The sequence below is a fragment of the Trachurus trachurus genome (genome assembly GCF_905171665.1).
Source record: "Trachurus trachurus genome assembly, chromosome: 10".
Taxonomy (NCBI): Eukaryota; Metazoa; Chordata; class Actinopteri; order Carangiformes; family Carangidae; genus Trachurus; species Trachurus trachurus.
This window is the reverse complement of record NC_139894.1, coordinates 7412090-7467930: the sequence shown is the minus strand read 5'-3', so window position 1 is coordinate 7467930 and position 55841 is coordinate 7412090. Positions and strand designations below refer to the sequence as shown.

At 39.7% G+C, this 55841-nt stretch overlaps 2 protein-coding genes across 2 annotated transcripts; one reads left to right on the top strand and one right to left on the bottom strand.

The window, feature by feature from the left end:
- Nucleotides 1-13371: 13371 nt before the first annotated feature.
- Nucleotides 13372-22058, top strand: neil3 (nei-like DNA glycosylase 3; the record flags this gene model as incomplete). Its single annotated transcript, XM_083980223.1, has 10 exons — nt 13372-13476; nt 13565-13659; nt 15110-15244; nt 15624-15837; nt 16817-16891; nt 17220-17386; nt 19064-19227; nt 20662-21079; nt 21384-21564; nt 21744-22058. The coding sequence occupies 10 exons, from the start codon at nt 13372-13374 to the stop codon at nt 21924-21926; spliced, it is 1737 nt and encodes a 578-aa protein (XP_083836349.1). The 3' UTR covers nt 21927-22058.
- Nucleotides 22059-22238: 180 nt separating this feature from the next.
- Nucleotides 22239-39909, bottom strand: aga (aspartylglucosaminidase). Its single transcript, XM_083980063.1, has 9 exons — nt 39609-39909; nt 36811-36964; nt 34535-34647; nt 32172-32284; nt 30384-30495; nt 29981-30056; nt 29492-29599; nt 27354-27487; nt 22239-22460 (listed from the first exon to the last, which is right to left on the bottom strand). Exons 1-9 carry the CDS (start codon nt 39721-39723, stop codon nt 22360-22362), a joined length of 1026 nt encoding a protein of 341 aa, XP_083836189.1. The 5' UTR covers nt 39724-39909; the 3' UTR covers nt 22239-22359.
- Nucleotides 39910-55841: the final 15932 nt, after the last annotated feature.

Here is a 55841-nt window from a genome sequence, read left to right as displayed (position 1 = left end):
TGTGCAAATGCTACCCTAATCAACATCAGACAACCTAAGAGACACTATTAGTGAGTGCTGTGAGCTACATGTTAATAGTAGCATGCTAACACATTCAAAAGGGGTCATCCCTATGTTCCCCAATCCCCACTTTGTAGACTTTTTTTTTTATTATTTTTGAGTGAAAAGTTGACTTGTGACTTTGAGTGAGAAGTGAAATTGTCCCATTGGTTGGGTTTTGGCAATGAATAAAGGAGTTGGTTAAGTTTTGTAAAAAAAAAAAGACCAGGTAGGCTAGAGGCCAGATAGAGAGAGTCCAGATAAGCAGAGAAAGTCCATCGACCGGCAACAGGGGAACAGGACCCTTTTTGGGACCCTTTTTTTAGAAAAAGGGTCCTATGTTCTCTGCTGTTGGCCAATCAGGGAACATAGGTACGCTCCCATTCAAAATGCCAATGCTAGGCTGATGTTTGGCAAGTTGTTTACCTTCACCATCATCTAAGAGTGCTAACATTTGCTAATAGCTATAGCAAAGCTAAAAAGTCATATTTGCCCTTTATTTACTAAACCCCATTAGCATCAGAGAAACCAAGATTAAGAGTCAGTAGCCTCACTTTTCTTATTTTTTTCTAGCAAGTAATGAGTTTACCTACATCATCACCTAAGATTAGCTTAAAGGCCAAATAGGCTAGTCAAATTTGCTATTTATTTGCACTAACCCTTTTACATCACTTACATGCTGATGTTTTCACCATCATCATAGGCTGGCATGTTAACATTTGCTTTTTTTTTGCACTGACCATAGAAAGACATAGAAACCAAAGCCAGATGAAAAGTGAGGGGATCACCAGCTTTGCTCCACTTCATCCCAAGAGGATCATGAAGCTCTGTGCCAAATTTAACTGAAATATATATTTTCTCTCTTATGTTGAGATATTTCATATTTCACTCTGAACCGAAGTGGATCGAATAATCAATCACCATTGCCATTCCCAGAGTCGCGCTGCTGGAGTAGCTAAAAATGAATTCCCTAACATTGCAGAATTAACTGATGTGTATTTCACAGAGATACTGTGGAAAAGCCTTTGGCAACTAATTTCATCAAGTAGAACATTCCTCATGTAGCTATTAAGTGTTTCTTTGTTAAGTTCATGCATTAGCCAACCATTTAATATTCAGTTAAATGTTTTCATGCAGATGCTCAGCGTTTGTCTTTTTTTGTGTGATAAGTTTAAATATGCCATCTAAAAATTATCAATGAAGAAAATATGAAAAAAGGAATATGTATGTATGAGAGTAGAGAATAACTTTAAAGTTACTTGAGAGGGTAAAATCATAGAATCTTGCCTCATAATTTTCAGTAAGTATTGATTCATAAAAGAAAAACTGAAAAAGGTTCATTGCCTCTCTCAGAAGTATAGTGTCAAAACAGTGCCCACTACAATTTATTTCTTGTAGAGGTGAAGACGTATTATGCCAGGGTTGTTGTTATTGTTGTTGTATTTGTTGTTATTGTTTTTTAATAAACAGCAAAACTGAGTTTTCTACTGAGCACCGCTGACAGAGAAATGCAGTTGTGGAAATCAATGTTTCAGCTTAATGCCTGCAGGTTTTTTGGGGGGGGTTTTACCTCAAAGGTTTGAAGCCTTAGGCAGGTTTGCCAAGATACTGGCTGCATTGAGTCATCCTTGTGCTAAACAGACAAATAAAATGACATGAAAGATGTACAAGGATATCATTGGGTGGGAGGTTATTCAGCCGGTGACTCATGTGGCTGTGAATGAAAGTGGGTAGTCTGATGTACAGATGTTACTGGTTCAAATTTGCGGACTTCACGCGTGGTCCACGCGAGACGGCACAAGACTCGTGCATTTTTTTTCTTTGGCGAGACAAGAGGTTTTAATGAAAAGCCTCAATGTGCCAAAACAACCGCCAGGTGGCATCTGTGAGAACGGAGGACGACAGGCGGATGACTCAGTGATCTGTGCAGTAATCCACAGCTTAAACTCTAGGCTATTAAACTAGAACTAACTACTGTATACACTGCCTAAATCACAGAAACTATTGTAATATGATAAAGCCTGTCTTGCTTTATGACTTGATGATTATGTATCACATATCGCCGCGATTAGGAGTGGCGCTGTTCATGATACAGAATACAAGAGGATGAAAGGAGAACTAGCTGCAGACAGTAAATAATATAGTAGCCTAGTTTTTCAATGACAAAATGTAACGACGGCAGCTACAGTAGACTATAGCCCACGTCTCACTCTCTTTTTTCGGTCATCTGTCTCGTCATCTCCAAAATGTGTTTTTAAAATGAGCCAACTACAGTACTGTGCAGTAGTGCCGCAGATTTCTCACTCCGCACCTTGTTTGAGAGTGCAGCTGGATGATTTCTTGTGAATGAACGGGTCTGTGTCACTTTGGGGCTGGGCGATAAAACATAGGATAAATAATTTCAAAGGAGGTTAAATCGAAAGCAACTGGACTTAGTTATTTGTCTAGTTTCCTAGACAAATAACTAAGTCCAGTTGCTTTCGATTTAACCTCCTTTGAAATACTATGACCTGGACAAATGAGAATATGCACCGGCTTATAGGATAAATAACTTTCCCTCGATAGAAGACGCGGCCGATACAAAGTGACACCGTCAGCCATGCAGCCGGCCTGGACTTTTTATTTTTAATTATGAAGGATCATCTGCGCAAGGCAAAGATGATAGCATCAACAAAACACGGCGTAACACACGCGGCTGTATGGGACAGGCTTTTATTTAATTCAGAACAAACCGCTTAGCAAAAATGGAAAATATAGTCTATAATAATTAATTGATCTGTTGTTTGGCCACTGTTTGAAAATAACCCGAATTATGAGCAAATAATCTGATCCAGAACAGCAGTCATAATCAGACTTCTTCTAAATAAACCTAAACATTAAATAACTGGGTCAGGTCGGACCATGGGGTTATTTTTTCTCTTCTTCTTCACAGGAGAAAATGAGGTGCGCTGCGCTCACGGACGCGTTGATGTTTTGTGATTTATCTGCTGCCTTGACTCTGCCCTTTATACATGTGCGTTCAGATTAACAATAAGACAAGCCATGGTTGAGTTTATTGAGTTTTAGCTGCTCAATCTCATTGTTTCAAAGAAAAGGGATTGATTTTTATAACGAAATGAAACGAAAACAATATTATATTGATACATTGTTGTAAAAAAAATCCAAAAGAAACGAAAATGAACTAAAGAAAATAACTTTCACACACACACATTAAAACAGTGCGATTGGTTGAAAGCTGATAATTAGCCATGTGCTTATAAGCTGATTGGCCGAAACCAAGAACAAAGCCGCGTGAATGGCCAATCGCCATGTGTTAACATTTCCATATTCCGCACATTCTGTGACAAACTGTAAACTGTTTTCTTGTCTGTAACAACATCTATTGCACGTCTGTCCGTCCTGGGTGAGGGATCCCTCCTCTGTTGCTCACCCTGAGGTTTCTCCTGTTTTTCCCTGTTAAAAGGGTTTCCATGGAGTTTTTCCTCAGTCGATGTGAGGGTCTAAGGACAGAGGATGTTGCTACGATGCCATGTAAAGCCCTTTGAGACAAACTGTTTGTAAAAACGGGCTATACAAATAAAATTGCCTTGCCTTGCCTTGCCTTAACGGCCGACATGTAAATCAGCTGTTTCGATGGGCGTTATATGAATAGAGATGTTAATGTGGTACTTTGCACATAGGCTACTTTCTGTAACTGGAAGAAAAACAGCCAGCTGGAAGAATGTGTTGCCTAAATCTTTTACTGTGTGGGAGATCTCCACCAACGTAGCCGGGGAGAAAGTGATCAAAAGTTGTATTGTGTGTTTAATGCAATAATAATATGACCTAACAACAGATGAATTCGTACATAAACAGGTCCTAAATTATGAAATGTCATAGTTTTGAAGTTTAGAGGCAAAACAGGTTTTATTGTCAGTAGTCGCTGGAGGGACGATTGATACAGCTGTTTCAAATGTCCCTCACGCCACCGTGCGTAGTGATTGTGGTCACACTGCGCGATCAATATCTGTATATAAATCACCAAATTAATAGCCTAACTGTTTTGCAATGAACAACAACCGATTTGAATGAACAACATGTATTTTTAATAAACACCACATATTTTTAATGTTCGTGTTTATGACGTGAATCAACAGATATTCAGCAAAGTGAGGGGAAAATGCCGAGGGAAAAATGACAATATGTTCAACTGTGTATCCATAAACATGACTTAGGGCAGGGAAATAAGTAAATTAAATGAAAATGCAGTTGTCCAACAACTCGTACAAAAGAAGAAAGGCGAGTTTAATCGAAATGCGGATCTTGACAATTGCGCACGGGACAAAAATATTTATTTGACCTATTTATATTGTGAGAAATTATGTGACATTTTGGCAATAACAAGTACACTAGTATGTTGTCCGATATGCTTCATAAAAACGAGAGTAATGTCAGTAGTTTCTGTTTAAAACATGCTGTTTCAACCGTCCCTCCTCTGTGTCTCAAACGACCCGCATAGGTGGGGCGTTTGAGACAAATGTCAACTTACGTTCAAAGTTATAAAACAGCGCGATCATCCAACATATGTGTTAAATTACACTTGTAACTAAGAAAATACACATGTGAGTTGTTGATCACATGATAAAAATGTTTGTGTACATAACGTCATCTTTGAAAAAGACGTTTAAATGAAAAGTGTATCAATCGACCCGGCTCTCCCCTAGACTATATTTTCCATTTTTGCTAAGCGGTTTGTTCTGAATTAAATAAAAGCCTGTCCCATACAGCCGCGTGTGTTTCGCCGTGTTTTGTTGATCCTATCATCTTTGCCTTGCGCAGATGATCCTTCATAATTAAAAATAAAAAGTCCAGGCCGGCTGCATGGCTGACGGTGTCACCACTCTCATTATCACTGGCTGTTTGTGTTGTCTGTCAAAAAATGGATGAATTAAACCTATAGACTTTGTATCGGCCGCGTCTTCTATCGAGGGAAAGTTATTTATCCTATGTTTTATCGCCCAGCCCCAAAGTGACACAGACCCGTTCATTCACAAGAAATCATCCAGCTGCACTCTCAAACAAGGTGCGGAGTGAGAAATCTGCGGCACTACTGCACAGTACTGTAGTTGGCTCATTTTAAAAACACATTTTGGAGATGACGAGACAGATGACCGAAAAAAGAGAGTGAGACGTGGGCTATAGTCTACTGTAGCTGCCGTCGTTACATTTTGTCATTGAAAAACGAGGCTACTATATTATTTACTGTCTGCAGCTAGTTCTCCTTTCATCCTCTTGTATTCTGTATCATGAACAGCGCCACTCCTAATCGCGGCTATCAGGCTGTCAGCATTGTCCCCAAAACGTCTGAGCAGTATTTAGTACGGTGCTGCCACCTAGAGGAAAACAGTTGTGGTGAAAAGTCACGCGATCACGCGATCCTGCAGTGCAGGAAAAACCCCGCAATTTTGAACCAGTAACATCTGTAAGTCTGGATGATGCCAAATCTCAAATCAACCTGAACAAAAAGCCAACAAATGGTCTTTTGGCTTAAGTCTGGAAACTACTATGCAATGAACAACAGCAGTTTTGTTTAGAGACACACTGTGGATGGCACCAGGGTTGTTGTATTGCATGACCCAGAGCTGAGAATTAAAGCCTCTGTCATCAGGTGCTAATCTATAGATATTCAGTCAGGGTAATAACACAAAATGGAAAACACTTACTCAGAATGACTGTCAGTCAGAGTTAGAGTTTAGGGAAAGCTGAAAATATTCACTAAATTCCTCTAGAACATTTCGTTTGTAGAATCCACTTCAAAAAAGAAAATATTTCAAAGAGTACCTGGGAACCACAGACCCCATGAAATGCAGATCCAGAGAATTGTGCATCTCTGATGATAACTACAAAGAAAAACCATCAAATATGCACCATAATCAAATTGATATCAAATGCATTGTCAGCCTCCTCTTTGCATGAACTGATCCGACTGAATGACAAACAGGAGCAGTTCAAGTCTTCACTTCCTGCTCTACAAATCGCTTCAAACCACTGACCTGAGCTCTACCAATGCAGAGCAGTTTTTTCAAACTTTAATTGAACATTTTAAATATTTTAAGAAGCAAATTGAGATACTGGCTTATCTTCTGTTTTATTAAGATCTCACTTAGTCATAAATAGAGATTTATGTCTATGTCTGAGCTCTGCAAATGAATCAATCTATTCTATTTCTGATGAGTACAGGGTATGATTTTCAGATTCAACCCCAAGAAACTGAAATCAACTTCCACACTGAAGATAGAAAATTACACAATGAAGTATCTGGAGACGAACCAGAAACAAGTTTGAACGTTGCAGGTTGAAAACAGAAGACATTGTAAATCTGCTTCTGTGCTGCCTGAAGCATGTCCAGTTATTGAGTGCTAACAATGTGCAAGTCCAAGATAAAGTAAGTAGTGATTACATGCTGCTCTGTGATGAGCACTTTGGACAGGAGCTGTCCAAATACACAGAAATTAATTCAAACACTGGGTTGCCAGTATTGAAATTCCAACAATCATCTCTACAGCCTTGAGAAATGTTCAGTTAATTCAATTTCATGCGGTTCACACCTGTTGCCTAAAACCCCACTCTCTTTGCACAAAGAATAGTAATAAGATATTGTTTTATTTTTGCTCAGCTGCAGGTCAGAGGTCAAGGTCAACTACAAAACATGACCTCTGACCTCTGCTTAATGATACTTCACCAGAGCAGCTGTTTGGGTTTGTACCCTGATTATAGATCAGTCTGATAACATCAGTGCGACAGCTTCATGTCCTTTGCTGCGAGTGCCATCAGTTACATCTAATTAAATACGTCATTATCAAATTAGCCTAACAGTGGGCTACGCACTACATGGGGGCAATAGAGATGGCAGTAATGATGTCAACTGACAATTAAGTTTTTCTTCTGACAGCAGCAGCACGTGGTTGAACTCAAAGAGCTGCATGTCTGGATTCAAACTAATGCAGTTATTGTGATGCCTGATGTTACAGCACTTATCCCAGTGACAAGCGCAGCCTGGTGAGAGGGATGAGGAGGAAATGAGTGGTTTCGTCCAATTTCTCTCAGCAGAGAGCGTCACTGATCAATAAGGGAATACTGCCACCTAGAGGAGAAATATGTTCACAATAAGTTGTGTTTTTTTTTTTTTCCTCCTTTGCAGCCATTTTGTTGTGAATGGATTCATCACTAACATGTCAAAAGCCAGACACTTACTTGGCTTTTATGTCTTGCTATTGACAGAGCTCCAGGGTGCCTGCATATCTGCTGTTATAGCCTCCCTGGCAGCATTTTGCCCCCCTTGACTGCCTCTGGCACAGGTCTGTGAATGTTTCTGTGATGTGTGTGTTGTTTTGCTGCAGTGACTGACTTCACACTATAGAAACAGTGTTAGTTGTTTCCTGTTTTCCCGGTCATTCCATGGTTGACTCAGTACATGACTTCACAGGCTTGGTCTGCCCTGTTGCAGCTGACCTCTCTATATCCCAGTAGGCCTCCCTCTCTGAAAGGTGCTGTGCGTGACTTGAGTGCCGGGATGTGGTTTGATGTAGTGAACTGGGCTGTGGCAGACTGAGGGAACAGCTCCCTGCAGAATGACCATCTTAACAAGTCAGTCTTTTCTTTTATTTAATCTTAGTGTTTCTTCTTTTTTTAAGATAAAAAATTTGATTGATTAAATATGATCATGCCATTGTTTGCCATTATTCTACAGGATTTGTCTTTCCATACACATAATGAAATACCTCACAGAACAGAATAGTTCTTCAATATTGACATTGATTGTTGTTTTATTTTTTTTACTCGCATCAAAAAAAAGAAGAAAAGAAAAAGAAAGATAGAAAAAATAAAAAAAATTATATGAAGTAAGTTGCAGGCCTCTTAAGGTTGTCTCCATACAGATAAGGTTTAATACTCCTCTACCCTTGTACAGGTTGTGGAGAAGGAGCTGGGCTGTGGGTGCAGTTGACCTCTTGTACACATCAGAGTTTTTGCAGGATGGAAAAAAAAATTCCACTAACTTGATGAGTCAATAATATGACATTTGGAAGTGAAAGTTATTGTTTTGTTTTTTTCATTTTCACCATATTCAGTATTACATGTTTATATTCAGTAACAATATTGCTAATGCACAGCATTATTGGTAGGAATGGACATATGGAAGTGTGCAGTGCCACTACAGTGTGTGTCCATGGAATAATGATGACATATGATTGAAATATGACCAGGGGCGAAAGGAGGAAATATTCTTTGAATATTATTCAGGAGCAGTAACCGTCCTGCCACATCTCACATGCTATAGAATATTCACATTTGGAGAGCTGCAAATGAGATGCTTTAAAAATAGCATTATTAGCAGTCATCAGTTCCTGCCAAGCTGGTGGAGACAGACACTGAAATGTGACCCTGGCGCTGCAAGTACTTTTGAAATCCCAGTTGCATAGCAACGCATCTCCATCTGCAGTTAAGCTTCTCTCCACCAAAGGAACAACTGTCATTTTTGCTTCACATGCAGTTTTATACAATAAAACTTTCCCAGAGAAAAACATAAACACCATTCTGTCTGAAGAATAGCCTACAGGCCTATTTTGCCTCAGATGTCATATCAGCACATCTTAATATTGTGGCTAATTTGGAAATATATCAATATGTTACTCTTGCAATGTAATAAATATTGTACACAATTAATAGAAACATATTCTATTCAATCTGGGCAAATTTTTACACTCAAAAGTAATATTTGCATCCTTTAAATTAAGGTTATGTAGGTTTTAAGACCCCACCCCCTATGCATTTTTACAGAAAATACCTTGTAAGTGTATACATCACAGTTGACTTAACACTTCTCATAGACTTAAACCTAATTAATTATGCACTGCAAGTCAATATAGGTCATTGCTTTATGCTCCATTTCTCAGTGGCTAAATTGGCTCTTGATTCTCAAATAATGAATTAAATCTTTAATTTCATGATTCATCAATCAAAAAGACAGAGCAGAACTGCAGTTAAATCACCATGTGTGTTTTAAAATCCTCAGCACATCCTACATATACACACAAACAGCCAATGAATACAAACACCCACATGAATAACATATGTATTACCCATGTGTCCACAGTTGGATGCAGGAAGACACGTTCACATACATTTATATAGCCAAGCTATATCATTAACAGCTGCACTCCAACTGCTATCCTCAGAAGTATAACTATTTGTTTAACAATTATGAACTCATTAGTAGAACTAAGAGAAGACTATTAGCACAGTTAGAGGATTTCTTCAGGTCTTGAGTCAATTCACTTGATCAATGAGGACTCTCTTAATGGTTCGATTACATTTGTAGAGTGGAGCTGCTGTGCAAGCTGGACACACTTTAATCCATGCACAGCCTATATCTAAAACCTTTATGGTCCAAAAGTGGCTTTTGTCTGTGATCACGGTTAGTTTCAGAGTAAACAGTGACAGAAGTTCACCTGGACATCCTTCAGCAAGGCTCTAGGTTCCCACCAGCTCTCACTCTTCAGGTATGTCAGGTTTATATTTTCCCAACACAAATATATTTTTACTGTGCTCAAGATCACTTTCAAACTTCACAAGCTAAGTGGCGGGCAGTAGCAGAGTTGTTCCACTCTGAATGATTACCAGATGTGATTTTGTAGTACTTCGAATCCATTACAAAAAGCACACGGTCAAATGGGGAAGCTGATTAGGAGGAAATTGGTACCTATGTGTAGTAAAAGTTATTTATTACCGTGAAGAAATGTCTAGATGATGTGGGTTCAAACTGGATATTGTTTTTTTTTGAGCCTTAACAATAATAATTTCTTTTAAGGAAATGATAACCAATAAAATTAAACCCAAACTTACACTGTTTTTGTAGGATATGATGGAAAATGGAAATAGGCATGAAAACATGTGCACCACGAGCATCAAGGGGTCCATTCAGTGTCTTGTAAGATGCAAAAACACTTTATGTTTGCTCATAAAGTGTTTTATGGGCAGATTTCCTTTACTTCTGTACTCATAAAATAGCTGGATATTATATAAACATATGTGATTCACACACACACACACAACCGCACACACATGCACACTCACACTATTGTGGATTCCAGCATTTATATGACGTAGCAGCAAAGTTTAACAGGCAGATGGAAAAGCAAAAGTATGAGAGCGTGTGCACATCACTGACACTCAAGCATTCCTGCACAGACATACACACACACACACACTCTCTTATGTACATGTGTCTGTTTGTACACGTACAAAAGGGAAGTTGTCCAAATCCACATTCTGAGGATCCATTTTTGGCTTCTTTCTCCATGTGCCACACCTGAAATCACGCTGCATTTATCTTGACACACCTTGACACTTTCTCCCCCAGTGCTTATCAGTTTGCCGGCCACGCCTGGATGATCATCTAGATCCTGGGATACTGAACTCTTGTAGCTGCAGTTTTTATATTTTAGCTGACAAACTGCAAGCCCTGCACTGCTCGCTCCATTGAGCCTGTGGTTGAGTTTAGTCTCGGAGGTTTCACACAGAAAAAAAAATTCCCTTTAAAGTTGTTTAAGAGCCTACAGTATGCCCTTTCTTTAACTTAGTCAAAGCAGATGTCACTGTCTTGATCTTGCAGCAAAACAAGAGTTTTTCTTGGCGGGGGCTGGTGTCGGGGCATATCAACAGCTAAAAGTTTCATGGTTCAAACTGGTGAACAAAGCAAAGCAGAGAAAACAACACATGCTCTGAGAGGGAGAGATGTAGAATTGATGGTGGGGTAAAAAATATCACAGGACAAATTAGCTACTGAGGACTGTTTACGCTCGGAAAACATGGCAAACAGTGTGTTTATAGCTGCAGATCAGGTAAACTCAATGGACTGGAATACAGTGGATTACATTTGTTTGTGCTTATTATTTACTGTGCATTTCCATGCAACCTTCAAATGTTATAACCCGCTGTTCTGCCCTAGGGTGCAAGCACTGTATCGAACTTCACAGAGTGCAATACACACATGAAAATGCATTGTATTTCTAAACAGATTTGTGCTTTTTCTTCTTGGACGTTTCTGTCTAAGTGAATAAAAGACAGTGCTTTGATACAGTTTGACAAACCTCGAGCTGATGCCTTTATTTTCTGATTTTTCAAGTTTGTGTCATGTTTTTTTTTTGTCTTTTTGTCTGTGCTGACAAAGAACCATTCAAAGTGAATCTGAAATATTTTAGCCTCACCAGAAGAAATGGCGTGGACTTGTTGCCCCTTAATCTTTAATATGCCATATTCTGTGGAGTGAGCAGAACTCTGCAGATACACAGGAGGAAATGTTCACTTTTATCCCAGGATATGGGTCCTCGGCTGCAAGAGGGCACAATCTGTCTCTCTCTTTTTTTTTTAGAAACTTGGATTGAATTACATCTTAATTCCTTGGGTGAGACCCAGCTTCAGGTGCCCGACTTCCCTTTGAGCCAATATGAGAGAGCAGCTTCAAATTTTAATACATTTTATTGCTGAGTGTTGCCTTTTTTTTTTTTGGAAGGAGGGCATGGCTGTACATTTGGCTGGAGACCGTGTAGTCCATCTATTTTTATCTGGGCCCACAGAAGGGTTTCTGGATGGCAAAGCTGCCGAGCAAACAAGTTGCTGCAATTAGGCAAGCAAGCCATGCAGAAAATCTTTTGACAATAATGCAAATTATAATTCTTTTGAATTTTTTTCAGCCAGATGGGGCCCCTTAAATGAATTCAGTGGAGATATGGGAGGTCGTAGGACGAGACCTTAAGGCTTTCATCTGGTAGTTCATTTTAACCATGGGAAGATGATTAAATGGATGATATAAAAATGATATATTTAAAGAACATTATGTAGGTTACATGTGTGTGTGTATGTGTGTGTGTGTGTGTGTCTGTCTGTCTGTCTGTATCTATCTATCTATCTATCTATCTATCTATCTATCTATCTATCTATCTATCTATCTATCTATCTATCTATCTATCTATCTATCTATCTATCTATCTATCTATCTATCTATCTATCTATCTATCTATCTATCTATCTATCTATCTATCTATCTATCACAGTCAGGGAACATTACAAGTTACATCACAGATCTGGGGGTTGAAGGCCCAAGAATAATACATTAGCGCCCTCAAGTGGATGATGAATAGAACTACTAGTATTAAAAACACTGGCTCACTTTACACTATAGCCCATCACTACACTTTTTTTACATTCTGTATGATGCTCCTAAATGACTTAGGCTAATATGATTTGTTATTGATTGACACTGACATGATCATCCTTTGGAGTGGGATGCTTTCAAATAATAGTAATGATAATAAAATAAAAAGTTAGGGGAAAAAAAGTTAGTAGTTTGATAGGCCTATTTGTAGCCTAATGGTTCCTGTAAATGAGATGCACTTTAATAAACAGTTTTACCTCACCACTATAGGCCTACTCATGGTTATACTGTACTTTAATGCGGTACACAGCATTCAGACGTGGAACAAATCAGAAATGCAAATATTCAACATTTATCAAGAGCGACTAATCAAGACCTGCTTATCATGCAGGCAGGCAAACATTAAAATCAGTATACAAACACATTCTTTAATCACCTATTGTAATGTTTTTCTTTGCCCATAGATTACAAGTGATGGCTATTGTTGAAGAATTCAGATGCAGGCTATAGCCTACTTTAAAATAAGACTGCAAGATTGAAAAAAGATAGGTCTATTAAAATTAGAAATATTGCAGACCTGAGAGTAGATGCTTTTCATTGAATTAGTTTTAGGTAGCTTGTAGGCTATAGGCTAAGTTGTATAATGGATGAGAGATGCTTTCATTGAATTAGTTAGGTTATTCAGTTGTATGATAAATGAAACAAAGAAACTGCTGGATGAGGGATTAGAGAAAGTCTCTCTTTGGTATCCAAATAAATAGCCTAATCATTTCCAACAATAGGATATTTCTCATTTCTCCACTATGTCAGTTCTTCAGTGCATGTTGTAGGCTACTTTAATATAACATTTAGCTATTTATAAGATGTATTTCTACTTTATTTCGCAAAATTATGATTTGCTTACTTTTCAATCACGTTGGAACCATTTTTGACAGAAAGTAATTGATCATTTTCCCACCGATGATAAAATGTAATGTGCCTTTAACGTCTCACTTCCTCTGGTTCTGCGCATGCGTCACATTAAACTTTGTGGCGGGGACTCAAAACGACAACAAACCAGCCCTCCTACTACTTGGAGAAGTGGGACCCGCTTCTTTTCATTTTTAACCCAAAATAAGTGATAAGAGCTGAACTTTACGATGGTTGAAGGTCCGGGCTGCACGTTAAACGGTGAGAAAATCCGGTCCAGAGTCCAGAAAGGACAGAAACTGAAGGAGGTCAGAGGCAGTTTGACGAAATCCACGGTAAGTTAACTTTACGTTATGTTTTACGTTATATCACATTCGGCCGTTGTCAAGTTAACGTGTACCATTGTGTGTCGTTCTATTCTAGAACAACGTCTTCATCGGTCTCCATGGCAGCGCATACACCGGTGTGCAGACTCTGGGGAAGGAGCTCTTCATGTACCTTGGTTTAAAAGCGTTAAGGTAAGGACACTGGCTGTACACCTGGGCAGCCGCTATCAGTCACTAGCTTTCCAGGTAACTAAAGCTAAGTGAATGCTAACAGGTCGGTTTAAACAGTCAGTAGGCTAGAGTGTCTTTTTTTTTTTTTTTTTTTTAAATGACCGCGACTTGCGTCAAAGTGTGTCCCCGCGAACAGTGATTTCCTGCGGGAAGAGGAGAGCAGCAGCAGCGCCCTCCTCCGCGGCTCCTGTTTATGGGCAGGGAAACACACACACAACAAAACACTGGTGTTACACAAGGATCTGTGGCGCGTCAGATTGTGTAACCTCCTGCTTTTTCTTTCTGTTTTAGCACTTAAAGATCTATCATAATGTGGAGGCGCCCTCTTTGAAAAACAAGACAAAACACAGAGAAAAAACTAACTCTATGAGTCACTTTATCAATCTATAAAAAAGAAACTATTTCAATAACTGATCAATTAGCCTATATCAGTCATTTTATAAGAAAAATCATGAAAGAAATCCATCAACAAATAATTGTAGTCTTTGTAAAGCTGTGACACAAATAATTACTTACTTACTTACGGTATTATTTCTTAGCGACAGTAATCTTTTGTTGCAGCTCTACTGTTGATGATATCACCACAAAAAATCACTGAGGTTAATAGTGAATGCCATTATTCATATACATTATGGTATTACACCTTTTTATAGAAATTATTTGAGAACCTGGTAATGAACAAAATAGCTGAACAGAAATATCTGTTTTTGGTTAGCCCACTTGATCAAATTACAAATATTATTAACCTACCAGACTGTTACATAAATTATTTACAAATACAGTACAGTGTAGCAATTTATATGCAACAGTGGCCAGAATGGTTTAATGCAGTAATATCACATGGTATTATATGACAAACATATAATTTGAAATTGCCTAAAATTGATATTGTTTTATCATTCCACCCTAACTTCCAGTTATAGTAGTCCAATAGTCCAAGTTATAGCACTGCTTAAATCAGAAAAAAAAAAAATCAATCGGTGCTCAATATTTCTTGATGTACCAGTAGATGTAGATAAACTTTATTGTCATTCGGGTACACATGGGCACAGTGTACATGCGGTACGTAGAATGAAATTTAATTGAATTGACTCTTCAATAGCAGAATAAAACTATATATGATCAGTCGATCAGTAAAAGTGGTTTGTGTGCAAATGAAAGTGCTTCATGTGCATCTAACTGAATAGATGTGAAAAAGTAAAATCTGTAGTACTTCAATAGCACACATGAACATAGATAGTTACACACTGCGGGGATGAACCTCTTGACATCTCTATTACACAGCGTAGCCTTCAACCTCACACTACTTTTCTGTTCTTTAGTTGTCTACTGTTGGATTGCGACATACCATCTATAAAGTAAATGTGTCTCTTCTTTCTTTGTTTCTTTCTATGGTGCTCACATCTTTTAGAGTCCACTTTGGAATGAATGGATCAATGCGTATAAACCCTGCCGAGAGGAAGGATAGGACGGGCTCCATACCAGTGCTGGAAATACACCTGACTAACGACATTGTGTGCTTCTTTGACAGCACTGTGGAAATGAGGTAACGGGGACACCAGCCTAGATAGATTGAGGTGACAGAAGTTCACCTTGGGGTATGAGTCTCATACAGGGAGTATGTCCTACATTAGACTGCGTCTGAAGACAGTGGCTATTGTTGCATGAAAAACGTTGCCTGTTTGGCTCGACATTTGTCCTGTTCATTGACTGTGAGGTCCTGGTGTACTGCTCAGCAGACAGACGCACATTTATTTCAGCTGTTGGAAAATTTCACCTGCGCTGCTCCATCTCATAACAAATAAACTCAAGCAGAGTACATGAGAGAAACAATTTTCAAATGCGTAACCTCACAAGTGCACCGGTGACCTTGTGGCACGCTTGCCGTAACAGCAGCCATCAACTATGGGACTGTGTGCTTACAGGTTGACAGAGGACTGCGAGCATAGGGTGAGGGCGATGGAGAGTCTGGATGTGTGCTCCCCCAAGTTCAGCTTCTCCCAGTCTGAGGAGGCGGTGAGGAGCCAGAGTAGCAGGATGCTCTGTGACGTTCTCCTAGACCAGGCCGTCATGCCGGGAGTCGGCAACATCATTAAAAACGAAGCCCTGTTTGACTCGGGCCTCCACCCAGCCGTGAAGGTATGGAAAAGATGATGGATTGTGTTCAGCAGAGGAATGAAAAAAGGGGGTAAAAATGCAAGACATCTCTCACAGAAAAAAGTTTAAGCCCTTGTATTATTGTGTGATGCATTGCAATGAGGTTGGTGAAATGGGGAAAAGACAAACAAGCGCATTGCGGCATAGATATGTGTTTCCCTCGGTGCAGTTTGGAAATGGAAATGGAAATGATTTTTTTTTCTATGAATGTATATACTGTAGTTTTTATTGGGACTCAAATATGTTTTTTCCCCTCTGATTTATAACATGTATTTATTTAAAAAAGAATCAAATGAGATATTTTCCGGTCCTGATCTAGAAATCAAGTCACTTTAAATGTGAAAGGTCCAATGTCTCATTCTGCTCACAGGGAATATTTTTATTAAGGGAACCAGAGAATAAAACTATGATTTTTTTTTTTTTTTTAACACAGACCTATCCAGCGCAGGCGACATTTTGCAGCATGAATACTTCTATTACTCAACTATTACCAGGGGCTTTGCTCTGCTCCCCTTAGAAAGTATTAGAGATGGGGTCTAGGGTACAAGAATATAGCACAGTGGACCAAAACATCAATCTAGGACTTTTGGCCCCCTTTTCTTCTGGGATTCCTGAATCATATGAGCTTCTCCGCCATTATTGAGCCCCTAGGTGTCCTGGAAAATCTACAAGCATTGTTTTCATTTTTTTTTTCTTTTTTTTTTGCGTAGTGTGAGCCCAAATCGGGTCCTTGTTGCCCTGGTTGCCAGTCTTGGGAATATCATAGATGTAATTTTTCTCTGTTGCATCATTTTAAATCCAGTTTTTTTCATGTCTGGTTGTTTTATTGGTTATGTGCTTGTGTATTATTGATTTGCTGACTGTAAGGCGCTTTTCATCTCTGTGTTGAAATGAAGAGCTATACAAATAAGACTTACTCACTCTCTGTGTGCTGGAACTAACTGTGCTGTTTCACTCTCAGGTTCAGCAGCTGACGAAGGAACAGATCCACCACATGGTGAAAATGACACGTGACTTCACTCTTCTGTTCTATAAGGTTAGACTTTTGTTATCAGTGCAAACACTTTGATTGTATGTTGTATAGCTGTATATTTAGTGTTTATTTATAGGCATACTCACATTTACTTTGAGGCATGTAGCTGATGTCTCATTCAGTATGATTTGCAAGTATTGATTCATTTTGAATTGTGCATTGCTGAGGAGGAAGAGCAGAAGTCAGAGCTCCACTGCCTGGAGAATAGAAAAAACAAATATTCTTTTTCGTCCATGCATAATAGACAAGTAAGAACAACTGAATGTTTTCTCTTGTTCTCTTTATCCTCATCTTTCTATTCACTCTCGCGTGCCCTTCTTGTCTCCATCAGTGTCGCAAATCTGGCTCTGCGCTCTACAAACATTACAAAGTCTACAAGCGTTCCCAGTGCGGCCAGTGCTTTCATGTCATCACAGTCTGTCGTCTTGGAGACAACGGGAGGATGACTTACTTCTGTGAGCGCTGTCAGAAGGGAGATCCCAGCAGGGTTGACATCAGGTAAAAATTCTCATAGTCCATTGGCACTTTGACTGGAAACCTATTACAGTGTGTTCCTGTAAGGATGATTTCTTTGACGGGTGGTGTAGATAACACAATATTTAAGGTGGGATAAAAGAGTGCAGTACTTATTATGGTGCCTTTTCTCAACAATATTAATTCATATTTCATACCACAATTTGTTAGAATACTAAAACAGTTTTCAGGCTGACATTAATGTTTAAGTTTTTATGAACAAGAAAATATGCCCAACTGCTTTCTCTGAGTGGAAATGTGAGAAAAAACTAAAACCCCTCTGTCACAGTACAATTTGCAGGTTTTATTTGAATTCTTTCTACATTTTGTTGCTATAAATGTAATGCCTCTATAATACAAAAAACAACATAGTAAAATCAGGTTTCATTTCACCAAACCTAGTCTCTGCACAAAGTTCTAACGCGTTGTAAATAATAACTTCAAATTTGGAGAGGCCATCTTTGCAGGCAGATGGGCTTGGCAGGGAGTGGGAAGTGTTATGAGGGGGAAATTAATGCGCATATAAGGCTGTGTTTGCCAGACAGGGCATAGGCTCAACACCTCCTGGGCTGTGTTTGAGCAAAGCTTTGCAAGGGGTTAGAGCCTAAAGCCCTTACAACACATTACTCAGCTGATAAAGCAATCTGTGAGGAAAGTTTTTTTTCCTTCCTCCCTCCTCCATGACTGTTGGCACTGCAGATTTACCGTCTTGTCAAACATAGCGGAGCTTCGTGTCAGAGCACTAACGTGTGTGCTCGGAGCAATTATGTGAAACACATTGTCGTCCCACACATCTTCGTCCTCTGCTTGAACTGCAAATGTTGCCAAGTTCAAGTTTTGTATTTGTCTTGTAATTCCTATATTCAGGTTATTATAATAATGGTTGTTGATTTTGTTGTTGTTGTTATTATAATTTTAATGATTTATTTGCCTTTTTTGATAGTTTGTATCGAGAGTGACAGAACACGTGGGAAGAGGGAGGGGGAGACATGCAACACAGATCCCCAAGCCAGGAGTTGAATTGTGGATGTTGTGGTTATGTGATGTACACTTTAACCATGAGGCTGCTGGTGCATAGCTAATGTACTTAACATGGGCTAGTTGCTTGTCATATACTGTAAGTAATACAAGAAATCTAAGTTTATATACTTACACTTTATAAGTAATTCTCGAAGTGCTCCTGTGCTAAACAGTAATTAAAAAGTGATAGTTAATAGTATTGTGCCTGATTTCCCACTAGAAGACTCATTTAAGAAAATAAAAAAGTGCATATACACTGCTTTACCAGGTATACCTAGATACCACTAATGAACAACAGTCCTGTGACTGATTCTGGTAATGATGTTCAGTTTTTGTTTAAGCTGCTTCAAAGAGTTGTTGAATCGACTCTTCAGTCATTTTGGAGGCGTTTTGCTTCCAGGGCTGTTGAATGAATGAATATTGTGTTGCACTGCGAGGTATTTTTCTGTACCGAGTCTACTGGTGGAGTCGTTCAAAGCATTTTGCCTTCGCTTACTGATGGATGTGTGTGATGGTTCTGTTTCAACTCAGCAGAACGACGTCTGCTCCAGCGCACATGTTTCATTCATTAGCAGGCACGTTTTAGTAACAAAGACTTATTTGAATCCATGTTGTTGCTTCTGTGTTTCTTTCTTCATCCAGTAAGCTCCCAGTCAGAAACCCTCTGACTAACTGGGTATACAATGAGAGAGCCAATGATAATGTGGCTAAGAAGGAAGAAGAGGACTGGGCCTGTCAGCTCTGCACGCTCATCAACCAGCCAGCAGCAAGATCTTGTGATGCATGCCTCACTCCAAGACCTGAGGGTGAGTAAAATGTTCAGGCTTCACTGTCACTGAAAGTAATGAGGCGACAGAACGTCCTTGTTAGCGAGAGATAAAATAATAGCAGCCGCAGTTTGGCTGTTTAGCTGAGTGATCCCACATACCGCTCGCCATCGATGTTTAAGTACTTCTGAGCAAGGCACCAAACACCAAGCCGTTGAAGTGACACTGCAGTCAAGCAGGCTGTTTCCTCCGCAGTTGGCGTCTTTGTGTTGCCACGCAAGTAATGAGCATGTCTGTCAACTGGCCGTCGATTTGCTCTGACCGTCCTCAGATGCGTTATGACAGCAGCAAACGAGTGTTTGAAAGAAATGTCTTTTGCTGTCTGTCCGTTGCAACTGCCAAAGCACAGTTGGATGGTTTGCTTTGAGTTTTTTCTGTTGTACAGTTAAAAAAAAAAAAAAAAAAATCATATCATACTCCCACGTTTCAAATGATGTTTTTCAAATGATAGCTGACTGAACAGCTGAAAAGCCGTATGAGTATCACTCCAGACTACAGTTTGCCCATGGTTCATTTGGTTATGCTGAGCTTCCCCGAGCATGTGTAAACTGCTGACTATCATATGTCGGCCTGTTATTTTGGCATTGATTCCTGCAGTTGGTTTAGATGTTCTCATTCCAAACAAAACCACACTTTGGACAGGATACCAGAAACCTGCAATTTCAGGCATCTGGCTGCATTTACAGCTCTTATAAGAAGCATTTTATGTTTCATATTTGAAATCAATGAAGATCACTTGTAGAGTTCTAACAGGTAATTTTTGTTGGTACGTGATAAAATGCCAAATAAAATCCCATTTGACTCGGTTTAAAACAGTAAAAGCCCACTTTTTTAGGGGCCATGTGAGTTTTCAGTGTTTTTGAAGCAACTAGGATTTAACTAGATCTACTTTGTGCAAAGTTCACCATCTTTTTTGTTTGAGTGATGAATGACAATGGCTTCATTTTCAGATGAACTTTAACATTTTGTGGAGATGTGGGAATGAATAATGGACGCTTGTTTCTCTTATGAAAGTTTCTTTTTTCAGTAATAATCTGATTTGCATTTCTACAGTTATGTATATATTAGATGGCCACTGTGCAGCTCCACTAAAACAGTTGGGGGTTAAGTGCCTTGCTCAAGGGCAAATTAATAGCAGTCATCCAGGGGACTGCTGCACTACCATTACTAAGTTTCAGTGTTGTGTTAAATGGGGATACATTTCACAGTGTTTTGCATAAGGGCATCATCAGCACAAAGGATTATGTGACTTTCATTTATTTATTTTTTCTGACGACACAGCGCAGCAGTCTTATGCTTACTGGAAAATTTTTATAGCAAGCTAACAACAACCGGAATTTTGCCCGAGCAGCCAGTTCATCCAAATAAGCTGCAGCTGCTCAACATGAAATGAGTTTCTCTTCATCTCCACAGTCCACAAAGATGATACTTGCACCGAGGCATCACCGGCGTTCACCGCTGATTTGATTAAGTACCCTTGCACTGCATTCAAGAAGCCACAAGAGGAGCTCAAAGTCAACTGGAGGTCAGCCTTCGGGACTTCCACTCTTGTTTTCTCTGACTTGAGCAAGAAGCCAAAGCCTGTAAACTCTCCACTCTCCCCGGCCGGCAGTCATTTGAATTCCTTGGCGGCAGAGCGAGGTTTATATAAATACAACGTCTGCCAAGGGACAACAAGCCCCAATTATGCCTCTGGTGGCTGGCAGAAGCAAAGTGCGCAGCTCTCCAATGGGGAATCACTGGCCCCCTACAGTCACCCATCCAAGAAAATGAGAATTGATCACAGTCCCTTTCCCAGTAACAATGCTCAAAATGGAACCCCCAACTCCGGGTGAGTGAGTCTCTTGTTTAGCTATTCATGAATAAGTTTATAATAAGAGAAGTTTTTTGCAACTTCAGGGAGATAACAGGGATAAAAAAGCATCTGGCTGTGGAATTTTTAATGCAACATTGTTAAAAAAAATCTGATTAATATCTAATGCGGGATACCATGCAAATACAATGATTATTCACACATTGAGGAGTGGTTGTTTGCTCCCTAATAAGGGCTGATGTGACAGGTATTCCCATGTTTTATTTCCCAAGTTTATTTCAAGCTAATAAGACAGGTCCTCCTTTTTCTTCTCCTCTGTCAGTTCCCACAGAACAGCAGCAACAAGCAGCAGCTCCTCTGTTTCCTCCAGTCCCAGCGCCCCTTGTTGTGCATCCCATCGTCGGCCAGCCGTCCTCAGAGTGGTCCAGAAGGACGGGGAGAATAAGGGACGACAGTTCTATGCCTGCTCGCTTCCCAGGGAGACCAAGTGTAACTACTTTGAGGTGAAAATAGAAAAAACAACATTTCTAAATTGAACAGGGTAGTAACAAACTTTAACATGAGTTATTGTATTTCAAAGTATCTTGAGTTTTAATTAAAACACAAATTCTACACAATTCAAATTACGTCACCAAAAAAACTCCACAACTAACTCAAAGAAAACTTATTTTCTCTATTGCAGTGGGCAGACTTGCACTTCCCTTTTTGTCACCATAGTAAACGCTCTTTAATGAGGACTGTTCTGAAACTTGGACCCAACAATGGCCGGAACTTCTACACCTGCAGCTTTCAAAAGGGTAAACAGTGTGACTTTTTCCAGTGGGCAGAGAATGGACCAGGGGTATCCATCCTCCCTGGTTGTTAATGTGCTTTAGCGGTTTGCTACTTGAAACACTGATGCCTATGTGTTCGGATAAAAAGTTCACATAGGAAGAGATATAACAGGTAATGATGTCTGTCCTGAACTATGTATTTACCAGAGTATTTCTATCAAACATTATCTGTAGCTCTTTCCAGAAACTTGTTCTAAAATGTTGTGATTACGTGTATTTTCTTGTGCTATGTACTTTGTCCTGTCCATGTGTCTGTTTTTAAAATGAAAAGTTATCATGAGAAAGTTGATAAATCTGATAAAGATGAAGCTGCAACAATTCAAAATTCAAAGCAACAGTTTCGTTTAGTTTTCTTGTTTATTTTCTTTATGAATTAAAATCATCAGTATTCAGATACAGTATGAAGACTGTTACTTCATTTAAGTACCGGTATATCTATAAAAGATGCACAAGACCATAAAACATTTAAAAGCAGTCCACAGTTTTCATGAGTGGTGCGTCTGACTCAGAGGTTGAGACCATGAAGTGAAACTGGGAGAAGCCGGGGACTTTGTTACAGGCTGCACCTGAGGAGATGAAAAAGAAACAGTAATCACAGGAGAGTAGGGTTGCAAAGGGGCGGACAATTTCCAGTAAATTTCCGGTAAATTTCCAGAAACTTTTCATGGGAAGTTAAGCTTTGGAAATATTCCAAATTGGAAACTTTCCATGGGAATTATGGGAATTTATAGGAATTATTGGGAATTTATGGGAATTAACTGGCAATTTGGTGTAATTTGAACAAACTGTATCATATCCAAACATAAATGTAAATTTTGTTTCGTCATAAGCAGACATCCATGCAAAATAATACAATTAAAAAAACATGACATTTCAACAGATTTATTTGTGAGTAGAACTTTATCAATGAATCAATTAATCAATGAATTAATTATCAATCAATAACTTTACTGAACAAAAAAACATGAATGTTGAGTAAAATATTACTTATTAAGGGGCAACCTTCAATTTTGTAAATCTCGGATTTATTCCCGTTTATTCCCATATATTCCTGTTAATTCCCATATATTCCCGTTAATTCCCATGGAAAGTTTCCAATTTTGAAAATTCCCGATATTTTGCAACCCTACAGGAGAGTAAAACTTTCAGCCGTTTCTCACTAAGGCCACATTCAGCTCTGGTACCAAAATGTGATTCATCTCTCACACATTTGCTATCTTCCTTTAACAGCTGTTTATTCATTTGTGTTCTTTGTTTCTTTCTTTGGAGTCACGGTGACGGTCATCCTGCGTCGGACACCTTGACAGAATGAGCTATCTTTTCACTATAATTATATACAAAACATTTAAACAAAGGAAGAGTGTTTGGGTGAAATTTACCCTTCTCCACTTCTCCCAAATTTACTCAAATTTAATTTCCTGGTGCCTCATGCAGAGGGTGATTCTTTCCATTAGGAGGATGTCATAAACGATATTGCACCAGTCATCTATAGATGGGCTGTCTGGATTAAGCCATTTCTTTTATAATTGCTTTTCTTGCAGCTATGCTCAGTATTCCAGTTGTGTTTTAATATTTGCAGATAGTGAATGTAGGACCCCAGAGAAGGCGTTTGTGTGAATTCAACGTAACTTTTGTCCTGAATATAATCGAAAAAAAATCTTAAGCCAGAAAAGTATTTACTTTTGGATAAACTCCCCAAACAAGTGCTTGTGATTGGCTTCCTGGGAGCAACAATTCCTCCAGTAGCTGGAGGAGCCTGAGTAGTGAGACTTCTGAACAGGTCTGATAAAATATGTACTGAGACTCTTCAGCCAAACGCTCCCCGTGAGGCTGAGTTTGATAACCTCCATTAAAATTCACAATATTTTGTACAGACTGCCTTTGAAATGTAACAGTTTGTTTGTCTTTTCTGTTTTTCTGTGGGAGATATTTGCTATTCTAAACTCCTCAGGTCTTCCATGTAGACTTGAAATTACGATCAGCCCCAATTCTGTCCTAAAGGCATAAAAGACTTCCAATAGGTTGTTTTTAAACACCTCTTGAGTCTCTTGCTCTATATGTGACGGTGTCTTAATCTTAAAAAGTCACTATCGTTTAACCTGTGTCTTCCAAGAAAAAAGAAAAACTGCTCAGTGTCCCTTGATTAAAAAACAGGTAGAGTAATAGCAGAGGCTCTGATTAGCCCGCCTCTCTCTCAGCTAACATCCAATTCGTTTGGAGTTAAGTCAAGGTCGTGAAAGCGCCATCCGAGAGTCTTCATCTCTTCAAACTCTGTGTGATAGTATTTCACCAAGAGAAGCTGATCCACTTATTACCTGTTTCCATTAAGATTTTAATTAGTCTTTTATCCCCTAACCATGCCTGAATAGGAACTGAACTGCCCCAGACATATTTCTTTCCATCTCGCATTTGAGTCAGAATTACACCAACAAATCAAGATACCTCAGTTGGGCTGCTTTATAACGGTTCTTTAGGCAGGGGAGTGCAGATCCGCCCTCGTTGTTAGCCGACTGAAGTGTTTGAAATCTTATCCTTGGATTTTTCCGTTGGCGAATGTACTGCAATATTAATTTTTTTTTCTATTCATTGAATAGTTTCAGGTATTTTAATTGGAAGAGTTTGAAAAAAATACAGTACTCTAGGCACGATATTGATTTTTACAGATTCAATTCATGAATCTTAATATTGAAATTAAATAAAATCCCTGTATTCACTTCTTTATTCAGTGATTTAACAGATTGAAATTTAGGGCATACAAATATGTACCTTTTTTTCTTTTTTTACCCGATATCTCATGTGCGCTAAATCTGAATTTAGCTGAATGTCGGAGCTTAATGATGTGGCTGGGCCTGTAATTGAAACTTAGCATTTACTTAGCACTTAGTACTGCATTTATAACTAAAGCAAAAGTGAGATAAGAATGACAGTAACTTCAAACTTGAACTCCGAGTTTGACAACTAAATTAAAATTTCATCCACAAATAAAGAAACTTTATGTTCTTGACCTAACATTTTCTTACCTGTAATATTATTATCCTGAGTGCTCCCATGACTTAAGGCTTCAAACACGGCAAATAGTAATGTTTTTTTTTTTTTTTTTGAGCAGCTCTGTCTGCTGCCTTGTTCCAGGCTGAATGGGTTCGATATGGCCCCATTTATTTTTATTCTTGCTCTTGGGCTATTATACAGTGTTAGAGTAGTTTTAATAAAGCTCTGATGAAATCCAAATTTCTTTTGTAATGCACGATATAAAAACTCCCAATTGACTTGATCAAAAGCTTTGTCTGCATTGAGGCTCAACAACACTGCCTGGAGTTTATTTTCACTCTATGCAGTCACATTATCTTGTGTCTGCCGAACAAAACCTGTCTGATCTCGACTTATTATCAGCGAGAGGATTTCTTTTTTTTCAATTCACTTTGCTAGAACATGGGTTAAGATCTTATGATCTTGGTTCAGTGCTCTTCTTGGCTGATAACCTCCACAATCAAGTTTATCTTTACCCTCTTTTGCTATCGAACAAATCACTGCTTGTCTCCAAGAAGGGGGGGGCCTGATGCCAGTCTGGAGCACACAGTGATACAGTATGTGACCTTCACTGGGTCAGCAGCTTTTTCATTTCCTTGCCCCACTTTAAAGGGAAAAAACACGTGGTGCTGCTGCTTTATTGGGTTTTTTCAATCTGATAGTATATTTTTAATGTCTTTAAACTGTAAAACCTTATTTTATCAGGTCAAAACACATAGATTACATCTTTGTTCCATCTAATTTGGGATGTTTATCTACATTTTCAATCTTCAATAACAGTGCAGTCCAAGGTGCAGTGGCTTAAAATTTGTAAATTGTGCTTTCTACTTGTTGCTTTTTTAATTTGTAGACATGTTGATTAACCATTTTATCTGTGGCTTCATAATGTCTTTGTTTCTTTATGTCATTAGCTTTCGTTTAATTTATTCATTTTTGTTTTTAATTCCCATTCCACTCTTCTGTGGCATTCTATTCATGTTTTACAGTTAAAACTCATTCTGTTTGTATCTCAAATCAAAGATCAATTTTGTTTCTCTCTGCTTTAAAAAAAAAGAGAGAACAGCCTATAATTTTCCCCTGAAGACCAGCTTTGCTTTCATTTCAGAGAGCTGGTGAGGACACCATTGGCAGTCTCATACCTGCAGCCTTATTTGCTGTCTGATTTGATTGAGAGCCCCAGTATTTAGCCTCCAGGTGGTGCTCTTCTTTTCACAACCTAATATTAAAATCTATAGTAATTGGGGTGTGGTCTGATAGTCCGTGGTTCCTATATTGCAATTTCTTACCTTTATATAAATCTTTATTGAAGCATAAAAAAAAAATAGTTGAGCCTAAAATAAACAGAACGTGGGTGAGGAAAACGAGGTATAATCCCCTCTTTATCGGATTCAGATCCCTCCATATGTCTGAGAGTTGCAGCTCCCTCAACATTAATTTTATATTTTTTGTAGTTTTCTCATTTTCCTGTGTCTTTCTTTATCTAAAGTCAGCTGGAGTCGAACATTAAAGTGTCCCCTACAAATTAGGATATCCCGAACCTGTGAGATTAATAATTCAAAGATTTGTTTAAAGACTTTTCATTCAGAACATGGAGGTGCATAAACAGTCAGAAAAGTAAATAAAACATCCTGCAGATATCCCCTCACTAGTACAACTCTCCCTTCAATATATTTCTTTTCATAGAGTTTAATTCACTTGAAATTAAAGCCACTACCCCTCTCTAAGATCCTTGACCTCACGAAGACGAATACTAATTCAATCTCCACATCCTCAGTTTTCCGTGTCTTAGACTTGTTTTCAGTGTCTTATTCCATTCAAATCTTATTTTCTTTCTTCTTTTTATCCTCGTAATGCTAAATATGTGAACAGGTGGCAAAAGCACTGTGGATACAAGGTAAACAGACGTAATCCTGAACAAACTGCGGATTGTTTGAAACTGAGAAGGTTTTCTAATGATTTTTTTTTCTGACGGAGGTAAAAGAAGCAGCCACCTCAGCTGCTACAGTGACTCTAAACTATGTCTCTGTTGTCATGAGAACAAAGCAGTCACCACATAGAAATGATTGTGTTGGAGTTTGCAGGGATTAAAGTTCTCCATTGCTGCGACGGCTTCTTGTCAATTGGATTCTAGAAAGGCCACGGAAAAAGGCCTTGAGTTCTCTGAATAAGGTGGATCAGCAACCACTACTGTATCATCATTAAAAAAGAAAAGAGGCTAAAACCTTCTGACATGACAGTGTTTTATATTTCACACCTGAACAAGCCGAATTTACTCTGGGTTCTTGGAGAATCCAAATCAATAATCGTAATCAGAAATCAAGGAGAGGGACTTCAAACAAAGTCAATAAAAAAAAATAAAAATACATGTGAGAGTGTCTTAGTTTGTTTGGCAGGCAGCAGTACAGTCTATATTTGTGAACCCAAACACTCACCATAATGGCCTGTTGTGTTAGCACAGATGATGGCTCCAAAGAACTCTGAGTAATGCCTCTTGATTCTGGAAATAGCTGTCTTGCAGGCTGCCGAGGGATCTGCCCCGGCCCTCATCAGCTCCACGGCCAAGTAACTGTTGGCAGGATTACATGCAGTTACACATGAGGCAAACTTAACGAGCGCTGTCAAGGCCACCAACCAGGATGATGGCGGGGATGTGCTAGTGATTATGACAGGGGGGGATAAATCTGATGCAAAACAAATATGATACGAAGCAACGCTGATTAAATGCAAATTAAAAATAGTAACACTCCCGCCCTCGCTCCGTGCTCTGGGAGGAAGTTGTGGCGATGCTTTTCAGGTGCTCACAACTGTATAAAAATGTGGAGAAACTGTGGCAAGTTGCCATCAATTCAAATTACTCGCTCTTCCCAGACACTACAGGTGTTATCACCTCCATCAGGCAAAGGTCAAATGCATAACACAATGAATATGAAGACGTGGGACTTTAAACTTTTGACAGGATGTGAACCATGTTGTGATTTTTCCCCCACACAAGACAGCAAGAATATTATCCTCACTTTCTTCTAGAGAGCTATTTCACATTTAAATGCATCTGGTATCATCTTTTTAGAGGACAAATTAATGGATTTTAAACTTGCAATTGGTAGATCTGATTACCAGGGCTCTATGCACACTTTTTTTTTTTTTTTTCCAAGGAGTGCATGTGAGCAAAATTAATTTTAGGAGGACAGTGAAAAATAATAACAAAGTGTATTAACAAACTATTTATTATGTTGCATTGTTGTGGAGTCCTTCATATTAAGTTAGTTATTGCGATAGAGACTACTTCTTTTAATATAATTCAATTTAAAAAAATCCCTGTGTATAAAACAATCCATCAAATTAAAAGCGTTTCGTACAGGCTTATGGTTGTAATCCTGACCCGCACACAGTGCCCTTCATTATTTTCCATGTTCGCACATACAGCACATATTTTTATGGAGTAGGGGTGAGTGAAATATTGGCACTGTGGAGCCATGCACTCAAACATACATGACATGTTGCAGCCCATTGCTGGTGATGGCATGTTATTGCGTGTTACACTCCTGTGGCAGGCTTGTAAACACGCTCATCAATTAACAATATATCCAGACTGCAGTGAAACATTAGAATGAATGACAAACAGACTTCAGCCCGCTGCTTTCAAGGTCTTCTTGAAAAATGAAACCCAATAATTCCAGGATGTGGCTCAGTCAACTATGACTGGAACAGACAGCCCTCTGGTGTGGTTGTGTGCGACTGTGAATCTGAAATTGAGTGAAAATTAGAAGAGGAGTGTCAGTGTGTGTGTCTGCGTCTGTGTGTGCTCACCAACCTATCCTGGATAAATAAAGCTAGAAAAAGAAACCCTTTTGAGACTGCTACATTCTCACAGCTTGGAAAACAAACAGCAGCTTCAGTGACATCTCGCCTCTTCCGTGCAACAAACAAATGACAGTTTTGGGGCAACGCAGTCCACTCCACTCTTCATATTATAATGGTTGCACTCGCACCTAAATGCTCACAACAGAAATTGGCTGTTTAGAAACTCGACATGTCACTCATGTCAATATTCTTGGAAACATAATTTTTCTGTATTGAGGAAAAAAGTCACGTAACAGTTCCTGTTCTTCACAACCGTGACTGGGAAACAAACCATGGTTATGGTGCATGAAGGAGTTTGGATCCAGTCAACACATCTCATGAAATTTTAAATGCAACACTATTACAGAAGTTCTGAGCGATCATTATTCACGGTGGGAAACTATTTTCATGTACCGTAAAATTTCATTTTTCTTTTCACTCTCACGCACAAGAAGAAATCTGGCGAAGAATTTGATTTATATTTTTAACGATTCTTTGAACATGCTGAAAAAAACTGCCACAGCATTCACATGCCATAATAAATCCTTTTTTTTCGGAGGCCAATAAACTTTTATATTTAAGCCCACACGCTGCTGACCTTCCCTTTGTAAATAACCTATTTGAGGCCGCAATTTTCCTCAGTCGAACACACAATGACACAAGGTAACAACATAGGAAGGACAGTTAATATAACAGAACTTTTGTGACAAAAGGACGGTGGGTGAGGTACCTTGGAAGAAAGCGCATCATGAGGTCTCCATCCCCTGTTGCAGCAGCACCACCGGCTGAGCTGTCTGCATAGGCACCTGCTCCCACTATAGGAGAGTCCCCGACCCGACTGGAGGCCAGGAAAGTGACAGGATGCACATGGATTAGAAAATGAGAACAGGTTGAATCTTTTTTTTTTAACCTGTTAATGCCTATTTTCCTGCATCTAACGTCTGTAACACTATAACATATTGATTTACAGCGTTATTTCTTTTAGTGTTGCAGTTTTTGTAAGGTAGAAACAACACTGATTCTTATTGTAGCTTCTTTTAAAAGCTTCACAAACTTAAAAAAAAAAAAAAGCCTAAATTTAAATTCTAAATACTTGCGACACCTGTTCACCTGTGTTTTTAATAATTAAAACACCATAATGAATTGATTGTATTGTCACACTCACATTATTCAATTTAAGCACTAATTTTTGACACTAAAATGAACATAATCCACGTACCCTGGGACTTTGTGAGTTAGTCCATTGGTTGATGTACCTGCAGCCACGTGACCATCTTGATCAAGAGCAACCATCCCTGTTGCAAAAACAAAACACAAGGTATGGCAACATCAGCCTTCACAGTAGTATTACTACTAGCTACAATAATGTGAGCTATTTTTTGTATCACTAGATTAGATCTGTTTGGACAGAAACAAATTCAAGACTTCAAAATCGTAGCGTGCCCTGATAACCTCTACTTCAGTCGGTGCTTTTCTTGGCACGTCGTGCTGCTAAACGCGCTCTCAACCCTGTCTTGTTTCAATGAAGCGCTTATACTGTAGACTGAGATATAAAAATGCCCAAGGAAAGCTGACTCCACTGCTCACAGTGTTACCTGATAAAAAAAAAAGAAAAAACCTACCTATGGTGTCATGGGACTGTGCATTAGCATGCTGCGTCGTCCTCCTCCTCTGCTTCAGTGTCGCTCGGGGCTTGTAGGGTCCACAGGACACGGAGGGATCTGGAAATACATTCTTTTGACAGGGGAGAAACCATCAGGGCTGTTTGCATAATACCACTCTACAGTATACATACAAACTATATCCACCGTCCACACACAAACAACAAGACACACTGATCTGCAGGTTTTTACTTTTACTGAATAATCAGCGCTATTGTCAGTGCTTAATGATGAACAGTTGGCCGTCTGACAAAACACCGTGCTCCCTCTGGTCTGGAGCGTTTCTCCGACAAAAACATCCCAGCCTACATTCCTGCTGCTGCCAAAATGTGTCCTTTAGCTGTCCAATACCATTTCTATTGAGACACAGACAGTCTACTGTAGCAGCTCATTCAATCTGAGTTGACCTGGATAGAGCTCTGGATGTGATTATCTGTGAGGGTGCAGAGGACTTTGACAAAAGGTTTTCTCTGTGTCTCTACCTCAAGGCGACTCCTCTGCTCTTACGAGTGACAGAGTGTACCAGGATGACCTGCCGGGACGTGTGAAAAGTTCACTCACTGTCTTCTGCTCCTTTGATGTCACAGGGAGGTGGGATTAGATGTTTTTAAAAGGAAAAAAAGGGGCAAGTTTGAAGCTGAGCTGTAAGGAAATGCAGACTTTTGAGTCATGAAAGGTAAACAAAAAAATTAAAAACAAAACTTAAATCCTTTCATAAAGAATACATATCCATATCAGCTTTACCGTTCTATTGGGATTTCATTATGCCATCAGTAAACCAAAGTTTGGGCTCAACTAGTCTGTTTTATGAAAGTGCCTTTGCATTATTCATAAAGGAAAGTCTGTTATATTCCATTTCATGAAGGTGAGGGTAAATCCCCTGAAAACAGTCTCTTTAGTTATAAATAATACAGATATAGTTGTTCTCCTGCGACCTCAGCAACAACCTGAAATTTTCCAAAAGATCCCGTCAGAGGAGTCATTTGTTTACGAGGTAAAAGGAGAATAATGACACCTCTCTGCAGACTCAAGCTGGTGCAGTTGTGGATTTTTAAGTGAACCAGACCTAACCATGCTTTTATTACGACCCTCGTGCAGGTTTTTTTATTCTGAAAATATATGTGTAACATGATTTACATCCGGACTTAAGTGCACACAACACACGTACAGAGGCCAACCCAGGGAATTCTTTCATCTAGAAGCATTTTCTCTTTTACCTGTGAATGTTTACTACATCTCTGCACCAACTGTGGCCACTTGTTTGGTATTGATAGGTCAAGACAGCTTTGGGGAAAAAAGAATGTATGGCAGAATTGATCAGCTTCAGAGGCACTTAACTCCTAAAAGTTTAATAGTGAAGCTGCTCATAGCAGGCCTGGCCGTCAATAGAGGCGTAGTACGTGAGCCGGGCAGCCCCAAGTGTAAATATTGTACAATCTAATCAATAGGACACCGCATCGTCTCCCTGGAAAGATAGAGCATCTGACTTGAAAGGAAAAACAACTCTTACTCTGGAGACTTCGGGACATTATTGTGGAGGTAAACAGGAGAGGTTGAAAGAAAGGCTGAAACCCCCGGCGCTGTAGGACATCACCTTTACCACAAAAGCTGACTTTTCACGAACTGCTTTAGTATGCCTGTCAATTTCCCAGCTTAAATATCAATCTTTCAGAAGTAGCACGCCTGTAGCCAAAACAAGCGGGAGAAAAACACACACTCGAATGCACAAACGCGCGCACGCACACACACCTTGCGATAATTAGGTTGGCAGTTGCCCTTCAGCCACGCGGAGAAAATATTCACAGATTTGTTGGTAGTCAGGTCTTCTGCGATGAAGCCCATGTTTTCGGCAAACAGGGACGCTATGAAGAGAGAGAGAGAGGAACACTTTCAGGTCAGGTTACGCATTCTGGTCCATGCTGACCTTGGTTTATAAGAAAAACAAAGGGTCACAAATAAAAGGAGAGACTGGAGGCAATCTGAGCTGGTTTAGGCCGGGCGCTTTAGCTTGTGAGGAAATCTTCCACCGCTGCAGCAAGTGACCTTACCCTGCCTGCCGCAAGAATGATGGTTCAATTCAGATGAATAAAGCCAAATGAATTGAATTTCACTGCTATGAAACAAAATAAGCTGGTCTTGTGATATTCTGACATATGAGCCAAATTATTTGATTTTCGAGGACACTTATCGCATAGAAACAAAAGGCTTCGATACTGGACTCGAGGTTTACTTTAACAGACTCGCAGCGAGGTGTGCTCCTCGTCCTTCTCCTCTCATTTATTTATTCATCTCTTACTGCCATGAAAAAAAAGAAAAAGAAGAAACAAACTAAAAGATTTCTCCCCTACAGTCCAGACTGTAAGTATTTGGATAGTCACACGTTGTTTGTTCTTTGGGCTCTGTGCTTCAGCAACATCCAGTTTGAAAGAAAAGTGCCAAGAATCAGTTTAGGTCTGTGTGGGTTTATATCAATATTTAAAGAACTCTGTGGGAGATACAGTGCAACTCTGTTAACACACACCGAGTGCAAGAATTCAGAAGTTATTACACATACAAATGAAGTGGAACAAAATAATTGTACTTAATATTCAGTGGGAAACCTTTTTGCGGGCGATGATTACCTAAATTCTCCCACGCGTAAACATGGGCTGACACTTTGTGCCGTCCCTGCTGATGCTCTCCAAAGGCCACCCCGCTTGAGTTTGGCCTTCGGCAAGTGGAGAGCAGCTCAGTGGGATCATGACAGTCAAAGTTATTCCACCTCCTCACCCGGAGAAGCTCTGTGGTTGTTCTGTCTGCGAGTTCAGGCTCGTTGTTACTGTCGAATGATGTAATGTCATCCAGTGGGTTTCCATGCCCCGTGGCTGAATCTGAGCAGACGGACTGCATCTGTACATCCCTGCATTCACCCTGCTGCATCTGTCAGCAGGCAAATGATCAGTGAAAGCCGGCGTGCCAGCTGCCGTGCCCGGGCCACGACACAAACAAACCCCGTGTTTGACATTTCAGGTGGCGGCTTTGGGTCAAGAGCTCATCCTTCTTTTTGTTAAATCCACACTTTCCTCTTTCCATCATCTTGATAAGAGGTTTTGTTTTGTTTTTCATCGATCCGTGGAAAAGTAGATTTTCTCCCTGAACTCTTTCAGTCTCTTTTTTTGTGTATTTTTTTCTGATCTCCTCCCTGACCTTTCCTCTCTTGATTGCTGACAAGCAAACATGACACGCTGTGCTGTTGTTTTCTCCACCATGCAAATGATTTTCTGCTCATCCGCAGGACTCCTCGTTGCTCCACCGTCCACCGCTTTGGCATTTTCTTCTTCTCGTCTAAGCACCGTCTTCTTCGAACGTAACCCACCTTTGATTTTTCTCTGATAGACTCTGATAGATATTTTTTTTCCAGACTGTTTATTCCCTTCTTCACTTGCAATATCACCTCTATTCTCCATATAAAGTACTGACAGACAACCTTAATCTGGCGACTCTCGGCTCGCACTCAGCTCTGAGCTCGGTGTGATCTGTTTTGTGTGTGACCTCAGACCGAAACGACACGCCGCTCCCCAGGAAACGTTTAGCGGCCAAGTGACAAATTACTTTTGAAACCTCGTGATTTGGGAATGATGTTGCTGAAAGGGCACAAACAAAAACGTGTAACTGTACCGAACACTGTCTGGACTGTATATGTTTCCCTTTCTGGCCACTCGGCCTGTTATGCAATCATTCTATTTATGTTGGGTAGCATTATACTGCGGCGGCTCTGACCCATGTATTCATCACCAGCTGCTTATTCTAGTGACCAGGGGATTAAAGCTTATTCGAGTGTTGCAAAAACCCCTGCATTACATAAACGCCTAAAAGGCTTTCGGCGCTAATGTGACAGCTGCTTGATGAAGATAACTAATGTAAATTCATGTATCACGGTGCCTCCTTAAAACACATTTCACTCCTTTTATGTCAGACTCCACTTGTTTGTCTCAACACAGCTGCATTAAAAAAACAACAAGTGTCGGTGTCAGTGAATTAAATTCACATGTTGCACTTAGTTTAAACAGTGACTGATGCTCCAACATTAGCCATGAGTTTGTTAAATGATGCTTTCGGGGATCTACACATACCTGACTCTCCCACTAGCAGTGTGTGATCAGTGTGCTCCATCACAGCCCTCGCGACTCCGATGGCATTCTTGATTCTTCTCAGGTCTGCGACTGCTCCCACCTCCATTGTGTCCCTGCTCACAGAAAAAGCACACTGAAGAATAACCAAAAAAATAAATAAATAAATAAAAAAATAAAATCCTGGGGTTATCGGACACAAGTGACATCAGATTTGAGGACACTCCACAGTCCATGAACTTGCACTTGGTGACTAACACAAACTGCAGCGCTTGAACTTCTCCAAAGCCGCTCTCCCCCTCCATCTAACCCCCCCTGTCCCTTTGATAAATGCTCTGCCGGGGATTAGCATTAATAATTTCCACAACATAGATGATGAAGCAAATTAGACCGTTAGCTGTGAGGCGGCAGTGCACTGATGTTGGTAATTCAGCACCAAATGATCTTAAAGGGATAGTTCACCCAAAATTGAAATTACACTCATACTTACACCCTCATGTCGACTAAGGGCTGGGAGAAGTTTCAGAGTTATCCGTGGCTTCTCTGAGTTACAGGGGGTCTCGGCGTAGCAGTGCATGTCCATATAACGGTTGCAACTGGATACCAACTGTCTTCGTAACAAAAAGACACACCAAAAAACATCCAAATACCTCCATGCTGCTCGTATGTAATGTCCGTCCTGTATTGAAGCCCCGAAATGCGAAATTGTCCCGAATTTTTTTTTTTAAATTGGTTCGTCCAAATTTGACGAACTGGGAAGAGGAGCTTCTGCTACAAACAAGCTTGAAATATAGGCTTATTTAATTTTTTTCGGGACAATTTCGCATTTCGGGGCTTCAATACAAGACGGACATTACATACGAGCAGCATGGAGGTATTTGGACGTTTTTTGGTGTGTCTTTTTGTTACGAAGACAGTTGGTATCCATTTGCAACCGTTATATGGACATGCACTGCTACGCCGAGACCCCCTGTAACTCAGAGAAGCCACGGAGGACTCTGAAACTTCTCCCAGCCCTTAGTCGACATGAGGGTGAGTAGATAATGAGTGAAATTTCAATTTTGGGTGAACTATCCCTTTAAACACTGACGCCTATGACTCAATAACCTGTTTACATGTTATTTGTATCTCTTATTGTAGATGAGACGAGCTCAGCAGCACAATGAGATGAGTCGAGCCACATTAAATGCAGCTCAAGGTGTGAGATGTGTGATGCGGAGAACGTAGAGACTACCATTGTAATAACATTTACTAAAAAATAAGTCTAACATTCACTTGTTTGATATCATGTTAGATTTAAGTTGACTCTTGTCTGTGATCTACTTCTTGAGGCTTTAGATTGCGGTGGGGGTGTCAAGGATTGATTCATATTGAAAGATGCTTCTGGTATTTATCCACCACAACAAACTAAAGCCTTGAGAAGCCAAACTAAAGCAACAAAGTTGAGTCGACTTCCCCTGGCACAATATCAAAAAGTGAACATTGTTTTTTAAAGTTTTCACAATTGGATTTTTTTTATTTTTTTGCAGGGCTGCATGAGACTGTACAGGTGTTTTGATTCTTGTTCTCAGTCACTGTGTACAATATGTCTGGCTACTGTATTTCTTATGCAGCTATATTGGATATACACCATCCTCCACCTAGAATATATTCATGACCATACAGACAAAAAAAAGTCAATTTTCCTGTAAAATGAAGGAAGGAACATTCCTTGGTGTAATACTGAACAGCTTGCCGCTTGCCTTTTGTCCTCCTGACATTCGCCTCCAATGATAACGTCTGAGTGTGTAAATGTTTGTGTTTAAGGACCTAATAATTGGCAAAGCCGTCAGATCCTAATGAGACTGTTAATTAGTGCTTTATTAAAAAACGGCTGGCTGGAAAGGTCAAACAGTTAAGCCTGCAAATATTTAAGATGCATCGACACCACAGCAACAAATTGTCAACAGTCACACAATATGCTGACAGCTGCAGGCGCCTAATTAGAGTAAGATTTTTGTCATTTTCAGTTAGACATAGGTCGTTTATGATTTAAAATAATTCCAAATAGCTCATTTAGAGATGTTTCTTCTTGTTTATATTCTGTGGAAATATAAGCAAAAAAACAGCTAAATGAAGTGTCAAGGGAATTGGCAGAGAGAGCATGTGGAGACTGAGGCTAAAACACCAGATTTAAAAAATAGATTTTCCATTTGACCAATCTTTACTGCTTCATTATGCTGCATCACAAATACGATACACATTTTTTAAATTGAATAAAAGGTGCAGTTACAGCTCACCCATTCATGATCATGGCATCCAGTGTGGTCTCTCCAGACTCATCTGGACTCCCGCCATAACCCACACTGCCATCACACTGCTCCATTTCACAGCGGGCACAGCCCGTCTCCACTGCATCCAGCACCGAGCCACCGGACTGCAGGGCACGCCACGCTACAACACAAAACACACAACAGTGACCGACTCAGTCTACAATACACAACGAAACAGATGCTGCACTCACGATGGGAACTACAACCTCACAGCAGCTTACAGAGGATTTGGAGCCTGTTGGCAGAGCCATCTAACATTTAGGCAACCTTATCTGTGGGAGTGGAGGAGCAGGGTCACTCTGTAAGTCTGTCTATGAAAATGGTTAGGTGTGATGCAGACACGGCTGACAAAGAAAGTTTGTGCCCTGCTCTGAAAAAAAACTTGAGTGTGTCACACAATCCTGTTTAATAACATGTTTGACAGCTTATGTCAAAGTAAACACACACAGACATTAAAAAAACATATCGTGCAAGTTATGGCTTGATTGAGTTAAGATCTGATATGCAACATTACATGTAGTGTTTACTGGGGAGTGGGATTTTAAATGATGTAACTGCAAAATGATATTTTAAATGATATAACTATATCTATTTGCAAAATAAAAAAATAAAAAGGGACAAAAAATCTTGTTTAAGCCGATCTGAGACAGATTTGGAGAGTTAAAAGTTCAAATGATGCACAAGATGACCACCACAGAGGATTTCCAATAAACAGGGAGCGTGAGCTGACAAGCATCAAGCATTTGGTCACTGATCCCCCAAGTGCCCATGGGGGATCAAAATACCAACTGGTAGCACTGTCACCAGCTTGCCACTAAATTCTCCGACCATTACACTGTGTTCAGCAGGATACTACCACAAATTCCTCCTCGTATCAGTTATGATTTATTCATCTATATAAATGCTGTTCGTCTACCATCTTAGGTAAGTGCTCTTGTCTTTTGATATAATTCTTTTTTTCCTTCTTTTTCTTTTTTAATATAAAACTCAGCATTACAATCTTTTTTTTACTTAGAAAATGCTGCACAATGGAGGAGATTACTCTGTTATTGTCAGCTGCTTCTATAAGCCCCCAAAGGGAGAAAAAAAAAAGGATCTGCATGGGTGGATCAATAGTGGCGGCTCACAGACTGCACTTTTAAATATCTACCTGCTGAACAGATAGCATGGTGCATTTTTCATTTTCATAGCTACCTGGGGGAAAACATGTGATGTACATCTGATGAATTAAAGGGTATCCATCTCTCAAATGGTGAGTTTTTTTTTCAAGTTCACTTTAATCACCTACAGGTTTGATCTGTTGCTTGAGATGTTTTCAACACATTTCTATCTTTTTCTCCGTGTTGAGCTTTGCACCTGGTGGAGCTCTCCACTTGACTGATAAGTGGAAAGAGATGTTGAAATGTTTTCAGTTTCAATTTGAACATATCCAATGTATCATCCTGAAGGAAATCAAATAGAGTGAGGGCAGAGCTGGCAGTGGCAGTTATGAAGACTGGTGGGTTCTGCCCATTTCCTATCAGCATCTTAGACTCTGATAGTCGTACACATTTGCACGGTTAAGCTGCGGCGGATTCACAAGTGTAGTATGAAAAAAAAAAAGCACACATGTAATACTGTGAGGGTGTAAATCCTGAAAAATGCTGCTTCTGGAGCCTGTCAGGGATTGCACTCAATTACTCATGCAACACACAGAGGAAATCTCTCACTCTCTGTCTCCTGTCATGATGGAAAAAATTGATCAAAGGGTAACTATTATATGCCGATATCTTAGATCCTGATTAACTGCTAAAATTGTTTGGTGTGGAAAATGTTATTTTTTCTAACCTAAAACACTTAATCTGAAAGACTGAATATGCTGCAACATACAGTATGACAAAGACAAGTACATCTGAGACTCTGTAACCACAGAATGGTTAAGTCATTTAACAGATAGATAAATAGCCTAACACCTGATTCATTTTCAGTTCATCAATGAGTCAGCTGATGGACTAATCATTTCAGGTGAAGGATTTAAAAAAAAAAATTAAAATCTAATTAGGAATTAAATGAAAAAAAAAGTAAGCAGATAAATCATACATATAAGAGGGGGATGGGGGATTATTCAGCCCAGCAAATGATGCAGTGCCCTTCACTGTACACTAATCTAATAGACCCATCAAGGCACCACTGCTAAGGTGGTTTTTTTTTAGTTTCCCACCACCATAAGTCATAGATGTCAAATCGAGCCGCCTTAATGAGCTGCATGATGACTCATAATGGTGAGGAAGATGACTGCGCACAGATCTGAGTGCATGACGCTGTAAAAGTACAAGCACTGTCTGCTGCTAACTAGACTGTCTTAGACATGCAGTTGTTAGCAGCCAACACAGGCTGCTGTGGAAAATAAATGAAATCAGACTGACAACTTCTGCAATTAGTAGGCTACATTAAAACATAAAACAAACTATTCTTAATGCTTGAGACTAAAATGTTATTTTCCCAAGGCCAGTGCAGCTTGTTAGCAACTAAAGTGGGAATCAAACTGTCCACAGAGACAGGGAAAGCACAGTATGCAATATATACTACAGTGAATTTACTGTTACTTGTGTGTTCAGTGATTTATTTAAAGCCCAGAAACAAATCCTACAGAAACCAATAGCTAACTTACACATATTAATTTGTAGGCTAGGGGTAGCCTATCCGTGTTTGTCTGCAGACTTAAGCGATTTTCACATGCTCTGGACTGAAACTTTAAGAAACAGTACTGTATAGTTAGATCCTACCTGCTGCAGTTGCATTCTTGAAGGGCCAGGTGTTGATAACGAGAGGGAGCGATGTTTGACCAAGCGGAAACAGTAACGTTAACGTTAAAGTGGAAATAAGTAGCGACACAAACATGTTGTTTGCATGAGCATTACTATGATAGACGGGGTGGCTGTTTCCTAGTCATTGGTGTGTGTCTTTTTCCACGCCGTGGAGAAGTCGCAGCGCCCCGTCAGACCGACAAACACAGCAGGCAGCACTTTACATGTAGGCTACTATATTTCATGAAAAGCTACACTTTGATTTAATCTAACGTTACATTCAAACTTCCTTGTTGTGTCACATGCTGAGTGGGCGTGGTCTTCATTAAAGGGGCCATGCGAGCACTTCGCAGCTGGGGAAAATCTGATATTCACTTTGTGCTATTTTGGCTTCTTTTTTATTTTTTTCGTGCAGATTGAATGCAGAAATATCAAATGAAATACCCTGCATGTATTTAACCACGGATGTAGCTACAAGACTATCTCCTGTTTTTAAACTGGAACTGTCACAAAGGACTTGTATTGTTGAAATAAATATGAGAAAAATAACTGCAGTTCAGTGGGAAGTATCCTGCATTCAAGTGATGCAGAGAAAAACGGACATTTCAGTTTCCAACTGGGGAAAAATCACGTGAACGCCCTTCAAAGTCTATTTAGCATACTGTTGACGTGACGACGTCATACGCAGAAACATGGCGGGCAGGTAGGACTAGGGACTATAATTGTTTGATGGTAAGAAACTTTTTGACATTTCGAATCGTTTGTTTTGCTAACACTCCAATGAAAATCACTGGAAACCTCTAGTGTTGTTTTAATGCTCAGAGCAGCAAAAACGAGCAACTTTTTTTTTGTGGCATCCATGTTGTTTGTTTATCCTTTTAAACTTAAACAAACTCACCTTAGTTGGATCTTTCTCCCTGGGGAAATGTGACCACCAAAGGAGCACATGAATGTAGCGTTATTTTATAAATTATTTTGAAATGAGTCACTTATTTTAGCCTGTGTTGCAAGAAATAATATTTTGAAAATGCTGCTACTCTGATGGAACGAGCTGCACTGTCTAAAAAAAAAGAAGGTTCCTCATCTTACCTAGCTATAACCTTAATATCCTCATTTTCAGCTTTGCAGGCAGGCTATCATGCTAAATGTCAGAGTCTAATAGCTGCTACAGCCAGGTGGAAAGACTGTATAATGCATTATGGTTTCCAGCCACCAGTGCCACGACTGAGATTATGAACTGTCTTGATTTCAGGAAACACCTTGGATTTTATAGCAGCCATTTTGGTGTTTCACAGCAGGAGTGGAACAGGTTTAATTCATTGAAATCAAGGATTTTATACATATCAGGCGAAGCAGGGCTATAGCTATTTTGTATTGTAGCTTCTCACTGGTGTAGTTTAGTGGGACACTTAAAAGACACTTGAAGATACTGAGCCAACATTAATAAAATGAATTTCACCTGTGCTTTTCCTGCTGTGACAGATGAAAATGCCTGCTGTCAGAAAGGTTTAATGAATACCAGAGTAAGTTGTGCTTCATCTGACTTACGGTGACTTTTCCTCTCCTCGCAGATTGCTGAGAAGTTCACTTTCCCTCTGGTAAGTTTGTGTTTTCAACATTCCTCCATTAAAGAACATGAAAGGAGTGGGTTGTGTGGATAGCTCACTTATTGGGCTAGTAAGAAGAAATCAATTTATTTTCACAGGTGTGCAGGATGCCCTTTGTACCCTGGTGATTTTCACTGGTTGTGTTCATTATTCACACTTGACCAGTTTAAGGAAGAGGCAGACACCTGGCTATGTTGGCAGCTTTGGACTGTGATGACTTTTTCCAAGGGATTCCTTCACTGTGGAGACGACTCCTGGAAACCAAGGTATGTTTTTTTTGCTTCTTGTGTCTGTAGTAGATGCTTTGGCTCAGGACTGTTTGTTGTTGTTTCATGCACATGTCAACTAGCTGACTAAGCTCCCCTTATTGTTTCTCGGTCCAGTTTCAGTTTTTCTTCTGTTTGCTTGTTGCTTGCTGGCAAAGGCGTAACACAGATTCAGAGACTGTGGAACACATGAATATGTTGCAGGGTGTTCATGGCTTCCTTGCAGATCTGCTGGCGGTTGCTGTCATAGCCACAGAGCCTGCTGCCTGCTTCTTTATCATAGCTCTGCATTATTCTTCTATTGAGCAGATTAGTTTATAATGTATGTTTGGTCTGTGTTTGGCATATAGTCTGTCTTGCTATTGATGTCAGAGGTGAAATATGAACAGTCTCACTGAATTATACATGTGGGCATTTTTATCCCTTATGTTGTGGACATTACTTTGGGACATTTTCTCCCGGTTTACTGTAAACCAAGCAGAGGGCAGTACTTTATTTTTGTCATGGGAGGCAAAAAACTGTCTCAATTAATTTCTTTGTCATTTTGGCTTTATGGAAAAATTCAGCTACTGTGACATACATATTGATTTTACTTGGGGGCTTGCTTTACTATTCTTTCTAGGAGACATGCTTGCATCTAAGACCGGCATGCATCATATTTTGGTGTGGCATATCTGCTTTTGTTTTTGGACGCTGCCAATGTGTGACAAAGGAAACCCCAACAGTGTTTTTATTAAGGTGTTCAGCGTCCAGGTGCCGCCAGAACGACTTTAATCAATAATTTTGAACTGTACTGGAGGGTTGAACACCATTCCTCCAAAATATATTCCCTCATTTTATGATTTGATAATAAGAGCAGTGTCTGACATGTCAATCCAAAAATTTTACATAGGTTTCAATTGAGTTGAGATCTGGTGATTGCCAAGACATATGCTTTGCCTCATTGTCACACTAATCAAGTCATTCAGTGACCCCTTGTGCCCTTTGAGTGGGATCATTGTCATCCAACTTCTCCACTTATTTTTCAAGTTTTTCCTTTGATATGTCATCTCTCTGTGTCTCGCTGCAAACTCATCTGAGATTAGGCAGGATGGGACTGAGCCAAATCTGAAGGTCTTTGATGCTTGATTTGTGTGACGTTCGTACATGTAGAAAAGCACAGCGATTCTTTGACGTGGCTGACTGAGCTGATGTTAACAAAGTACAACAACGACTGATGAAAGCTGAGCAAGTCCAAAAAAAAAGCTATGTCCCAATTCGGAGGCTGAATCGTTCAAAGGATACGGTCCACAAAGTTTGGTCTTTTAGGAGATCTGAAGTCTGGACTGAACCTCTCCAAAAATGAGATGGTCTAGCCAGAGAGCAAATCTAATTGTACATTCAGATGGTCCTCATCATATCCTAAAGTCATACTTTTTCAAGGTTAGTACCAAGCAGTATAGCTCTCAAATAGATAAAAGAGCATAGCAGTGGAGTAGTGGGGTTGTAATACCTATAGAAGAAATGATGGCATTTCAGATTATCACATAATGGACAAGTTGATAACAGATGCAGTTCATGACTTAGATATACAAGAGCACATAAAACAATGACAGATACCTGGTTGACAAGAAAGACAACAAGTGTAATATATCACTCCAATGCCAAAGTCCAAAAGGTGCCTTTACTGTGTGGCTCCTTTCCTGTCAAAGTTTTAGATTACAGTCCAGATAATATGAATCATCTTTTGGTCTACCAAAATATAAAAATGTCAGAGCTGCAAGAAATGCACAGCTAAAGGTTTTGTTTCCTTTAAAGTAATTCAGAAAGTAGAGGATACCCCCTTCACAGTGGAATATAGCACAGCACAACTATATCATGATTGATCGCTTTATTTGTCTCTGTGTTATAAATAAGGAGCAGACAACAGCAGGATCACAGTTTTTTTTCTTTCCTGTGCTAAAATGCGTTCCACTCGTCCCTGTTGTATTATGTTCATAAAAATAAATTGCATGACAGTGCTCACTCATACCTGCTGCTCAATGGAGAGATTATTGGCCGATCAAAGTAGGAACAAATGATGAATGTAAACCTGTAGATTTCACGGTTTTGGATTTTGATTACAAGTCACACATCAAGGTAAAAATTTCCTTGGAGATCACTTTTGGCACAAGGCCATCAGTTAAGTGTCATCTTTAATCATTTAAGTACATAAATCTATCCCAACGCTCGCTCCATCAGTCCTTCTCCTCATCTCCCTCAATTTACCTCCTGGTAGGAAGCAGTTTATTGTGACAGAGTGAGGGAAGCTGGTAGGGGTGAAAAGTTCTGGCATACTCTCCAAGTCATACCATATGGCACTGCCTTGACACTACATACCTCATGCTGGGTCTGGAATTTGTCTTTCAAGTCCCTGGAATAACATATCATGGCAGAGGAGGTCCCTCAGAACAGAAAATTCGATAGAATTGGATCCTCTCATTTCGTACCAAACAAGAACAAAGCGCGGGCAAGGCGGGGGAACTAACAATATAGTCTAACCTTGAGACGTGGACGCCAACAGCATGCCCTCTTTTACATTATTCATATGAAAAATACAATTTTCACTTATATTTTATTCATTGGTTTTTCCTTAAACAATGGGAAATCCTAGTGTGATTTTTGACAGGGGTATCTGACGGAGAGAAAATGGATGAGAGAGAGAGTATTATTACTTTCACCTGTGTTATTGATCGAAATTAAAGAACAGCAGCTAAAAGAATAGCTTTTTAATAATAACTTCATCAATCACCAATGTCCTTTCAAGTTGTTTCGTAATGTCCTTCATAACAGTCTCAGAGGGCATCGTCAATGTCAGTATGGGTGAAAGTGATGGCATCTTAAAAGAGTGCAGGGATATATAAACCACTACACTGCCAAGGGACTATATGTGTTTACTGAGTGACAGCTGCAGACTGTGGGACTGTTGGCATATACAGGAATATATACAGCATGTAAGATACACATATTGGCTCATACTATGTATCAGCCGGTCCAATTTATTAGGCAGGCTAAGATCCAAATTACACTGAACAAAAATAAAAACACTTTTGTTTTTTGCTCCCATTTTTCATGAGCTGAACTCAAAGATCTGAAATGCTTTCTATGAGCACAAAAGGTCTATTTCTCTCAAATATTGTTCACAAATCTGTCTAAATCTGTGTTAGTGAGCACTTCTCCTTTGCCGAGATAATTCATCTACCTCACAGGTGTGGCATATCAAGATATTGATTATTAGACAGCATGATTATTGCACAGGTGTGCATTAGGCTGGCCACAATAAAAAGGTCTAAAATGTGCTGTTTTATCACACAGTACAATGCCACAGATGTCAAAAGTTTTAAGGGCGCGTGCAATTGGCGTGCTGACTGCAGGAATGTCCACCAGAGCTGTTGTCTGTGAATTGAATGTTCATTTCTCTACCAGAAGCCGTCTCCAAAGGCGATTCAGAGAATTTGGCAGTACATCCAACCGCAGACCACGTGTAACCACACCAGCCCAGGACCTCCACATCCTGCATGTTCACGTTCACGATCGTCTGAGACCAGCCATCCGGACAGCTGCTGCAACAATCGGTTTGCATAACCAAAGAATTTCTGCACAAACTGTCAGAAACCGTCTCAGAGAAGCTCATCTGCATGCTCATCGTCCCCATTGGGGTCTCGACTTGACTGCAGTTCATTGTCGTAACCAACTTGAGTGGGAAAATGCTCACATTTGATGGTGTCTGGCACTTTGGAGAGGTGTTCTCTTCATGGATGACTCACGGTTTTCCCTGTACAGGGAAGGTGGCAGACGGAGTGTATGGCGTTGATGTCAACATTGTGGATCGAGTGGCCCATGGTGGCGGTGGGGTTATGGTATGGGCAGACGTATGTTATGGGCAACAAACACAGGTGCATTTCATTGATGGCATTTTGAATGAGATACCGTGATGAGATCCTGAGGCCCATTGTTGAGCCATTCATCCACGACCATCATCATCATCTCATTGCAGCATGATAATGCACGCCCCCATGTTACAAGGATCTGTACACTGGAAGCTAAAAACATCCCAGTTCTTACATGGCCAGCGTACTCACCGGACATGTCGCCCATTGAGCATCTTTGGGATGCTCTGGATCGGCGTATACAACAGCGTGTTCCAGTTCCTTCCAATATCCAGCAACTTCACACAGCCATTGAAGAGGAGTGGACCAACACTGGACAGGCCACAATAAGCAACTCCCCCCCCCCCAAAAAAAAACAGTAAATCTGCACATTTTAGGGTGGCCTTTTCTTGTGGCCAGCCTACGGCACACCTGTGCAATAATCATGCAGATTTAGACAGATTTGTGAACAATATTTGAGAGAAATAGTTATTTTGTGTTCATAGAAAATGTTTTAGATCTTTGAGTTCAGCTCGTAAAAAATGGGAGTAAAAACAAAAGTGTTGCGTTTATGTTTCTTCAGTGTATGTTGAATGCATGCACTGTGAATGAGGTCAACAGATTTTTTGATGAAACAAAATCCTATTAAAAGGTATAATGCAAGTTTTCCAATGGTAAGATTTAACACTAGGATGCAGTGGAAAATGGTAATGGAAAATGTAATATGATCACTTCACCAAATCAACCTTGAGTATAGTTGCCCTGTTGTACCTGAATTGAAGTCACCCAAGCTGGAAGAAAAATATTGATAAATATCTATATGAATGGTTGGACTATAATCTTTCTGTTTGAAAGATGTGCTTTTTAAGCACGATAGCGCGATACAGCAATTAAGTTTGTTTCTCAAAACAATGGCTATTGTTGAGGTTTGGCTTGGAAATGAATAAATCTCCTTCCAAATGGGCTCTATGCACAGCTCCACCACTTCCTGAATTTAAGGCAGGTCCTTCATTTCCTGTCTTACATTACTTGACAAACTGATTAATCCAGGTGTGTCTGACCATTGTGACTACTCAGACACACCTGGATTAATCAGTTTGTGCATAGAACCCATTGGCCCCAATTCCGTGCAAAAATTGGATTCACTCATGATTCACTCAAGTCATTAATCATAGTGATATTGAACTTGAACGTCTTCACTGGGACTGTTGTTGTAGATGCTCTGATAGAGCATTGAATTGACATATTAATTTGGGGGAATTTTTACGAGTTAAACATTGTAAAAAAAAATTCCAGAACTTATCAAATCAGCGTTTTTCAATTCATCCCCGAATATGAAGGTGTAACGAAAAAAGTCCACTGAATTCCCAAGAGTTTTTCTAATTATCTTGAATACCAGCGAAGTCGATTTGCTTTTTTTTTTTTTTTTACATTCTTCCATAGTGTCCAAAACAGATGGTGCAACGGTTTGTCCAGAGCCCTGCCTTTGTACCACATTTGCAAATGGGCAAGTTCAGATGGTGGCATTTACAGGTCTGTTGAAAGACAAGTTGACTTTCAAAGGCAATAAATGGGGTAAAATGCCAGCGAGGTAAGCTGCAATACCAGCTGTCAGACACGAGAACAAGACAAAAATCTCTCATTGATGGCTGGCACAGGACAAAGTGTTCCTGTCGAACAGATCTCTCTTCAGAGAAAACATAGACTAAATCTATCAAAAAAAAATATCGGCTAATAAAGTACTGCCACCAGGAAAAAGTTTTTTTCATGCAGTTACAAAAAAAAAAAAAAAATGGAGGTCTTAAACCATTTTTGTCCCTCTTTCAGGCATAGCCAAGAAATCCCAATTAACTAGCTAATTGCTAATATATTTTTCCCACCTTCTCTGTCACGTTTTGTGACCAACTGTGCTGTTCACTGCTTATGCATTAAACATTAAAGTGGATGAAAGTCACTCAGTAGATTTTTTTTGACAATGAAAAAAAAGTTAGCTTATTTACAGTATTACAGCAGAAATATGTGCCAATGTAAACTAGCCTTAATGAAGTGATTATGAAATTTTGAGTTTTGAGCCAAAATAAGATAAAAACAGTTGCACTACTTTTACAACTGGGGGGGAAATGTTATTCATTAATTTCTTATGTTACATATTTTTGCAAATTATTAACATAAGCCCAGGAAATTATGCAACCAATTAAGCTGAGCGATGTAATTAAAAAGAAAGCAATCAGTTTTTCTCTGCCAGTCTACTGTAAGTCATTTTTAATATCAAACATCTTAGTTAAGTGAGAGAAAACTCCGAAGTGTTGCAGAAGTAAAGCGCCCCCTGGCTCTTACTGAGTAAAGTGTTGCTTTTCCAGGCAGTTGTGAAATCAGTCCCACAAAGGGAACATCGTAGTTTTACCATATGTAAAACCACTGTCAATACGCCCTTGTATACACAGAGGTACATACTATGCACATATATTAGAAATGTCAGCGTCAGTCAACACAAGACCTCATTTGAGCCAACCCATTGCATAAACCATTTCCTTTCTTTTTCAGCTCTTGAGATCATGTTAGCAAATCTGCATAGTCAGTCAGCCATCTACAGAGGCTTCAGGAGCTTAGATACAGCTGTATTATTTGTGATTGAATGTTTGAATCTCCTGCAAACTAGGATTTGAGCCCATCCAATGTTTGCTTTTTCATTTAGTTGAAGCCTGCTGAACAGACTGTCAGACATGCCGGATTAAAGATAAATCCATGCATGCACTCCTAACTAACAGCCAGACTTCAAACTAGCAAGACGACAGTGTCCAGATGTCATGCACACCGTGCTGCAGCCGCTGGGGAAAATAAAAACGGGCAAGTTCCAGAGCAGAGCGCACCATATAGTGTGTGGACCTTATAATAGTTCTCTGTCTGTGGGTGGATGAATGCCTAGGAGAAACTTAGAACTGTGCTTTCTGTCTTGTACAGGTGCACTTACAGAATAAAGAGCCTGTTCTTGTGTGTCTGTACAGCAGGGCACAGTGTAATGTGTTACAGAGGCTTTTGAGTTTAATTGAATGTAATTGTAGGCTGAAATGTTTGAAAGGTTTCCTGATTCTATATTTTTGCACTGTATTTCCTTGTCTGGAAACCTTGATCCTTTCCCGTTTCTTTCTTTTTTCTTTCTTTCTTTCTTTTTTTTTTACATTACACAGTATATTGCTTGCCAGATCTAATTTGGTAAGCATCATGTTCCCGATAATTTGCCACATCAGAGGAAAAACATGCAGTCCAGGCAATTTTTCACAGGTGTTTATTCGTGTAGATAAAGTGAGGAATCAATTTCTATAACCTAAAAACAACACCTGTCCCCAGACAGTCTTATATCAACCCAGACAGTGATTTCTCTTAAGGTACTCTTTTTGTATGCTGAAGCTTAATGATGAATGATACACTATGGTTGTACCTTGTTTGCAGAACATCTAGAAAAATGGCAACAGGAAATTGAGCATTACTCTGATTTGTTTTTCATTTAACTTAAAGAAGATTAATCTCCTAACTAAGAATCAATTTGTATGAAGTTGAACAAAGAAAGCCCTTGAGCACATTCATGGAAAAAAAACTGGACTGGAGGATTAACTTGGAAAAAAAATACATTAAAAGTCCCTTGCAATGTAACATCTGGGACAAGGTTCCTTAATTCTATCATATGAATTTCTGTGCTGCTCTTTCCATTTATCAAAATCAGTCTTCACTGCTCTTTTAGTTGTCACAAGTGATAAATTTAAGCATCTTGTGAAAGGATTTAGATGCACTCAGCATACTGCAGGGCTGTTAAAGCCACTCAGCTGGGAGGGGAAAACGCTGTTCAGACAAAGGGAAGCGACAGAGCCGCGCTCATCAGTGGCTTTAGTGATCCAGCTAAGTCAATCACAATGTAATTGTGCCTGTGATCCAGAGGATGGGGCTGAAGCATTAACCACAGAGTGTTGTTCTGCTATGCTGTTTATGACACAGTGTCTAATGATAAGCCTGCAGTCGGGGCTCGCATGACGACGCTGATTATGAATTGAAGTGCAGCTCACATCGAGACCACCAGAGCACTTTCACATCAGATTTCCGAGTGGCTGAGGTCTGAGGGCTGACAGCCCACTGATGTGTCTCTGAATTGTCGGATGCCACTATTTAAAAAAAATAAATAAAAATGGGTAGGATGACATATAGAAAACTCCAGGATTCTTCCACGACACTGGATCCAAGTACTTGCAATAGCCTGATCCCCAAACATCTTCAAAAGAAGCTTTAAGGGTGTTTTGAGATGTCTTTAGAGGGAAAAATGTCTTGGTAAATGTATCACAAAACCACAGGTATTACTCTGGAGATTTAAATTCCTCTTCAAGCATTAGAGAGCAAGAAGAGCCACTTTTTTTTCCATCATTGGCAGGGGCACGTCTGTCTTTTCTTTTTCTCTCTTTATTCCCTGCTGCCTGAGAAGTCCTGATAAGACACATGAGTACCTGGGGAGGAGTAACCTCAGCATGCTGAGGTGGGATTCAAATTGTTTGATGGAGTAACTGATTAACTGCTCTCATTTCTTTTATTTTTTGACTCCCTGGTGTTGCTAAGGGACACTGGGCTTTGAGGTGGTGACAGTGGTCCCATTGCAGTTTTCTTTTCTGCCAAACCACTGTGTATGATGGTAGGGATTAAATTATTTCTGTCATTGTGTTACTGGCAGACACTTAATTTGCTCTCGAGCACAGCTGCTGTAGCTGTAGAGCCACTCTCATGCCTGTAGTGGTGGAGCTAGTATACTGAGAATGTACTCTTGTGGCAATCTGTGAAATTTTATTCATTTTTTTTTTTCTAAAATAAGATAAAAATCAAAGTACATTTATTATAACTTTTGACTCAAATGTCTCAATTTTTCATCCTCCGCACTTCAACTCTGACAGCCCATCATAAATTAATAGCACCCAAACTCAGCTCCTGAATGATGTAAGTGTTGCATTCTCTCAATATTAAAGAGTATTTGACCGTATGACAAGATGGCCATATTATTCTTACAAGTTCAAATGAAGTTTAAGTGTGCAAAGTAAGTTAAATGGAAAGTTTTCTTAAGTAAGAAACATTTAAATCAGCATAGTCAGTATTTGCCTTTTCTTATAGTCTACAAAAGCCTCAAAAACACAGGAACCAACACTTTGTTCATCTGACTATTGATACTTTCCGACCCCTTCCTGTCTGTGGCACCCAACCCTGAGTCTGTGTATTTGAACTGGTTTCCAATGGTTACAAATGTGCACTTTAACGTTTGATAAGTAGTGTAATTTAACACAACAGCTGGACACTGTCATGTATTATTTGTGATTACTCAAACAGGAGTAAATAGTGGTAGCGTTAGTGTTTGCTATTTGCTATGACTATTTTTAGTCACACATTTGGTGCAACAGGATTGTGTGTGTGTGTGGCCCTGTTTGTGGATAATGAACGAACATCTCACCCGTGGCATCGTTGTGGTTCACTGATTTTTGATAGATCTGATTGGACCACAGCGGAGCTTTCTAGCATGGAGGAATAATCCAAATAAGCTACCGGCTACACAGACGAAACCTTTGACAACATAAGAATTCATAATGAGCCACTGACTATACTCCGATTCCCCCGAGTGAATGTAAAATGTATATGCTCATCCAGCAGTCTCATATTAGTGTTATTACCCAACATGATACTCTGACATCAAGCTGTTACCTGTTTGCACTGCTCCGTGTAATCCTTTTGTGGTAGAGAAACCTAATCAGAGCACAGTAGCCATTATTTGCATTTAAAAGCTTTATGTTGGATGAGTTTGGGGTCAAGGGCCTTTTTGTTTCAGTGACTTTGTATCAATGTTGTTCAGTTCTTAAGAAGTAACACTTAGAAGCCCTCAGTCACTGGCTCAAAGAGGGAATACATCCTCCCGTTAGGGATTGAGCCAACTACCTTATTAATTAGCCTCTGCAGCTTTAGGCCAACCTGCTAACCCATTTAATGAGTAAATAATTGCTTCTTAGGTCTTATGTCATCATGTCTTTTATTAATATAGGAAGTTATCTCAAAATTACTCTTGAACCCTCGGAGTGCCGAAACAAATTTGGAGCAGAGGGGAAACTGGCCCAAAGATCCCGCTCTGGGCGGTAAATCTTGGAGGATTGGTTCCAAAATAAGATAAATTCTGGTTTGATTCCTTAAGGATGTTTTTTTTTTTTTTTTGGAATTGTCAAAAGACTTTTTGACAAGGGATTGTTATCAAATAATTGGAAAAGTACGTCCAATTTAAATATCTCCCTAGAACTTGTACAAACAGATGGATGAAATAAGTGGCTCCCTTTCACTTGTTCACTGTTACTTTTCTTTTTATGAATAATTATGACCATGCAAAGTGCAGACAGTCAAATGCACAGCGATGAATGGCTACAGTACTACAGTTCCCAGGGTGAGGCTATCACAAGGAGCAGAGGTAACACTGTAGTAACTCATATCATTTTTACATGTTGACTTAACTTTGACAATTCCCATGAGGACCCTCAGTGGCTCTGTGCTAAGTGAGTGGTAGCCATTCGTCTTTCCATTGAAAATCAATAGCTTGTCTTTTGTGGTCTTTTGTGATTGATGCATTACAAATCAATGGAGATTTTTTATGAAGCTGATTTCTTTATTACACTGCACTGATCTTATGTCAGTTATTTAGTGTGTCGGGGGCGCCCTGTGTTCCTCTGCAGTTAATCATGTCATGAAGTGGATGTGTAGTGTTTGTCTTGTTGCTACCTGGCTTTGGCCTCTATGGAAATTGGTGATTAGGAGCTGTTTGGGTGACTATCATCATACATGAATATCCTTTTTGTATGTTTTTTCCTTTAGGAAGGTTATACTATATATGATTTCTTTCATGCCACTGGTACAAAATAAAGTGTTAATTATAACTGTCATAATAGAGTAGCCTGTTGATAGTCAGACCTTGGTGCCAACAGTGGGAAAACAATGAAATAATACATACTGCCAGCAGTTCAATTAATTCTTGTTAAGCTAGAAAACACCAGTCAAATGCGTCTAATTTTATTGATTCCACTAAGTTTCTACAGCTGCAATTACATGACCTCCTTTCTCTAAATAGATAAGACACAGAAAGCCTGAAAGTTGCTGGAAGTGAATGTGCTTCAATCACCTTCTCGCTTTATAAAGCCCGCACTTCATTTGGCTGGTAAAGTAATGACCATCAGCGGGTTTGTAAATAACCTACTTGGAGGAAATTATGCTGGAAAATGTGCTAATTAGCAAGAACAATGCTTGCTCTGGCAGTATAAAACCATCTAATCCTTGTCCTCTATAGCTTAATGCTTGTCTCCACTACTTCAAGGTCCATTCACGGAAAAACTGTGAGGATTAGGGAATCATTTCTGAACTGTTTGAGCTAGACTAGTGATGCCAAAAATCTATGCTTGTGTCCACGGTGCATGGCATTTCAGATGAATGTCTTCAACCCACAAACAAACACATGATTGCAGTTCATCCCGTGCATCACCAGCGACTGGCACCGCAAGTGCATCTGCTCACCTTTTTTTTATCCCCTTTGGGTCTAATTCAAATGTTTAAATTATGAGAAAAACATGCTCCCTACCAGCTGAAGAGTCTTTTGAAATATATAAAAAGTTAATTAGATTTTTTTTTTTTTTTAAAGAGACCCAGGGGAGTTTGCTTTTGGTTATAAAAGAGTCTCATATTAATGTGGATGAATCTACGTTACCCACACTTTTTAATGGGTCCATTTTCGATAAATATATCGTTTTGTCTTGTAGTTATTTTGGTATTATTTAGTGGTCGACTCGCCCAGAATTTCCGAGTTTCAGTTTCCAGGACGCTGCCCGGCGGGTCATGGGAATAACGCCGCCGGATCGCCGTTATGGTCGGAACTACGACGGTATCTGATTGTCTTTGAACCTCCGCTTTCATTCTTGATTAATGAAAACATTCTTGGCAAATGTTTTCGCTTTCGTCCGTCGTGCGCCCGTCAAAGAATGTCACCGTGTGCATGGAGGCTCATGGGAAATGTAGTTTGAAAACACTTTGCTTTCCGAAACTCCTCGTAGTCCCTTTAAGGTTTGAGGATTGGACAGAAAGTTACATATATACAGTATCACTATCTTTTCCTGAGTTTTACATGCTTTGCCAGTCATTTTCAGCCCTCGAACGAAAGAAGCTGCATTCTGAGGGGCCTGGTATCATACTGAGACATGACCAAGCATCCCAGGTTTAGATGCGGATTAATCATGAAAATTTAAAAAGAAATATTAAACTTGTATCGAACCTGACAGAAGTTATCTGAGGGAGTTTTGTATTGTGACGCCTGTGAACATATAGCAGTGTACAGTGAATGATAATAATTTAACAGGAAGGCTCCTGGCAGGCTACACTGTGTCTGTGGACAGTTGTGAAGAGCAGAAAATGCTCTTTTGCTGCTGTTGGTGCTGATGCCTCGCAGCTATGACAACAGCTGCCTTTTGACTGGCTGGTTATGAAGCAGTTTGTCAAGAGTCCTGACAACTTAGACGAGATATTCTGCGATAGTGCAGTGTAAGTGTCAGTGTTGGCTTTGTAACACAGACGGGCAGCAATGAGTCGAGCTGTGCTGCTAAAGACTGAATGAATTCCTGACCTGCATGTGCTGACGGACTGTTCCTGTGGGTGTGGAGTTGTTTTAGTCTAAGATAAAGCACAGCACTGAGATTTCTCTTTTGGGAAGAGAAATTGCTTGTATGTTAGAAGCACTTAACAGTAAATTATGTGCTCATAATTACATCGCTGAGGATGTGTCCCAGTGCATCCTTGGATGGATCCTTGAATCGTGTGTATGTTCTGCCGCTGGAACAATTAGTCAGTTTAGTAATTTCCAAACAGTAATAAATGTTCCCTGGTTCCAAGATCTCAGATGTGAGCGCTGCTGCTTTTTATATCAACGTTTACATTATTACAGGAACATTTTTAGAAACAGGATTTCTTGCTGAAAGCTTCATGATAGAATCATTGTAACAACGTTGTCCATACAATATATATGAAGCTGCGTGGCCTGAAGCTGGATCGCTTTGCTAACACTGGAAATAGCAAGTAAATACAACTGTAACAAAATTCAAGACCACTTTATATGTCTTTAGTTCAGTCTGAACAAAAGCTAAAAAGCAAAAACTTGAAATGACTATTTGAATAGTCCAGTCAGAAATTCATTACTCATTAATGTCTGTGTGGAAAGCAGCGAGACACACTCTCCTCCAGCGATGGTGAACTCTGACCCGCAAAATTGCCGGGCTCTCCAACATCCTAGTGGTTTAAGAGAGGGGGTGGGCCCGACCTGTAACTCAGGACACGCTGATTGTTTATATCCTGTTTTATAACTGCAGGTAAAACAACACCAGCCTCAGAGATGGAGAGAGAGATGTTTGACAGTGGCAGTGGCACTGTAATGTTTGTTAAACACTATAATTTGCAGCTTTGTAGACTGCTGCTGTTATAGCCATGCTACTGTACTGTAGCTCCTACAGGTTATGCCTCCAGCCCTACCTACATTATTTCCTGTCCCCTCATGCTTTTGGCAACACCGTGTGTGTAAACGTCTCCAGCCAGATTTTGGTCCGCGCCTGTAACATAAGAGGAGTAACTGTGCCAAACTATTTGTTGCCTGCCAACCAGCAGTAACTCCAGGAAGTTATTGGTCATAACCAAAGAGTTAGATGGCCAAGGCCACACTCAAAGCATCCATCCACCTGGAGTACAGTCCACTATAAATTTGCCACTTTGGAGCACAGTGCAGATTTTCAACTCTGCATTCTGCACAATAAAGAAATCACAAGGCTTTAAAGATTCCTCAGAAGACACACAAATGATTAAGACATAAGTAATATATCGATGGCCGAAATGCAAAACCTCCTGCAAAACTTTCGAATTGTGGATTTCACTTAAAATGATGAGAACAGGGAAGGATCCTCCTATTTAGTCTGTTTGTAAAACCCTGCCCTTAATTGTGACAGAAAAGTCACCTAACCAAAACCTCCTATCAGGTTTGCTGGGAAAATTTTGAAGTGCAAAACCTCCGATCTGCCACAGCAGCAGCCCTAGCTGGAATTTGGGATGTCTGTGTTGTGTCTAAATTTCTGTCAGATTGTAATAATCCATTGTTTTCTAAATAAGACGTGTCTTGCAACCGTACTAGTGAAGTATTTGATAGTATCTTTGTCAAGTTAATGATAAGAATAGTCTGAATCGTGCAGGATAGCATATTAGCACCCAGTGGTGAAACTTTTAGCACATCAAAAGGGTGAGTTTATCGAAAATCTGAGGAAATAATGCTTGAAACAGCACTGTAGAATGTCATAATTGCATAATTTGCATAATTGAGCTTACTAAATAAGTATTATTTTGTAAATATCGCGTTTGTTAGCCTAACTATTG

What these genes read in the sequence shown, in the direction of transcription:
- aga (XM_083980063.1), bottom strand. Translation starts at nt 39,723, where the DNA reads ATGTTTGTGTCGCTACTTATTTCCACTTTAACGTTAACGTTACTGTTT. An exon ending in ACTGCTAGTGGGAGAGTCAG is followed by an intron (nt 32,285 to 34,534) that starts GTATGTGTAGAT and finishes CTCTCTTCATAG; the next exon opens with CGTCCCTGTTTGCCGAAAAC. An exon ending in TAACACAACAGGCCATTATG is followed by an intron (nt 22,461 to 27,353) that starts GTGAGTGTTTGG and finishes TCATCTCCTCAG; the next exon opens with GTGCAGCCTGTAACAAAGTC.